General features: G+C 35.6%; 3 protein-coding genes across 4 annotated transcripts; 1 reads left to right on the forward strand and 2 right to left on the reverse strand.

Moving 5' to 3' along the window:
* Positions 1-3381: 3381 nt before the first annotated feature.
* Positions 3382-13002, forward strand: LOC128217824 (uncharacterized). Of its 2 annotated transcripts, none has more exons than XM_052925227.1 (6): positions 3382-3431; positions 4341-4416; positions 4899-5030; positions 7070-7192; positions 10820-11502; positions 12556-13002. In XM_052925227.1, exons 1-6 carry the CDS (start codon positions 3418-3420, stop codon positions 12806-12808), a joined length of 1281 nt encoding a protein of 426 aa, XP_052781187.1. In that variant the 5' UTR covers positions 3382-3417; the 3' UTR covers positions 12809-13002. The 2 variants fall into 2 exon arrangements, with proteins under 2 accessions (XP_052781187.1, XP_052781188.1); XM_052925228.1 differs by lacking the exon at positions 3382-3431 and adding an exon at positions 3441-3584.
* A 7287-nt stretch (positions 13003-20289) lies between these two features.
* Positions 20290-39324, reverse strand: LOC128216302 (dual serine/threonine and tyrosine protein kinase-like). Its single transcript, XM_052922868.1, has 12 exons — positions 39276-39324; positions 38088-38173; positions 32907-32990; positions 30669-30766; positions 28136-28344; positions 26792-26948; positions 25753-25905; positions 25139-25229; positions 23280-23358; positions 22362-22532; positions 21677-21795; positions 20290-20406 (listed from the first exon to the last, which is right to left on the reverse strand). Exons 1-12 carry the CDS (start codon positions 39322-39324, stop codon positions 20290-20292), a joined length of 1413 nt encoding a protein of 470 aa, XP_052778828.1.
* A 6480-nt stretch (positions 39325-45804) lies between these two features.
* LOC128218595 (uncharacterized) lies at positions 45805-46867 on the reverse strand. The gene has a single exon (XM_052926301.1). The coding sequence runs from the start codon at positions 46832-46834 to the stop codon at positions 46079-46081; it is 756 nt and encodes a 251-aa protein (XP_052782261.1). The 5' UTR covers positions 46835-46867; the 3' UTR covers positions 45805-46078.
* Between the last annotated feature and the right edge of the window lie 4704 nt (positions 46868-51571).

The raw sequence follows: 51571 nt of genomic DNA on the forward strand, positions 1-51571 counted from the left end.
AAAATCGCTAATATCTTTTATCTGTATATGAATCATATAACTGTGATCTACGCTTTCATTTTGCAGGAAAGTAGTGACATATCAGAGTATTACTGTGGTCTACTTTTTTATTTTTAACAGGAAAGTAGTGCCATTCCCGATAATAACTAGGGACTACTTCTTATTTTAACTTGAAAGTATTGCCATCCTGGATTATTACTGAGATCTACTTTTTTTTCCACTGGAAAATAGTGCCATCCGCGGGTATAACTGTGATCTACGCTTTCAATTCGCAGGAAAGTAGTGCCATCCGCGGGTATAACTGTAATCTACGCTTTCATTTGCAGGAAAGTAGTGCCATCCCCGAGTATTACTGTACTAGACGCAGCGATAGGACACTACCCGCAGTGGGAGGATCCGAATGCCGTCTTCGAATCATACAAGTCCTTCTTACAGTCCATCAAAAAGACTTAAATTCTCACTTCAGGTCCATCATAAACCTTGAAATCATTCCACCAGTGCATAAAACGCCTTGAAATTAATCAACCAGGCCATTTAGGATAATTGAAATCATTATATCAGTCCATCAAAACGCATTGAAATAAAATTTAATAAATCAATCAGTCCATCAAAAAGCATTGAATCATTCCCTCCAGTCCATCATACGCATTGAAATCACCTAACCAGTCCATTTAGACGCGTTAAAATCAATCCACTAGTTCTTTAAAGATGCAATTGTTCACCCAACTAAGTTTTACCACGTTTAATACAATTGTTTTAATTTACCAAAAAGGATTAATTAATGTCAAAAGAATGGTTCCTATGAAGGATTCTTTGTTTAATTTGAAAGAACGGTGCAGAAAACACGGTATTTCTACCTTATGAAACAATGCTAGATCGCAGTAAATCTTTTAGCATTCACCAATCATTTAATATTTTTGCGTTTTCAGCTTTTGAATACACGGTTTTAAACTTGTTACCTGTATTAATATTTTCATGTATGCATCATCTAGTAATAAGTTGAAGGTTTATTACTCAGAATTTATGTTTTTTATACATGTGTATGTATTGATTTTAAATGAGAGTGTCATTTTAAGAATCATTGTCCAAGAAAACGCATTGCAACAACCAACCAGTCCATTAAGAAGCATTTAATATCCCCCCACTCCATCAAAATGTCTTGAAACATTTTGGCATGCTCATTTGTAAGCCTTCTAATACTTACCTTATTCTAAAAATATAATAACGACAGGAATCATTAACATCTTGACATTATTACTTGAGTTTCCAATTACTTTTGTTTTTTTAGGTTAAATTTCTATAAATAAAGGTGATCAAATACAGTGTAAGAAGTGTTCCCAATGGTATCATAATCATTGTGTAAAAGCACCAGTGGACATATCACATGTAGACGTTGAATTCATTATATCCAAACTGTTCTATATTACACTCGCTCACTCACTCACTCACTCACTCACTCACATCACTCACTCACTCACTCACTCACTCACTCACTCACTCACTCACTCACTCACTCACTCACTCACTCACTCACTCACTCACTCACTCACTCACTCACTCACTCACTCACTCACTCACTCACTCACTCACACCCAACCACTCACCCTCACCAACCCAACCACCCACCACGCACGCCACGCACGCACGCACGCACGCACGCACGCACGCACCTACCCACCCACCCAAAAAAACCTTATAATTTCAATAATATTTTTTCCTTCTTTGTCTATATGGTCAGCAATTGGTCAGCAAATCTCCTCTTTTTCTATATCGTCAGCTAATAGGTCAGCACTTTGGCACGACCCCTCAATATCGGGTGGTGCTAATAGCTGTTACCCGGTATCCGGTATCGCCCGGTGTCCGGTACCACTTGTCGATACCGGATTGAGTGCTACCGCAATGTTATCAGATGACTAATCTCATTATGACATGACCCGCTTTTGTATTGCCTTCTGAAGGTATCATTATCGGATAATGATCTTTGATGTTGGCGGTATGCTTGATTGTTCTATTGTATCTTGATTGTATTTTTTTGAGTTATAAACAACCATTTAAAATCGTTTACTGTCATATTTTTGAATTGCAAGATAGGCAAACTAGCGACAATAACAAATAATAGCGAACTCTCACACAAAATGCATAGGTAATTGCACGGAAAAAGATGTGCACAACGCATGTTTTAATTATTGTTATAATTTAAACACGCATGATTGATATAAGTTCGTAAGCATATAATGAAAATATCAACAAACACAAAAAAACATAGGTAATTGCACAAACCATTATGTGCCAAACGCATTTTCAATCAATGTTATAATTTAAACATGCATCACGAGACCATCGGTGGACATTGGATAACGGGCCTATCGATACCGGGATTTCTGAAGATAGTATTTTATTATCCGTTACCGATTGTGACGTAAATCCCGTATGTATAATGTTTATACAAGAATTGGATATGTATTAGTCAGACAATGATATTGTCACATCTGAGAGTGTCAACTTTAAAAGGCACTGGACCAATAAACAGATACACAGGAAATTGACCCCATGCCGTGAGACAAGTGCAATAAACAAGGGGATATATCTTGCCGCTCATGCTTGAAGTTAACATATTATAAGAAATGTATAATAAAAAACATGTTTTAAAGGCTTGACAGACAACAAAATTGGAATTTTCTTTTTTACGATTTACATACATATAAGACTTAAACTTACCGAGAAAAAAACGAATAAGCACGACGGCGTTTGAAGATCAACACTGGATGTTAATTCAAAATGAATTATTTCTATTCAAATATCACAATAAAAACCAAAAGTCAATTATTATCAAATTATAATGTATTGTATTCAAGATGTACAATTTGTTAAAATTGTGAATATTAAGGGGACTGTCAACATATTAATACAGGTTAATCATACTATTCTTCGTTCAATCAAACTAACTATTCTGTTGTATTTGTGTAACATAGTCAACGATTCAAGATTCAAACATATTTATTAAGAAACGTAAACATAATGTTTCTTTTTACATGATAAGTTAAATTTAGATTATATATCATGTGACATAGTAATAATTATTTCTAATCATGATTAATTGCATATTAATTAAGCATATTTAAGTGAAAGAGAAAATTTATCAACATATGAATGCATAAATAACAATATCAAAGCCAAAGGCCATGGTTGATTGTTGGGGACATTGATACCGGGCCTATCGATACCGGAATTTCTTAAGGGAATATTATATTACCCGGTACCGTTTGTGACGAAAAACCCGGTATCAACATAATCTGGTAGATATCATAAACAGTCATACCGACTTTTCTCAATATCGATACCGGGTCTCGGCTTTTAGCACCACCCCTCAATATCATTCAATTTCGCGACTATCTATTTTCATCATCTGTCAGACTGATGCTTTTTAAGCAGTAAGTATAATCCATTGCGAGTCCGTGGTCTGGTGGTATGAAAATTGACTCTCAACCCAGGGGTCGTATGCTCGATTCGGTTTTGACCACTAAAATAATAACCATCTTCCTGTAGTGTGGTAACCACAAAAATCGTGTTATTGACGATACCATGTAAGGGAACTTTTTTAATATTTGGACATTAATTATGTTCCCTTAACGAAGAGTTGCCAAAACCAAAAATACTCTGAAGTACTGGCTTTTTTAAATGGAATAGTACTTATGGGAGAAACTCACAGGGCAGGCTGCTGCCTAGCTACACTAATGAGAGAACAGGGATACATTTGTATTACTTTGACATTTCTTTTGTTGCTCTGTAACGTCTCAAGTCTGCCATAGTGATAAAATTGTCAAAAGACTCGTTGATGGCCATTTAGGTGGACTAGGCTACAGTCATGCCACTCTACTCTAGTCATGCTTCTTCCAGTGTTGGTACTGGCAGACTTGTTGCATTCATCGCCTTTGTCATTCACTCCAGTTTTTATCGACATTCTTAAGCCTTTCAAAGTTAAAAGAGTTAAAAGTTGAATATCAGTCACTCTATTAATCCTTTTGATCGATGTTTCTACCCAAAATATCAAAAAATCAATACTTATATCAGTCATGACGTAAAAAAAGGACTGATGCTTGTCAACGTATGCCTGTTATGTGGTTATAGCTACAATAATGAGCCTTTAGGGATACTTTTTTATATATTGACATTAGATATAAATATATACATGGATGTACATTGAGATTGCACATAACTTTTTATTTAACTTGTGGTAACTCTTAATTTGTTATCATTCACCATTTCTGTGTAATGAGGTATACTTATCACTACCCAAGAGAAAGTAAGCAACGCTGACAGGATATTCTGATTTTTTTCAGACTTGAATCCAATATGTCACTACTGTCTGGAGCAAGATCTGGACCGAGTTTTCAAGTGTATAAAACATTAGTGAAGGTATTTTACTTGTTATTCCAATTAATTGAGATATATAAATGCGTAACTATATAATTGCTAATTTCTGAATGTATGACAGCTAATATCACATTGTTTTAAACTTTTAATCTTGTATTTATATACCTATAGGACCCGCACCCCCCTCCCCCAGGTCCTGGGAATAGTGGGGACTTTTGGTCCAGCCAATCCCAGGTAAACCTCGCCCAGCGTGGACAAACTGCTGGTCAAATCTCCCATTCCTTGCTATTTTTGTGCGACCCCCCCCCCCCTACCACATTCACTTGGCAATGCAGGGCCACCTGGAAGATAACAACATGGCCCATTTCCCCCTTTATCCGTGGTATACCCCGATCCTTTGTTTCCCTAATTTCAAATTTACATGATTGGTCTTTTAATACATAATTTATTCAGCTTGGCAATACAAATATCTAACATAGATAAGACGCTTGTTTGACTTTATATTTCTTTTCGTGTTTCTTCAGTTTGTTAGAAGCTGTCACAATGAGGCGTATGATCGATACCCCCTGTTGTTTCACGAACAGTTCCAAACTTCAAAGGACAGACATTTCAGCTACATGCTGCAGAAATTGCGACCCAGAAGAAGAACATCCCAGGTATATGTTCACTAGAGGGTGTGTGAAATATTATGTTAGATAATAAGTATCTTCAGTGGTCGAGAGTGTAAGATAGGTTCATCCCAACCCGAGCATAGGTTTTTTTTACAAAAAAGATGTTTACTGATTTTCCGAGAACACCCTTTTGAAAGAGTTGGTATGAACTATTTTACACAAGCGGCCATGGTAGATGTTTTTATTCCCATCTCAGTTAAACTAAATACCGTTTAGCAAAAATGTATTTTTATGCTGGAACTCTTTTTTGTGTTACAAGTGAAGAAAAGGTTGTTCCATGTGGATATTTTTTATCTTTGCCCTTGGCCAAGGTAAGGATATCCAGCAAAAACATTTGGATCTACTTATATAGAAATATATAGGGCTTACATTTTTTCAGCTCCCCTTGAAACTTTTTTCCCAATATTTATAAGCAAGTTCCATCCCTCTGAGATATTTGCAGAGTTCTGTACCTTGATCTACTGATAAAAACAGACAAGCATGGACATCCTATCTTTTGAAGTTAAGCAGTTTGATGACTATCCCCCTCTGTCATAAATTTAACATTTAAATCAATTTTTCATAAAACTTGTCAACATTTAAATGCAAAAGTTTGTTTTTCTATAAACATAAATCCCAATTGATGCAAGTTTTCATTTTTTCTTTCTTTAATTTCAACATTTTAATCCTATCTTCATGATTTTTGGTCAGAATATTTGAATCTGAGACAATATTCTACCATTATTTCTACTCCATAGACAATTAATGAAAGTAACAAGCAATTTTTAATTACTGCCCACTAACTATATAATCTTTAAAAAAAATCCATTGTCAAATAAAAAATCTATTTTACTATTATATGGTGTACCGAATTGCCTCATATCCAAAAATATTTTGAAGGCGACTATAAATTAATTTCTAGATTTTCATCCCCGCCCCCTGCTCTTTTTATTCGCCGCTTTTTAGTTTTATTGACTCAAATAAAAGATGTTGAACTCAGTCTTTTTTTGCATACCTGTCTGGTACTGTCTGGAAGTGGTGTTTATTCGTACCTACGGTTCAATTAAGGAATGAATTGCGGGGTTGATGTCATTATCGGGGTATGAACGCAATTGGGTTGGTCAATGTGTGTGTAGTCCGAAGGACTCCACGCGTACTTTGACCAACCCAATTGCGTTCATATCCCCGATCATGACATCAACCCCGCAATTCATTCCTTATATTTACACCAATAGTTCATTATTTCATTCAAGAATTGTTAAAAAACTACTTCATTTTATTTAAGAAATTCTTTCAGTAATCCGTTCTTACCCATTATGTAAATAGAACGACCCGACTATAACCGGAAACATTTTTTTCAAATGACGTCACAAAGATCAACCACTTGAAATCACTTTAAAACGTAAAAATTGAAACACTTCTGGCACCAATATATTTAAAATATAATAAACTAACACTTTCTAAAATGTTGATCTATATTTTACGGGACCTGCTGACACAATACAACTAATAACAAGATCAATAGCTTTCATGCATATTGTTATGCAATATATTACGATCCGAACATATCCGAAGATGTTGCGTTCATCGAAGGCAGTTCATTTAAGGAATGGAAGTTGAGGTGTAAATATTGTATTTAAACATTCACATTTGAAAAAGGAGAAATGTTACTATTTTGTTTGTGGCTCGTCTATAAAGTCTTGTATGCAATAAGCAAGAACATGAACATATATTCAAAGGTGAAACTGTCATCAAAAAAGAAAGAAAAAATGTCACCCCCATCCCCCATTTAAAAAAAAATGGATGAAAATCTAGCAAATACTTTTTTTTTTAATAAAACAGCATGCTCTCACTAAACTCATCATACTGTTGATGTTGCTTCCTTTCTCTGATTGTTTTTTATCCTGTCACTTGTAAACATGTATATTTTTGTCAACTTATGACGTAATGCAGAAGGGTTTAGATAATATTATGAATGTTCTAAAAAACAATGTGTGTGTGTTTTTTATACCGGTATATTATTTTTTACATATATATTATTTTAGAAGTTCAAAAAGAGCAGCGCAGATCCTAAAGTATACAGACATGATAATAGTCCAGGACAGAGAGACCCTCTTGAAGTCCTGAAAATTCAGTACGAGGTTATGAAGGCTACGGGAAATATACAGGTACATGTATACATGTTCACATCTATTTTATTTTGACTAGAATGATTTCATATATAATGGCTCCATAGGTAACTCCATAGATAATAGTTAGCAACCATATTATACTATGTATAGGACGCAGCATAAATAGGACGGGGGCAAAATTAAAATACCTGAACAATTGGGTAAAAAAACATTAATACCATAGGTAGAACTCATTGAAAAATGTCCAAATAAGCAGACACCATTTTTGTTCTTTACACAGTATAATATGCTATTATTTTTATCTTCTAAATGATTAGGTTGCAATTGGCAGGCCAAACACAGCCTGGGGCTGGCTTATCTTTTAGAAGACCAGAAAGAATTGCCTCTTTTCTTAGTGTTCATCATGAATTCCCTATCGAATGCCTCTATTCTACCCATGCGCCAGCTTCTTTGAACATTCACTTAAAATAAAACTTAGAGCCAAATAAAAAATAGGTTTGTTTCTGGTCACATGCCCAAAAAGATTTAGGTTGAAGGATTTGTTTTTTATTCTTCTAAAAAGGCATGTTTAAAGAAATACTGATTTTTTTTCTATGAAAAATAAAACACAAACAGTACTGATTAAAGTTCCAAATTTGGCATCCAATCTGTAGACTGAATATGTTTGTAAATGACAGTATCTGTATATACTAAGATTTATTTGAATCTTTAATAAAAGCAGGACTAAAATTTTAATTGGTCCTTTAAATACCAACACGGTCCTGCAATGCAAATTGTGTTGCATGACCTCAAGGCCTGCAATGTCATAAAGACTTATATTAAGACTGATATTACTTCTCCCCCATTCATGGGGAGACATATCGTTTTGGTCCTGTTCTTCATTCCATCAGTCTGTATGTCACACTTTGTTTCCCCTCTATAACGTAGTAGAATGCTTTGACCCAGGAGCTTCAAACTTGTTATGGAGGTTGGTCATGACCAGTAGATAACCCCTATTGGTTATGAGATCAGTAGGTCAATGGTTGCCGTTACCAACAGGTTAAAAAAATATTTTTTTGGTGGGGACCATAAGCTGGAAGATGGTTTTCCTTCTTTTATAAGCTAAAGAATGCTTGCTACCAGGAACTTCATACTTGGTATGCCAGCTGTTCATGACTAGTAGATGACCCTTATTGATTATGCGATCAGTAGGTCAACGTCCAAGGTTGTGATGACATAAGCTGAAAAATGTTTTCAGCTCACTCTAAAGAATGCTTGTACCAAGGAACTTCATACTTGGTATGCCAGTTGGTCATGACCAGTAGATGACCCCTATTGGTTATCAGATCAGTAGGTTGATGGTCAAGGTTGCTGTTACCTTCAGGTAAAATATGATTTTTAGGCGTTGATCATAAGCTGAATAATCAGGTTTCCGCTTTATTATATCCTGAAGAATACTTGCGCCAAGGAACTTCATACTTGGTATGCCAGTTGGTCATGACTTGTAGATGACTCTTATTGATTTTGAGATCAGTTAAACAAGATGGTACTTCTTACATCCATTAATTTTAAGCTCGACTATTCGAAGAATAAGAAAGGAGAGCTATCCTAGTCACCCGAGCGTCGGGGTCGACGTCGGCGTAACCACTTATGTTAAAGTTTTTGTAAGAGTTTTTGTACCACCTCAAATATTTTCAAAGTCCATTGAAATATGGCTTTGAAACTTTGCACACTTTTTCACCATCATGCCCCCAACTTGTACACAGGAGGAGGTAACTTTTTCATGCATTTTAACAAAATTATGCCCCTTTTTCTACTTAGAACTTACTTTAATGTTTGCGTACCACCTCAAATGTTTTCAAAGTCCATTGATATCTGGCTTTGAAACTTAGCACGCTTGTTCACCATCATGCCCCAACCTGTACACAGGAGGACATAACTCTATCAAGCATTTTGACATGATTATGCCCCTTTTTCTACTTAGAATTTATGTAAAAGTTTGCGTACAACCTCAAATATTTCCAAGTCCATTGACATCTGGCTTTGAAACTTTGCACACTTGTTTACCATCATGCCCCCAACCTGTACACAGGAGGAGGTCACTTTATCAAGTATTTTAACAAAATTATGCCCCTTTTTCGACTTAGGATTTATGTTAAAGTTTGCGTACCTCCTCAAATATTTTCAAAGTCCATTGAAATATGGCTTTGAAACTTTGTACACTTGTTCACCATCATGCCCCCAACCTGTACACAGGAGGAGGTAACTTTATCAAGCATTTTAACAAAATAATGCCCCTTTTTCTACTTAGAATTTACGTTAAAGTTTGCGTACCACCTCAAATATTTTCAAAGTCCATTGACATCTGGCTTTGAAACTTAGCACGCTTGTTAACCATCATCCCCCCAACCTGTACACAGGAGGAGGTAACTTTATCAAGCATTTTGACATAATTATGCCCCTTTTTCTACTTTGAATTTATGTTAAAGTTTTAGTACAACCTCAAATATTTTCATAGTCCATTGACATCTGGCTTTGAAACTTAGCACACTTGTTCACCATCATGCCTCCCAACCTGTACACAGGAGGAGGTAACTTTATCATGCATTTTAACAAAATTATACCCTTTTTCGACTTAGAATATATGTTAAAGTTTGCGTACCACCTAAAATATTTTCAAAGTCCATTGACATCTGGCTTTGAAACTTAGCACGCTTGTTAACCATCATCCCCCCAACCTGTACACAGGAGGAGGTAACTTTATCAAGCATTTTAACAAAAGTATGCCCCTTTTTCGACTTAGAACTTACGTTAATGTTTGCGTACCACCTCAAATATTTTCAAAGTCCATTGACATCTGGCTTTGAAACTTTGCACACTTGTTCACCATCATGCCCCCAACCTGTACACAGGAGGAGGTAACTTTATCAAGCATTTTAACAAAATTATGCCCCTTTTTCTACTTAGGATTTACTTTAAAGTTTGCGAACCACCTCAAATATTTTCAAAGTCCATTGACATCTGGCTTTGAAACTTAGCACACTTGTTCACCATCATGCCTCCCAACCTGTACACAGGACGAGGGAAACTTTATCATGCATTTTAACAAAATTATACCCTTTTTCGACTTAGAATTTATGTTAAAGTTTGCGTACCACCTAAAATATTTTCATAGTCCATTGACATCTGGCTTTGAAACTTAGCAGGTTTGTTCACCATTATGCCCCCAACCTGTACACAGGAGGAGGTAACTCTATTATGCATTTTGACAAAATTAAGCCCCTTTTACGACTTAGAATTTACATTTGCTTACCACAAATATTTTCAAATTAAATTTATGTAAATATCTCAGCACATTAGATTGAAATCTAATTTAACAGTGATCCTTGCATGTTTCGCCAAAACTTTTCAATCCATACACCAAAAAGCGGCAGAATAGTCGAGCGCGCTGTCTCTGTGACAACTCTTGTTAATATTTATAGGATCATTGATCTCATGCAGTAGATATTCACTATTGAATAGGGGTGAATAGGTCAAACAAGGTCACTATAGGTTTGTCCCAAGTTCAAAATTACCAATTTCATGTCCATCAACGATTATTTTTCAGCTACGACCACACAATGGGGGAGGCAAGCACTTTTACAATCCAACATTTTAGTTATGAATTTCATTATATATTTTTAGATGCCCAAATCTATGAGACCAGAAGATTGGTATGCGCTGAGAAACCTGGATCCAAATGCCAGCAGCTTGCTTTACAAGTCGATCAAACAAGAGGAAGAGATTCTTGAAAGAATTAAACTCGGACACATCCAAAATGACGAAGAGTTTGTAAAAGCTACCGAGAGTGAGACTTCATTACAAAATCCATTTTATCTGGATTTTGAGGATAACACTTCACGTCAACTGTCAGCGAATGTTTGGAATGACAGATTAGCGAATTGTTTTGGAAAAAATGTCGTAGTGAATTGTCAAGGGATTAACTCATTTCGTGAACATATATCAGTTAATAGCATTTGCCGAAATGCTTTTAACAACTATTCAACAAACATTTATACTGATATGAACAGAAGTCATAAATGTCCTTTGAATTTGCACTTTGTATGTCAGAAAAATATTAACATTGGACAATCGGAAAAGGACTTTCCTTCATCAAATTTTCATCATGTACATCAGGAAAGAGAAATTTTTCCACGGGAAAAGTTGGTCTTCATTTCGAACTCTTCACCCAATGTGTATGAAAATAACACGGACGATATTCCTGTGATATTCAACTTCGGTTTAGAAATTCGGCAAGATCTTGTGTTAGAATACGCCATGAGAAATAACATTAGGCATGCCACATTGCCGATATCAAAGTTTGTAATGTAAGTCACCTCTTTCATTTGATTTGATAAACATGTTTGTTTTTCTTTACTGAAAGTAGCGCCAAAATAGACCAGATTCATTTCATAGTTACAAATATATCTATTTTCATAGTTTGGTCTAAAAATCGTTATCGTAAAAATTAGAAAAAAATGACCCCCATCCTGAAATCAAAAAATGTCCCTTTTGCATAACTGAAAAACTTAATACGTAAATATATTGCCATGTACGCTTGTTATTGCAGAATATAAAAATATCTTTATTTAAAGAGGAAGGTTTAAAAATAAAAAAAATAAAAAAATACCCCTCCACAGCATTGACATTTTAGGTGGCATTTCGAAATTTTTCCATGCGGTTTCCTATCAGGGCGGCAATTGGGGGTATCAATCACATTCAGTGAAATATAGAAACAATTTTGCTGAGAAAATATCAGATCACAAGTTAAAAATCGTTTGAAAATTGGTGATTAATGGCTAAAAGCGTGACTAGCGCTTTAAGAAAAAATATTTTTTTGGCATTTTCCAACAGATCTGTTCTATTGTGAGTTATCTTAATACATGTATATGATTGAATTGAAGGCATAGATGTCAAATTGAGCTGATTCTGAGACAAAAAATACAAAAGTCAAATCGGTCGATCTGTGAGAGTGCAGCTTTTACTGTTACTATAATGTGTGCAAGACTCTAAATACCTCATGAACTCTGTGAAGTGCTATAAATATTGAACAATACTTTGTAGTTTTAACATTATATATTTTACAATGATTGTGTAGAAAGTTATGATAAGTTATGATAATTTAAACAAAGTCACTCTCGTTGGCACAATGTTGCGCGAGAGTTTGGTCTTGTGTTGTACGGAAAATTGGAGTGCCCAGAGAAAACCAATTGTCCGGCTTGGTGACCACTAACCAAACTCACATGTGCCCAGGCTGGGATTTGAACACAGGTCGCCTTGGTGAGAAGAGAGTGCGTAAACCACTACGCTAACCAGTCAACCACGTAGAAAACTTTTTGCTTTATACACATGTAATTGTATATGTGTTTATGCATTTTCAGGTTGACAAATAATCCTAACAGAGATGAGATAGTCGTAACACCAGTTCAACAGTTGGAGATTCTACGGGACGTCGAAGCTGGTATTGACTGGGAAACAGCTATTTTCAACAACTTACTGTACCCTTCACAAAGACTTGTTAGAACTTCAAAAGCGTACCAAGCCATTCGCAAAAACCGACACGCAGATTATTATTTACCGATACATGATTTGGTGATGGATACTTTATTGAAGGCGAAGAAAAAGAAATGTTAAGGAACAAATATTTACAATAAAGCATGTGTGACAATTGCAAAACACATGAGCCGATTATTTGGTTGCAGAAATACTTTTGTGTTATTATACCTATAGAACAATTTAAAAAACAAAACAATTGACTGGATTGTACATTGCATTGTCTTGAATATAGATATGCTGTTTATAATAAACAGACAAACAGTGTTGGAACGTATAAACTTCTTGTTATGACATAAATTACCTGTTATGACATTAAATCCCAGCTTCATAAAGTGATGTAGGGACTACATAGGAATTGTGTGCATGATCATGTTCGTTCGTCCGTCCATCTGTTCCTTTTTGTCCGTTCCATATCTTTCTCATTCAAGGTCAGATTTTCAATTAATTTGGCATGGTGATCACCGTAGCATGAGGATGTGTTGTGCTCAAGACCGGTGTTCCTTCTTCAAGGTCAAGGTCACAGCAATGTTCTGAACTTAGTGTGTATTACGGTCCGTCCGGTTTTCATCCACTCCATATCTTTCTAGGCTTCCAAGGTCAGGGTTTTAAATTATTTGGCAGAAGTTACCACCAAAGCATGAAGATGTGTCGCTCACTAGATTTTCCCTTCTTCAAGGTCAAGTTCACAGCAATGTTCTGAACTTAGTATGTGTCCGTCGGTCTGTTCTGTTTTCATCTACTATATGTCTTTCTTAGTCATGGTTGGATTTCCAAATATGTTGCAGAAGTAACAGTACTGCAGAAACATGAGGACAAATCATGCACAAGACTTGTTTCCGTACTTTCAAGGTCAAGGTCTCAGCAAGCTTCTGAACTTAGTATGTCTCGCTCTATAAGCCTAACTGATAATAATAGTGTCCGGTCCATATATATCTTTCTCATTCATGGTCAGATTTTAAAATTATTTGGCATTTGTGACTACAATAGGATGAAGATGGGTTGAAGACAGGATTCCCTAATTTAAGGTCAAGGTCACAGCAACCTTCTGAACTGAGTATGTTTTGCTATATAAGCCTTACTGATAATAGTTTGTGTCCCTACCATATCTTTGTCATACATCAGATTTTAAAATCATTAATCACTTTCTGTGATAGCTCTAGTTTGCTCAAAGAATATTGACCTTGGAATATGAAAGAATATTGACCTTGGAATATGGAAGAATATTGATCTTGGAATATGAAAGAATATTGACCTTGGAATATGAAAAAACTGACCTTGTATTATAAAAGAATGTTGACCTTGTATTATGAAATAATATTGACCTTGGAATATGAAAAAAAAATTGATCTTGTATTATGAAAGTATATTGACCTTGGAATATGAAAGAATATTGACCTTAGAATATGAAAGAATATTGACCTTGGAATATGAAAAAATTGACCTTGTATTATGAAAGAATATTGACCTTGGATTATGAAAAAATATTGACCTTGGATTATGAAAGAATATTGATCTTGGATTTGAACAAACGCCCATTATTTTAGTGAGTGTTCTTTATTGTAGAAAATCACCCATCTGTAACAATTTGATACATAAAACAAATAAATAGAGGGAGAATATTGGATATTCAGCTTATAATTACATAATCAAGAGAGTATAAATCATCCTGTATACACAAAGAATATAAAAACATTCAACAAATGTCTTGTTCGATATACTCTGGCGAAAAACAATGGAATCAAGTGGGTGAAATGAAAATGCATTTAAATACAATTAAAAACAGAAGTGGGCAAAAGCACACTTGTTTTTTCTATACAATTATTTATAATAATTTAATATATAATACAATTATCACTTTTAAGATATTAAAAATTAAAAACTGTTTCAGCCTTTCTGAAAGGCCAGAGACCTACATTTTGCCTGATTTGATGCGACAAAATTCTTATGGCATTTAAGTTTGTTATTTATTTTTTTTAAATATAGAACTATTGTTTCAACGGACATTTTTTCTCGATTTTTTCTTCTGAAAAAACAGGAGCAGTCCTTTAAAAATGTTTATAAACACTTAATTTTATTTTCTAAAAAAACAGGGATGGTAAAACCATTCAACAAATCATTTGGTGTGGCCTTATGAAGAAAAGAAAATATTTATCAGCATGTGGACTGTGTTAGCAATGGTATTGACTAAATCCGACCTATATATTCATATAAAAATATCATACTTTCTTGTGAGATTTGGTCTATAAATACACTAAAGCAAGTTGGATGCAACGTTTCAGTGACATTGAGTCAATTGTTCAGAACTTGGTTTAAGTTAACAACATTGTTAACATCATCGTTGTTAACTTTCAAATCGGAATTCCTCTGGAGGTCTCACTGTAGGCTTATGCAGGCCTTCCAGCAGCCACTAACAAAAAAGTAGGAAAAAAGTAGGAGATTTTCTGACAGAAAAGAAGGAAAAAGTAGAAATATTTTTTACAAAAAAAGTAGGAAAAGTAGGAATATTTTTGGTTAAATATGTAATTATTAATAGCTATAAACTTACCTAGAGGAGATGTTTTTAATGCAAAATCATACCATTCTATATGCCACATTGAATATTTTAGTGAATGATGCTTGGTCGGTTTCTGTTGCTGAACTGTGTGTGTGTGAAAAGAGGATGCACGTCAAAGTGGAACATGTTGCCACACCTTTCAACAACAGAAACCAGCCAGTTTGACATCTTTTGTTCATTTTCTGCAAATAAAACTAGCTCAAAGAACAAACTTTAATATTTTTGCAGACTTTATTTTCAAAAGAGTAGGAATAGTAGGAGTTTTTTAGAAAAAAGTAAGAAAAAGTTTGAAGCTGTTAAAAAAGTAGGAAAAAGTAGGAAAAGTAGGAAAAAGTAGGAACGCTGGAAGGCCTGCTTATGTTCCCTAGTATTCCTTATATAACAAGATTTGAGACAATTGTTTTAAATGAACTTGCCTTTTATAAAATTAGGAGCCCAACATATTATTTTTCACTTTTAAAGCTGCACTCTCACAGATATACCATTTTTACAACTTTTTTATTTTTTGTCTTGGAAAGAGCATATTTTTGCGTAAATATCTGCAAACCAATGATAAAACATTGCTGACAAAAGATCAAATCGCAGATTTTCCTATTTCTATTCAAAAATTAATGTTTTATGGCTTAAACCGTTACTAACGGCTTAAGAAATATGCATAAAACATCAATTTTTGAACTTACATATAAAAATCTGCAATCTATTTTTGTCAGCAATCTTATATAACTGGTTTCCATGGAATCTCGCAAAAATTGGCTCTTTCCAAGACAAGAAATAAATAAGTTGTCAAAATGTTCAATCTGTGAAGGTCATTCATCATGCTTTTAACTTCAACAAATTTCTGAACAAATGGCCCAATGACAGAAATAAGTGGCCTTAAAAGATTAATCCATATCTGTAACTACCTGATTATGATATGCATACAACAATACAAGTGTTTTTCTTCCCCATATCACCTGCCAAAATCACACACCTACATACAGGGCAGGGCCCGCCATATTTACTAACATTTGAGTCTGATTTTGAGACCTTAGACAGGCTCAAAAAAGCAAAATCTTTATTTTGTTGTAAACATGCTTTCATAGGTGCAAAGATGATAAAAGTGGTTGTACCTTTTACAAACAAAAATGTACAACATTCAAACAGACATCTTTTTTATAAACAATGTTATATAATAGATATTTGGAAATAATTAAGATTTCAGTTATCTGAGCCCGAGTCTCAAATTCAGGTTTACGATGTTAGTGAAGATGGAACCAGGTTTATTGTGGCAATACCCTGATTTCTTTTTGAAGAAACAAAGAGTTATATTTCATTGGGAATGGTTAACAATGATTTGTACATAACATAACAAAGATGAGACATGAAAATATTTTATGCATATCTTCACTAAATATTATTATAACATTTCTTATGAGAAAACGTCTGTGACATCATCAAATAACACATCATCAAATAACATTAATAATATATGTCATGTGTTCCCGTTCCGGATAGAAAATTCCGACCCGAGGGCACCTGCGTTGCCAGGTAACGAGGCTTGCCGAGTTACCGGCTACGCAGCGTGCCCGAGTGTCGGATTTTTCTATCCGGAACGGACACACATGATAGATATTTTTTCTAGCATACCTTTAATTACATTTTTTGTGAAGAAAATACATAAGAAAGCGCGTTTTTGTACATATCACCAAAAAGTGCGTGCGATGATGTTTACTGACATCATGACGCGCAGTAATTTGTATTACCTGCATACGTCAATATGTTCCTTCGATATCACGTCTTTTAAGGGTTATTTTGTTTTGTTTTAAGGAATATTTTTGTAAAGTTAATGTTAATGGAACTCATCAATTGAAATCTCATAACTATGGTGACATTTAGTGTTTAATAAAAGAAATTGAAAGTATTACGTCACAGCGCGTGACTCATCTGGCATGGGGGGATGCCAGATGGAGTTTTCCAGCACGGCTGAATTCACCGGAAATGCCTATCCGGTGTGCTAGAAAATATTATCCAACACAAGTTTAACATGCAGGCTTGCAAACATAGTGGTAAAATGGTAGATCCTATAAAACTAAAAAGCCTGCTGGTAAGCAAATAGAGTATTGCACAAAATCATTATCTTGCATTGTCACATGTATAGTACAAACATTACTGCATTCCAGCACATACAATGGCACTCAAGAACATATATTACCATTCAAAAACATGCATTGCCACTCAAGAACATATATTACCATTCAAGAACATAAATTACCACTCAAGAACAAACAGTACCTTTCAAGAACATACATTATCACTCAAGAACAAACATTACCATTCAAGAACATACATTACCACTCAAAACATACATTGCCACTCAAGGACATACCTTGCTACTCAAGAACATACATTACCACTCAAAAACATACATTGACACTCAAGAACATACATTACCACTCAAAAACGTACATTGCCACTCAAGAACATACATTACTACCCAAGAACATACATATGAACTCAAGAACATCATTTTATTAATAAGAACACACAATTACCACTCAAGAACATATACTACCACTCAGACTTTCATTCTCACTCTAGAACACACATATTTACTCCTCAAGTGAAGAACATACATATGACAATATTCTACAGTACCTCTTAAAAACTTCACTTCCATTCTAGATCAAACAGCTTCAATCTAGAACATGAAGTTCAATCAAGAAAAATACCTCATTACTTTAAAACAAGAACCTACATTCGATAACAATAATTACCATTAAAAACATATATATATATAATCACTCGAGATCAGTGCCACTCAAGAACTTTATTTAAACTCAAGAACACAAATCTTGATCCAAGAAGAACAAACATCAATACTCTAAAACAAGAACCTACATTATCACCCAATAACAATCTTCACTCAAGAACCAGAACATTAATCACCACTGAAAAATAAGAATCACCCAAGAACAATCTTCACTCAATAACAAGAACATTAATCACCACAGAGAAATTAGAACCTACATTATCACCCAAGAACAATCTTCACTCAAGAACAAGAACATTAATCACCACTGAAAAATAAGAACCTACATTATCACCCAAGAACAATCTTTACTCAAGAACAAGAACATAAATCACCACTGAAAAATAAGAACCTACATTATCACCCAAGAACAATCTTCACTCAAGAACAAGAACATTAATGACCACTGAAAAAAGAACCTTCCAACCCACATCATCAAGATCATTGATTTGTAACCAACCAAGAACAATTATTACCACTCAAGAACATACATTTCCCTTTATTACAGCTCAATTACATGAATGGTTAATAATGGGATAATAATTATTTAGAACAGTTGGTGCATACATGTATATGTGTTTCAAAGTCATTGTTCATGCCATTTTTGAAATGTGCAATACTGATGAACTACAAGCATATTAGAACAAACCAATACTGGGTAAATTGTTTCGAACTTTGTTAAAGTTAACAATGTTGTCAATGTTTTCATCGTCAAAATGTTACAAACTACTTCTACCGACGAACCGGCATTCATCCGAGGTTGTATTTGATGGAAAATAGCTGAGGAGTTTTGAATGCTTTGGTACCATGTGTGCCAAGTTTGATAACATATCTGGAGTCTGGTTTAATAAAGATTTTAGGCGTAAAATCGAATCCGCTTAATGTCATATTTTTATTATTCTGCAACATTTTTGTATGAAATGAATTGTATTCTGTATTAAAGATGAAAATATTGCAGAAAGAAACAAATGCTAATAAGTCAATACCATCTGTGATGATACAACAGATTTAAGATTTTCACAGCTACTACTAAAGCATTTAACAATGTTGTTAATGTTCTCGTTGTGAACTTTCAAATCGTATTCTAGACTTGTGATCTGCTGTATTTCTAACAAGATTTGAGACAACTGTTTCAGCTGTACTTGTTCATATTTTAATTTGTGAGCAATTCATCGTATAGAAAAAGTTTAAAATTTAAAACAATGTGGCAATTCTTGTTGTTAACTTTATCAAAGTTCTGAACAATCGGCCCAAAGCTCTAAACATGAATGAAATGAAGAAAAGCGCATTAATGTTAAATTCAGTGCATATTATTTAATAAAATATTGAATCTCATTATACATTATGTTATACATTGTCTATATTGCAATAATACCTTCCTTTAAAACATAACCCAATTAACAAAATTGTCACGTGTATTTAAAATTATGAGGTTATGGAGAACTAAAAATGAAAACAGGAGCACTGTAAATGGTTGCTTATGCTCGTTTCTTGTTTGTACTCATTCAAAACTCAATCGTTATTGAAGCCAAAATTACCTGGGGGCCATGGGAAGGGGCAGTGATTATGAACAGTCTCATGTCAGACTTAAGTCTCGAGACTCCTTATGGCAAAACATCATTTCATTGTGATTTTCCTTGTATCTATACATTGATGGTGAATTTTGCTGAAATATATAACGTTTTGAATGTTTTACAATTATTTACTTATTTTTTGTAAAAGAAATGTAATAAATCTGATTTTTTGTTCCTTCATAATAATGCTTTTTTAGTCTAGACTTCGACTTGAGACTGTTTGTAATCATGGTCCCTGGGTATTTGTGAATACGGGCCCAAGATGAGCCCTGAAATTGAGAGCTAGTGACTTTTTTACAGCTGATATTTGCTTGGACACTTGCATCAAAATCAGAAAAGAAATCCTACAAATTAGTATCAATTACATTGGCAACAATTTCATATATCCCCACAGGGTGAATGCAACTTTTTTTCTTAGTATAGGGGTGGGTATCTTTTTTCACTAATTTGGACCCCAAAGGAGTGGTTATATAATTCAAAAGTGCCTAAATGTTTAAATGGAAGAACCCTAAGCCCTTTACCCTGCTTTGAACATGAAACCCTTAAATTATGAGACAAGTCTGTCACAAAGTCAATGATCATGGACAAAAATGGTTCCATAAAGGCACTTGGTTTTCCCATCTGCCTTGTTACTGTTAGATAGTCACTTCTTGTCCTTCAATTTATATTTCACATTCTTTTGGGTCAACGGTTTTGGTGGGGATTCTTTCGCTGTTTTCGTTGGTCCGCCTGGTTTGTTTCGATATCTGTCGTAGATGCCCTGAAAAAAAAATGACATGCCATATACAAAAGCACACAGAGCGGATTCAAAGTTCAAGCCAGGAAAGGTTAAATTACAATGAATTTTGATGAATGACCCTTGAAACCTTGACCTTTGACCTACTGACATGGATCTTGCACATGACACACTGACTTCTTATAGTGAACATACGTGCCAACAATTAAATCAGCCAGAAAATGACCAAGCCACAGCTCCATAAAGCAAAGTACATGGATTTTCTTAGTCCCCAAATGCATTGCCATGAAACCCCCTGACAACCCCCAAACTATGGAATTTTGACCAATCATCATTAAGTGTGGCCATGACCTTCAACCCATATACTACATGGTTCACTGGACATGCTGTCTTGTTATGGTGAACATTTGGTGCAGAATTATTTTAAAATCAACTTATGCATAGTTCAGTTACAGCCCATAGGCCAAATTACGAAGAACTTTGACCAATGACCCTTTAGTGTGGCCATGACCTTCAACCTATATATTATATGGTTTACTGGACATGCAGTCTTGTCATGGTAAAAAATTGTCGCGAGTTATTTCAAAATCAACTTATACATGGTTATGTTACAGCCTCTAAGTCAAATTACAAAGAACTTTAACCATGCAATGACCATTAAAGTGACACTCTTATTCAAAACCAATACATACACATGTATAACAAATATAAATTTTTACTGATAAACCTTTAACTACTTACTAAATAATGCATTTTTGGAAAATTTTAGTCACTGATAATAAGATTGTGTATGTGTTTCTAAAAGCAGAAAGCGAAAAAGATATTAAATAATTGGTGAATGCTAAAATATTTACTGTGGTCTACTATAGTCTCATAAGGTAGAAATACTGTGTTTTATGCTCATTTCTTTCAAATGAAACTCGGGTATCCTTCATATGAACCATTGTTTTTGACATTTTTTTAACCTTTTTGGAATATTAAAACAATATAATAAAATGTGGTAAAACTTATTTGGGAGTAAGAGTGCATCTTTAAATGTGACCTTGAACTTTGACATACAGAGGCTGGTCTTGCAGCAACACATAATCTTGTCATAGTGAACATTAGTGCCAAGTTGTTTTAAAATCCCCTTATACTTGACCAAGTTACTGCCCAGAAAACGAATAGTTGAAGTCATCCCAATTGTCTGCCAGATCATAATTCTGTCCGCCCAAGGACATACCACAACCGTATAACCAAAGTTTTCAGACAACCTGGTTTATAATCAAAGGAAATTAAAATGGTATTGTGTAACCTGGAGTGTTGCATGCACTTCCCCGAGCAGCAGGCGTTTGGCTGGTTCACACTCCCAAGAATTCGACATCAGGTCCCAACATTCATCGTCGAACACGGGCAAGTGCTCTGGCCTTAAACCTGGAGAAGAAATCAATCAAATTACGGCCAACCTTAAAAAAAAAATGCTGGCCATAGAACTTTGTAGTAGAATTGGATTTCCTCTTCTATGGTTGAATGGTGTCTTAAAGAAAGTATTTTTTCCAAACTAATACACAAACATCCCAATTTTTAATAAAACATGCAATTTTCTCAATGACATAATTATTTCCACAGCAAGATTACTGGTTACCCTGGAGAAAACTGTGCAAATATTAATCAACAGCAATTGACTGTCACACTCTTAATAATATAATCCAAGTACATGAACTTTTGGTCCTTCAAGACTTGTTTTTAACATATAAATATTCTAGATATGGCGCTATGCGATGAAAAGGAGTGATGGATATGCATACAGATCGGCAAGGGTATCGCTATTTGACAATGAAGCGGCAACAATGTAAAAAAATGATGAAAGGTTGTCAAATATCTAAGGGTTTTTACGAACATGGAACTGATATTTGGGGGTGTTCCCGGAGACTCGTTAGAGCTAAATAGTTTTTAATGATAATCTTTCAAAGCTTTACATAATTCACACACATATGTACCATTTTTTACGTAATTCCAAAGCTGTTCCTTGTTGGCGCACTGTTCGAAATTCTGTGGCAGACGGACGCTTCCCGCGCAGATGTACCAAAACAGAATTCCAAATGCATAAACATCCACACTGCTGTCATATCTTCCCGAAAACAGCTCGGGTGCCATATGGATTGGAGTACCTAAATAAAGAATCTTTTTTACAGAACTGCATTTTTGTAGTTTTAGGAAAGAATGTATTTCATTTAAATAGATTTCATCATGGAAAGCATTATATCAATTATATATATCTCAAATATTGAAAGACTGCTAGTTAGATAAATATTCTAAACCCCTGCTTAAACATTAACTGTGTATATTGCTCCCACTAAAATACTCCTACTGACTGATACTCCCACTCACTAAAATACTCCCACTGAGTGATACTCCCACTAAAATACTCCCACTGAGTGATACTCCCACTAAAATACTCCCACTGAGTGATACTCCCACTGAGTAATACTCCCACTAAAATTCTCCCACTAGAGTGATACTCCCACTAAAATACTCCCACTGAGTAAAACTCCCACTCCCACTTAAATATTCCCACTGACTGATACTCTCATTAAAATACTCCCACTGAGTAATACTCTCACTCCCACTAAAATACTCCCATTGATGAATATGAATACTTCCACTCCCACTAAAATACTCTCACTGACTGATACTCCCACTTAAATACTCCCACTGACTGATACTCCCACTTAAATACTCCCACTGACTGATACTCCCACTTAAATACTCCCACTGAGTGATACTCCCACTCCCACTAAAATACTCCTGCCTAGCTTAAACCAAGATCCGCTTGTCTCCCCAGTTGTCTAAAGTCATAGGTAGGTGAAACATACCATTACTTTATTAACAAAGAACTAGATAGCAGACATACTCACCCACAATACTCCCGCTCATCATTGCCTCTGGCTTACAGAAACCAAGATCTGTGATTTTCCCACGATTGTCCTTATCCAACTGTAAAGAAATATAATTATTCCATGCTTAATTTCTAAACAATCAAACGTTAAACGTCTAACACAGTTTTTTTTAACGCATTTTCAATAACCTTAAACATTATAGACATGCCATTGATGTTTATGAATTCAGAAAAACTTTGTCATATAATTAGGCGTATACCACGGTAACTAAAACCATATAGTTGAAGAAATATTTTTGCCTAATCTTAAATAGGTACTGGTTTGAATTCTACTTAAGACCAGATTAATCTATCATCAGCCAATTGAATGAAACTTGTTAAATTCTTTGGTACGGTTAAAGTTGTCCAAAATGTTTATTGGTTGGCAAAATATTATCCAATAATTACAATTAACAAAATTATTGATATCAATTAAATGTGCAAACTGGGTAAAAGATAACAGCCAATTGTATGAAAACAGTTCATTTTTTGGTTTGGTTAAATTTAGTTAAATTGGTTATTGATTGGTCAATATTTATCCAATAATGACTGTTGACCAATTAAATTGCTTAAATGTGCAAACTTACCAAAAGATTATCTGTGGATAAGTTATCCAGTTTTATACAGTTGCCCCCTGTGGATAAGTTACAGAGGTTTTAATCAATAGGCCCTCTGTGGCAAACCTATCCACATTACATACAATTGGCCCCCTGTGAATAATTTATCCAGGTTTTTATACAATTTCCTGCAGATAAGGTATCCATGTTTTTGTACAATTTGCCACCTGTGGATAACTTAACAAAGGTTTTTGTACAATTTTCAACTATGTGGCTAACTTAACCAGGTTTTATACAATTGAGGCCCGGTGGATAAATTACCCAGGTTTTTGTACAAGTGGCTCCCCTATTGCTAAATAATCCAGCTTTTATACCATTGACCCCCTGTGGATAAGTTATCCAGGTGTTTGTACAATTGGCTCCCCTGTTGCTAATTTATCCAGGCTATATACCAATGACCCCCTGTGGATAATTATCCAGGTTTTTGTACAATTGGCTCCCTATGGATAACTTTTCCAGGTTTTATACAATTGGCCCCCTGTGGATAACTTATCCAGGTTTTTGTACAATTGGCCCCCTATGGATAACTTATCCAGGTTCTATACAATTGTCCCCCTGTGGATAACATATCCAGGTTTTATACCATTGGCCTTTTGTAGTTTACTTATCCAGTTTTTATACAATTGGCCCCCTGAGGATAACTTATCCCGGTTTTATACAATTGGCCCCCTGAGGATAACTTATCCAGGTTTTATACCATTGGCCCCCTGAGGATAACTAATCCAGGTTTTATACCATTGGCCCCCTGGGGATAACATATCCAGGTTTTATACAATTGGCCCCCTGAGGATAACTAATCCAGGTTTTATACCATTGGCCCCATGTGGCTAACTTATCCAGGTTTTATACCATTGGCCTTTTGTAGTTAACTTATGCAAGTTTTACACAATTGGCCCCCTGTGGATAACTTATCCAGGTTTTACACAATTGGGCCCTGTGGATAACATATCAAGGTTTTATACAATCGACCCCCTGTGGATAAATTATCAAGGTTTTTATGAAATTTGCTCCATATGGATAACTTATCCAGGTTTTATACATTTGGCCCCCCTGTGGATAACTTATCCAGGTTTTATACAATTCGCCCTGTGAATAACTTATCCAGGTTTTACACAATTGACCTACTGTGGATAACTTATCCTGGTTTTACACAATTGACCCACTGTGAATAATTTATCTAGTGTTTGCTGCATAATTGGTTAACAACATAAGGTTGACTTACTAGGACATTTTTCAGTTTAATATCTCTGTGAACAAGGCCCTGACCATGAAGAAACCGTATCCCCTCGACCACATCGATAGAAACCTGTAATCTGAAATATGGAAAATTGTTGATGATCATTACCTCCACTGAACTCATTTTGGCTGAATCATCACATTTAAAAACATCACCATTGTTTACAATAACTGTACGCTATTCAGATAAAACATATTATTTTTCAAGGACCAACAAATGACTTGCATCACATTTCTAGTCCCATTTTAAAGATATTTAATTATTAATATATTTCTTCTCACTCAAGCTATTTTAATCAAGAAGAACAAACCAGTCTATTCAGTCTTTGAAGCACAATCCGAGAGCAGATCTCTCTTCTGTAGACAAAAGATGATGAGAAATAATGCCGGGATACTGCTTTCCTAGGAATAATTGAATAAACCAGTCTATCCAGCCTTCCCATGAGACCCAGTCCAGAGTTGTTTTGATTGCCAAGTATAGATCTTTCTGTAGTAGATCCATGAAAGGTAAAACCGCTGGGATACCGCTTCTTTAGGAATAATTAAATAAACCAGTCTACTCAGCAAACCTTGAAATCCAGTCAGTCTATCCAGGCTTACCTTGAGACCCAGTCCAGATTTTGTTTGATTGCCGAGTACAGATCTCTCTGAAGTCGATCCATGATGAGCAGTACAGCGGGAGTACCACTTCCGTAGCTGTAGTCGATAACAGAGCCACGTAACATAACGACTCTGTCATGGTCGGGGATATTCCTGAAAATATTTCAAACCAATAAATTAATTGTCAACTTTCATCTAAAAGAAAATGAGTGAGCTAGGACGCCTCTTTACCTCTTGGGAACTTCGTCAAGCTCTGTAAATCATTGAGTCACACCGCGTTACAACTTATGTATGATTAGGGATGTTCCTAAATCTATGTCTGAAAACAATAATAATTATTATCAGCATAATTTTCATTGAATGTAAATCAGCTAGGATGCCTCATATACAGCTCGAGTACTTCTTCCGTAGCTGTTTGAGTTGAGAAGAGAGCCACATAACAATTTACACCTCTGTCATGGTCAGGATTATTCCTTAAACAAATTGGTACGATCTCTACTTTATAAATGTCACTGACAGTAAGGTCTGTTTTTCATTTGTTCATGATGAGTATACCATGCACTCTCACACTTTTAGGGATTTAAAATTATTTTGTCTATTTTTATTTCCATGTAAAAGGCATACTGTGAAATCATTTATATTGACAGGCATGAAATTTCATGGTTTTTCGAAAAAAGGACAATTTCGTGGGTACTTAATTTCGTGGATTTTCATTTTTTGAAAAAAATAAAATCTAAACTGGAATCCTGAATCTTCTGTAAATTCACCAATTTCAGAATAAAGGTCAAATTTTCGTTGGGATCTTAAATTCATGGATAAGCCAACCCACGAAATCCACGAAAATTAATGCCTCACGAATATGAATAGTTTATTTGAAAGAAAGGGAAAGGTTACTTATTTCACAAACAAATGAATGGAATACCAATGTTGTTTTTCTTAAAAGGGGTATAACTAAATTATTCTACAAAAACGGACGAGTCTATGAACGGATTGGCCAATGAGCGGACGAGCTAATAATGCATAAAGAGAAACTTCTTACTTTGTGTAGAAGAACTCAAGAGCAAGATCATTCCAGTGTTTCTCGTCCGGGGGAACAACCGACTTTATGGCACAGGGGGTGTAACTTGCCCATGAGTCACAAGAGTAGACAACTCCGTATTGACCACGGCCGATTTCTCGCCCCATCTGCGGCATACCTGAAAAGAATCATGACAGGAACAATGACAAAGTTATAGATTCGTAAATTTTGATGAACAAGAGGGCCCTGAAGGCCCTGTATGACTCACCTGTTCCAATAAAGATCATCAAGAATAACATTCTGATCAAGTTCCATGAACATATAGTCATAAATGTGGCCTCTAGAGTGTTAACATGCTTTTCCTATTATTTGGCCTGGTGACCTAGTTTTTGACCGCACATGACCCAGATTCGAACTTGGCCTAGAGCTAATCAATATAAACATTCTGACTAAGTTTCATAAACATGCAGTCATAAATGTGACCTCTAAAGTGCTAACAAGCATTTCCTTTAATTTGACCTAGTGACTTAGTTTTTAACCCCAGATGACCCAATATCGAACTAGTCCAAGATTTTATTGAGGGTAACATTCTGACCAAGTTTCATTTAGATTGTGCCCAAATTGTGACCTCTATAGTGTTAACAGTCAATTTGTTGACGGACGACGATGACGGACGACGGATACAGGGCGATCACATTAGCTCACCTTGAGCACTTCATGCTCAGGTGAGCTAAAAACTATACAATTTATAACAAAACAAAGTACAAAAAGGCAGTACTAATTTTCTTGGAAGACTAATCATTTTGAATTTAATATTCATTCTTTACTACTCTGTGTATGTCAAGAATTAGTGAAGTTAAAGTTTCTGGAAGCTAAAAAGGACACTGAACTTAAAGCAACTGGGGCCGATTTCTCGAAACTACTTAAAATTGTTTCAAGTTGTCTAATCGTAGCTCACCATTTTTGTTCTTCTAAATTTTGTGAAATGTTTGCCTCTGTAAGGGTATTTTGACTGTATATTTAAGAGATCTTTCTGATTATCACAAAAAAGTAAGTTTTAAAGTTTTATTTATCAAAATCAGAAGTACAAAATTTGCTTATCAACATAATATTATAAAGCTACTTATGTCTGTGAAATTTAAGAACTTTCGAAAAATCAGGGCCTGTGAAATAAATGGACTGAAAATAATAACTCTGCGACCACATTAATTTTAATAAATAGATTGTTAAGAACAAACACCTTGATTTCATAATGAAAAAAAATAAAAATAAATAAAAATGAGGCCTAATAAACGATTTTAAGTGGGTATTTTAGTGAGTTGGCAGGAAAACACCAAACACGCTAATAATCGATCGTAGCCTTACCATAAAGTATGACATCTTTTAGCGAGGTGCTTTCAAGCGCAACCTTGGCAACTCTCGGTGCATGCACTTTCCGTAGTTTCAACCGCTCCTCTTCGATCTTAGTAAGTCGTCCCGAGTGCTTCATTTCCAGTTGCTTGAGTGCTGTCAGAAAGGCATCGTGGGATTTGTTAAGACGATCTTTGATCTGGGATGATATGCTCTTTGCTAATCTGAAAATGTAATTTTTTTAACGGTTTAAGAAAAATGCATAAAACATCCATTTTTTAACTTAAATATTAAATCTGCGATCTAATTTTTTATCAGCAGTGTTATATAACTGGTTTCCATGGATTTACGCAAAAATTGGCTTATTAAAAGACAAAAAAAAAGTTGTCAAATTATGTTCAATCTGTGAGAGTGCAGCTTTAAATACATTTACGTACAATTTGAAGGAAGAATCTACCTAAAACATCTTTCCAAATCAAGAATCTACCAAAAGATTTCAGGAGAATTTTTTTTAAATGTTATAGTTGGACATAAAAACTTAGAATAGATCAGGAAAACAGAAAAAATAATTTCATTTTGCTATGCCTTAGGAATGACATCATCATCTCTTACAATGTAATACTTGCCTACTTACTATTTATTTCCTTTTTCAATACAAAAGAAAAGATTTTCCCATTCAATCCTCAGACTGTAAAATGCTTGGACAGAAACGCGCCTATCTGTCTGTCTCTCTGTCTGTAGGCCTCTCAGCCACAAGGTTCAGGTTAAAAGGCTACTTAGCAGAAATATTAAACTTCTTAATTTTCATGTATTCCTACATTTTCAGAACCCATGCTTTTTTCTGCTTTTACAGAATATTTCATGGGGAAAATAGGCTAGCGATCTTTGAATTTAATAACACTTTTTAGAAAAACCCGCCTATTTGTATGTGCAAGTAAAGTCACTTTGTAAATTTAGTCATGGGCTAAAATTTCAAAATAGTGAAAAATATCAAATTGATATTTTCAATGTTTGAAACAATGAAATATCAATTTTATTTCACTGATAAATCTCTAAAAATCACTGGAAAGCATAATTATAATAAAACTTTTATAATAATTGTTATCAACTTTATTATAAAAGGTCTGTGGCTTTTAACCTGGTTGAGCCAAGACCCAGGCCAACCCCTCGTTGGCAACCTTTTTCTTCCGGTCATTGTCAATCCACTCTAGCTCTACGGGATCATTATATTATAATTACTATCATGTCTCCATGTCTTCATTTAACGGTAAAGCAGTTTTGATAAGGGTGGAGTTTGTAGTTTTTTTTATTTTTTATGTAGGGTTAGGTTTTTTTTGGTGTTAGTGTTTGTGTTATATATGTGATGTTAGTAAGTTAGGCCTTTGCCTTGTGACCCTAAACAGGGTTTATTTTTGAATTTTCGACTATTAATTAGGTGAGTCCCTGTATTTTTCATTGTATTAATCAAACCTTGTTGCACTTAAACACTGGCCAACCTCTTGGTGTAAACACTAGTAGGTACAGTTTTCCTCAGATAATGACTGATCTTTGCAGATAAACATGTATCCTCCTAGCAGCAGGGAATAAGTAGATATGGCATAAATTTTAATGACAAATGAGTTTGTGACCTTGACCTTTAACTCTATGACCTCAAAATCAATAGGGGTCATCTACTGGTCGCCCCCAACCTAAATGTCAAGTTCGTAGGCCATGGGCTGAGGCAATGTCAGCTTATCACAAAGACACGCTTTTTGCTTCAAGGTCACTAAGACCTAAACCTTTGACCTGATGACTCTACTGGTAAGACCCAACCTCCATGTCATGTTTGATGAACATAGGTCTAGGCATTGTTGAGTTATCACTTGGGCAAGCTTTAAAATCCTTTTACCATTAAAGGTCTCTTTGACCTTGACCTTTGGCCGGAAGACCCCTCAAATCAATAGCGGTCATCTACTAGTCAGGCCCAACGTTCATGTCTTGATTGATGACCATAGTTCCAGGAATTGTAGAGTTTGCATCCAAGGTCACTGTAACCTTTGACCAGATGACCCCTAAAATCATTAGGAGTTATCTACTGGTCGGGCCCAACCTCCAAGTCAAGTTTGAGGGCCATGGGTGCAGGCATTGTCAAGTTATCAATCGGACAACCTTTTAGCATTCAAGGTCACCTTGACCTTGACCTTTGACCTGATGATCCCTAAAATAAGTAGAGGTCATTTCCTGGTCAGGTTCAGTCTTCATGTCAAGTTAGATGACCATAGGTCTAGGCATTGTTGAGTTATTACTTGGACAAGCTTTGATAACCTTTTACTTTCAAAGGTGACCTTTCAACCGATGAACCCTAAAATAAAAAGGGTCGCCTACTGGTCAGGCCCAACCTTCATGTCACGTTTGATGACCATACGTCCAGGAATTATCGAGTTATCACTCGGACAAGCCTTGGTCTACCGACGGACCGTCTGACTGACCGACATGTGCAAAGCAATAAACCCCCTCTTCTTCAAAGGGGGGCATAATATTTATTATAACCATAGCCTCATAGACATACCTGGTAGCACTTAGACTGGCCAACATCTCGGCAGCAACTTTTTTCTTCCAATCATCATCAATACGGGGACTCTGGCTCCACGGCATACCCTGGACAATCTGATGGAAAGTGAAAATAGTTTAGTGTTCATACATCAAACACATGAATTATACTAACACACTCAGCTAACATGTTGTTTTTTTCTTATTATACTTCAAACACATGAATTATACTTATAAACTGTTAACATGAAAATCGTTTAGTTTTAATTATATCTGAAACACACACCTTTTACAAACAATCATATGGAAATCTTTACATTTTTAATGTGCTTCAAAACACTAGATTATACTAACAAACTGTTCTCATGGAAATTTTTTAGTTTTTATCATTCCTGAAACACATGAATTAGACTAATAAACCGTTAACAACATCTTTCTTTTATATCTCAAACACATTAATTATACTAACAATCAGTTAACAACATCTCGCAACAATTAAAATCTATGATGTAAAATATAATTTTATCATTGTGTTCTCTATATTATAAGTTTAGCCATGATTCAAAAAAAATAAATTCCATATCAAATTTCTATTCCTTACAATCATGCTTCTCATATTAATATGAAAAACTACAGAAACAAGCTCAGTAGCCAATATGTTCATAATAAATATGTATCAATTGATTTAAAATTAACCTTAAAATGAATATTTTTTATTGGAACCTCGAGTGAAGAAATGATTATGTAATAGACAATTGTTAAGCAAGTTTTGAAAGTACACGTATAATATCAATTGAAAACACAGAACCTCATTATATATAAGAAACAAGAGATATATATTTAGTTACAGTATTAATTCTTATATATAAACAAATAATCTCCAAAACAAATAGCTTATGTTTTAATCTCGGGGAAACAAACGATGGACCCATTTCTGTTCAGAACTTTGTTAAAGTTGACAATAATGTTAAAGGGGGTAGACACCAGATAATACAATGAAAGAGAAAAAAAAAATTCTCAAAAACTTAAAATTGACATCGTTGTGTACAACGCATTGAATCTTACTTTCTGATGTATCACATCGCTTAAAACACAAATCTTTCGCAGTTTCTGCGCATTTTTCCAATTCGAAATTTACTATGGTTGTTGATCGCGTAAAAGTTTAAAAATAGTGTCAGTATATTAATTTGTACTCATAAACAGATATAATTTAAACTTGGAAACCGGGACACGCTTTTTAAAATGGGAAAACACAGATGAGACAGCAATTTTTAACATATGATTTTTGTTTTTTTAATTTTAATCATGTAATTTAAAAAGTGACATTTTTTTGACCTCCTACTAGCTGGCATTGACAATTCTAGGCTTGATTTGAGGAAATACGGCATTTGCCGATTTTCGGACCATCTGGTGTCTAGCCTAGTCTGGTGTCTTTAATGTCATTGTTGTTAACTTTCAAATCTGTATAAATCTGGAAAATTCACAGATATGCTTATGATCCGCAGGAAGATTAACAAGATTTGAGACAACTGTTAAACCGTATTTGTTTTAATTATATATATGAATACATCATAAAATATTTCACCTTAACAAGATAATAACAATGTTGTTTAGGCCTAAAAAAATAATTGTTTGGTTAGGGTTACATCCTTTTCAAAAATAGGTAGGGTAGGTAGGCAGGTATAAGCATTTAAGTTTTAAAACTACATATTGAAAATTTAATTACCATACAGTAATTTATTTTTAAAGGTGCACAATTTAGGTTAATTCCCAAAAATATTCTTTTTAATTTTTAAATTAATGCATTATCATGTTTAACTTCAATGATCTGACATCCAAAAAATGCATATGATTTATTACACAAGCGTATAAATTAAATGTCAACAAAATGACCGACTGATATATCATCTAACAGCCAAATGAGCTAAAACAAGGTTTTTAATCATGAAAACTTTTCTTATTATGTTGTGTGATAATACCAAAAAACAGTCCCCCTGAACATCTATTAGGGAATGTACGTCTATGTAGAAAAATACAGAATTTTATGCATTCAGTGTTAGTCTACAGCTAATGTCATATATGATTCTTGATTAAATGAAAATACATTATTTCTATAAAACTTTTATTATTGTACGTTCATTATTGCACATGCTTATTGATAAGTTAAAGCACAACAGGCATTCCCTGACTGCAAAACAACATCACCAGGCTGCCCAGTCACATGACTTGATCACATGACCAGGTCACATGGTATTACCTGCTTCATTCTTTGGAGGAGTAAATGGATGAAAGTAGAACTTGATCGGACTGTTATCTCAACTTGGTACGCAGCATTGAGTATCTGAAATTGATTACATTCATGCTCCATGCAAAGAAGGTTATGTAAAAATATAAATGATATTTACAATGTTGGATAATCATATTCAAGTGACTCGCTCATGTTTTTGGACCAATAATTAGTTTTTCCGATAATGCATCTGAAAACACTTATTTAATAATTATCTTACTCTACGGTATTGAAATTGCAGAAAAAATATTTTGGTTTTAGTGGGGTTTAAACCAACGCCAGTAAAGTCAAGAAATAATTAGAAAACAGCCTACTAGTCCACACAGCCACCAGAATTTTACAAAAGTGGTGGATATGTAAAATTGTTAAGAATACATTGATAACATCACGTGATAATGTCAATCAACCAATCACTCAACACGACAGCCGTAATTAAATTTCAATGGCGTTATATACGCTAATGAAAATTATGGTCTTCAAAGACGATATTCGAGCAAATATCAACATTTGCTGAAAGGTTCATTTTTTTGGAATTTTTGTTTTAACACTCTTTGTGATTTGCCACCCTTTATTTTGTAAAAAGAAAGAACATTTTAAAAACCATGAGCGAGTCACATTAAAGACATTAAAAGAACAGGGAGCCGTTTCACAAGTTTACTGCAATTTTTAAAAGATACATCAGGAAACACAATCTTACAGAAAAGTGCCTTAATATTAAAATCAGAAACAAGCAATTTATTTTTTGGGGCCTGAATAAAAAAAAATCCAGTAGTTCTCAAGACATGAACAGTGGTAATGATGATACAAATGTGAAAGTACTTGAACTTTAGCCAAAGAAGAATATTTAAAAAAGACAATCATAAACAATGAAAGTCCTTCTTTTAAAGCTGCACTCTCTCAGATTGATCGTTTTGACAAAACAGTCAATCTGTGAGAGCTGTGCAGCTTTAAATAGCATCTACGGCCAAGACAGTGTTTTAGATATAAGGTTCTAGTTGTAAGTTGAGATTATAATCTTAATTTCCAGGGGCGGGTTCAGGAATCAGCGTTAAAGGGGACATAACTAATAGGGGTGCAAACTTTTGACACCCATTTTAACCCTATTACCATAATTTATATGGCTTAAAATGTTTCAAGGAGGGTGGGGGGGGGGGGGGGGTAATTACTCCCCATAGAAATGTTTAACAATCCAAATGGTGCATTTTGACGGTATTTTATTACTTTTATTCTCAAATATCAACATAAAAAATAAAAAAGGGGGGGGGAGTGGGCGCAGGGTAATATTTGGCACTTTTTCAAGTGGTGGAATAATGAATGGATTACCCCATTTAACAACAAGGTCATATTGTTTTGTTTCCTTAATCATGGTTTTAACTAATTAATTACTAGCTTAAGTGTAGTACTTATAAATATTTCACAAAATAACAAAACTATGACATATTAAAGCTGCACTCTTACAGAATGAACGTTTTGCCATTTTTTTTTATTTTTTGTCTAGGAACAAGCAAATTGTAGCAAAAATTAATGGAAACTAGTTATATAAGACTGCTGAAAAAAGTAGATCACAGATTTTTATATTTTAGTTCAAAAATTGATGTTTTATGCATTTTTACTTTAATTTTCAAACGGAAATATGAAAATCTACAATCTGACTTTTTGTCAGCGATCTTATATCATTGGTTTGCAGATATTTACGCAAAAATTTGCTCTTTCCAAGACAAAAAAAGTTGTAAAATGGTATATCTGTGAGAGTGCAGCTTTAAGTTAATTTCTCTTTACCATTTAAATTTCTTTTTTTTTTGGCTCATATCAACAGGGGCTTATAAGTAAAGAGAACAATAATAGTTATTTCCTGATATTTGTTAAAGTTGCACTTTCACAGATTAAACGTTTTGACAACTGTTTTATTTTTTGTTTTCGTACGAGCCAATTCATGTGAAAGTGCAACAAGAGATGTTTGTCAAACATTATGCCCCCCCTGAGCGCCATGTTGTCAGGATTATATGGACAATTGAATGAGGTCCAAGAATTGTCGAGTTTGCTTTCAAGGTCACTGTGACCTTGACCTTTGACCCCTAAAATCAATAGGGGTCATCTACTGGTCAGGCCCAACCTCCATGTCAAGTTTGATGACCATAGGTCCAAGAATTGTCGAGTTTAATTTCAAGGTCACTGTGACCTTGACCTTTGACCCCTAAAATCAATAGAGGTCATCTACTGGTCAGGCCCAACCTCCATGTCAAGTTTGAGGGCCATGGGTGCAGGCATTGTTGAGTTATCACTTGGACAACCTTTTATCATTCAAGGTCACTGTGACCTTGACCTTTGGCCCAATGACCCCTAAAATTAATAGGGACAATCTCCTGGCCAGGCTCAACCTCCATATCAAGTTTGAGGGCCATGGGTGCAGCCATTGTCAAGTTATCACTCGGATAACCTTTTACCATTCCAGGTCACTGTGACCTTGACCTTTGGCCCAATGACCCCTTAAATCAATAGGGACCATCTCCTGGCCAGGCCCAACCTCCAAGTCAAGTTTGAGGGCCATGGGTGCAGGCATTGTCAAATTATCACTCAGACAACCTTTTATCATTCCAGGTCACTGTGACCTTGACCTTTGGCCAGATGACCCCCAAAAACCATAGGGGTCATCTCCTGGTCAGGCCAATTCTCCAAGTCAAGTTTGAGAGCCATGGGTGCAGGCATTGTTGAGTTATCAATCGGACAACCTTTTACCATTCAAGGTCACTGTGACCTTGAACTTTGGCCCAATGACCCCCAAAAACAATAGGGGTCATCTACTGGTCAGGCCCAACCTCCAAGTCAAGTTTGAGGGCCATGGGTGCAGGCATTGTTGAGTTATCACTCGAACAACCTTTTAACATTCAAGGTAACTGTGACCTTGACCTTTGACCCATTGAGCCCAAAAAACAATAGGGGTCAGCTACTGGTCAGGCCCAACCTCAAAGTCAAGTTTGAGGGCTATGGGTGCTTGCATTGTCACGTTATCACTCGGACAACCTTTTACCATTCAAGGTCACTGTGACCTTGACCTTTAGCCTGATGACCCCCAAAAACAATAGGGGTCATCTACTGGTCAGGTCCAACCTTCATGTCAAGTTTGAGGGCCATGGGTGCAGGCATTGTTGAGTTATCACTCGGACAAGCTTTAAAATTATTTTACCATTAAAGGTCACTGTGACCTTGACCTTTGACCCGATGACCCCCAAAATCAATAGGGGTCATCTACTGGTCAGGCCCAACCTTCATGTGAAGTTTAATGACCATACGTCCAGGAATTGTTCAGTTATCACTCGGACAAGCTTTGGTCTACCGACGGACCGACCGACCGACTGACCGACCGACCGACATACCGACATGCCTGTGCAAAGCAATATACCCCTCTTCTTCGAAGGGGTGCATAAAAATACTAGTGTTATAAGACTGCTGACAAAACATGGAAATTGGCTCATTCCACGCCAAAAAATAAAAAGGTTATCAAAATGGTAAATCTGTGAAAGTGCAGCTTAAAAAGAAACCTAACATGTTTTTTGAAAATAAAGAACAGATTTTGGAATGTATGTACATTGAATAGAATTGAATTGATTACAGAAAAAACAGTATGGAAGAAATAAATGCCATAATGATATTGTAGTATGAAATTAAATAATCATAAAAAACGGCGCATTGATTTTAAAATATATAACGCCTCCAACATAAATGACGCAACGCCATTGGTCCAGGATTGGTCACATGGTGACCCCATATTATTCCATATATTGGTTCACCAAATTCATATCTTACCAAAATGGCGTCATTATTTTTCCGATTCCAATGAATGAATGAAACATTTCACATGTAAACAGATTTTTCCATATTGGGTCACCAAATTTATATCGTACCAAAATGGTGTCTACTTTCTGATTCCAATAAATATTTTTATGGATATTAATGAAACATTCAAACATGTAAACAGGTTGTCGACACGATATATATGTTATGGGGCTTATTAAATAGGTGACGTGATATGGGATATTCTGGGCACAGGAAACCATATTCGGGTTCAAGCTTTGCTCTCACCCAATATGGTTTCCTTTGCCCCGTATATCCCATATTGGGTCTCTTACTAACCCCGTAACCTTAAGTACATAGACAGGTCAGGTAAAATTATAATAAAACCTCCAAGGCAATTTTAGATATATGGCTAATCACCTCTGTCATAATCATATGTATTAAGACTTTATGCATCATATCAATAATATCCAACTCTTTGATTAAAATGGTATCAAGCAATGCACGAAACTTGTCCAAATATTGGGTTAATTTGTTACTGTGGTCATCACGCCTGATGATCAGACCTTGTCCAAATGCTGGGTTATACAGCGGTCAATACAACCATGGTCAATGCTGATGGACAAAGAAAATAGTGGCTTAAAGGGACTAAATCACAGTCAGAAAAACGACAACAAAAATTATAATTCATGTGAATTGTGAAGTTCCTTAAAAGGGCATAATTGTGGTTTGAATGGTCTCCTGCTCTACTTGTGTGGGTTTTTTTTTTCAGTCAATAAAGGGGAATAATTCAAACTTTACTTAAGCCAAAGTTAAGCCCTTGCTACCCATGTGCATATTGTTTCTTGCAACGTACGGTCTAAGTTTCATGTGAATAACTTAAATGGCTTCACAATTCTTTGTGTTATTTCGAAGGTGAAGGTTTATGTATTTGCAAGCCATTACGATGACACCTTGAATGCTATCACCAAAAACTCGACTGTTTTCTTCGGAATACCAACAAGCTAAGAATGTTTAAACAAATTACATAAACTTTAGTTGCACTAATCGTTTTAGAGGGGTCTCTTTGTTTTTGGTTAACACATTAACTTCCCATATCAGAGTGATAGCAATATTAGAATGGGCCGATCAACCATTCAATAACTACTGTGCCAATATGTTACAATGCTATTAAATTTAACCCACACTTTTTATTGAACTTTGTCATTTAAAACACAGCATAAAACAGTTACATGACATTCACAGACCACGTGAAAGAAATAATACACTTGCACTAAAGTGCTTGTGAATAGTCTTATTATCGCAGGCTTTGGGTGCCTCAACTATTACGAGTAAAATATGTCGCATGCGATAACATACCTGTTTGAGTGCCTCTGTGGTGGAGTTGCTATCCGGGTGTTCCTGTTCAACTCTTTCGAGGCTTTCAAGGCATCGGGTCAAAGTACCTGGAAAAAACAAAGATGTAACGATTTCATTTATATTTTCAATGAACATTTTCAGCATGCGTTTGATTAGTATATTTGTTTTTCTTTTAAATGTTGTTAACATATCGATTCACTTTTAAGTAAATTTTAGGGTTTTAGGTACATCAATTGATCTGTTATAGATGTGCTACTTTAACCAATTTCCCGATATTGCACAATTTTCCCTGACTTAGGGGTTTTGGACAAATTTCTGACCGATTTTTAACCATTTTCTATTACTGGTCAAAACCGGTCAAGACAGCAAATTGTTGGTTTTTTGGAGGCCTGATTATAATACTTATAGCTGAAGGTGTTGGCATGTGAGAACATTGATGTTCAATAAGGCTGTTGCTTTTACAAATCTATTACCAAATAGTTTGAGCTAATCTCATTATTTTTGGTTTTCAGTAAATTGAATAATATTAACTTCTTTAAGAGTTTTTATACTTTAGATAGAAATTATCTTTATGATAATTACATACACCATTTTTCATCTATCAAAATTCTATTTAAGTATGTATTTTGGCTAATTGAAATAAGCTACTTAAGCCTGTCAAGCTTAAGAAGTTTCAAGAAATTCGGGCCTCATGTTTATAGTTAGCAACTTCTGTTATTTAACTTGTAATTTTAAGTTCCTCCACCAACAAGCGTGCAGTATATTTTTATTAATAGCTCTGTAATTTATCATGCTAGTTATTGAATTCTTTAGCTCCACCTCTGCATGCTAGTTACTGAATGCTTTAGCTCCGCCTACATTTCCATTCCCATATTGGTGTTGTAATAATGTAAAGATTGTACAACAAAGTTAACCTATTACCAAGGTCGTGAAGTGCATTGTTAAGTGTATACTAGTTTAGGCCGATAATCCATGGGCACACTTTCCATGTCTACTGTCTGCATCCATTGGCTGCTGTCGACATTTTAAAATGGACACCATTTGCCGTTTCATCGAGTGATTTTAGCAGACACAGATCAGACACTGGTCAGAATTGGGCATGTAAAAGCAGGTACAATGAACAGACCCAACAGTATTAATCTGGTTTGATATTATTCTATGCAGACAGTTGACACGAATAGCGAGTACTTGGAATATCAGCATTAGTCATCAACTTCTGGTTATTTAACTTGGACATGTTATAGCTATGACATGTGATGTCTCACGGGTTTTTTTAGCAAAAAATGGAAAAAGTCTTTAAAAAAAGGGCTTTCATTTCTGAAAATTTAGACGCGTAAATAATTCAAACAATACAAAACAAACACAATTATAGCATCAGCACAAACATTCATATTCCATAAGATTCATTTATATTTATTTCTTTTTCTTTTTGGGAAAAAAATGTCTCAAAACAGAGCAAAAATATACTTTTTTTTAAATAAGGTGGAGCTGAATTCTAGCCACTGCTAACAAAGGTGAAAATTTAAGCCCTGGGTCAACATGTGCACCAAGTTTCATATTGATATCTTATTGTCATTTCAACATGTGTGCCAAGTTTCATATTGATATATTATTATCATTGTCAACATGTGTGCCAAGTTCATATTGATATCTTATTGTCATTATTAACATGTGCGCCAAGTTTCATATTGATATCCTATTGTCAAAGTCAACATGTACACCAAGTTTCATATTGATATCTTATTATCATTGTCAACATGTGCGCCAAGTTTCATATTGATATCCTATTGTCATTATTAACATGTGCGCCAAGTTTCATATTGATATCCTATTGTCAAAGTCAACATGTACACCAAGTTTCATATTGATATCTTATTATCATTGTCAACATGTGCGCCAAGTTTCATATTGATATCCAATTGTCAAAGTCAATATGTGCACCAAGTTTCATATTGATATCCAATTGTCAAAGTCAATATGTGCACCAAGTTTCATATTGATATCAAATTGTCAAAGTCAATATGTGCACCAAGTTTCATATTGATATCCAATTGTCAAGGTCAATATGTGCACCAAGTTTCATATTGATATCCAATTGTCAAAGTCAATATGTGCACCAAGTTTCATATTGATATCCTATTGTCATTGTCAACATGTGTGCCAAGTTTCATATTGATATCTTATTGTCATTGTCAACATGTTTACAAAGTTTCATACTGATATCTTATTGTCATTGTCAACATGTGTGCCAAGTTTCATAATGATATCTTATTGTCATTGTCAACATGTGCGCCAAGTTTCATATTGATATCTTATTGTCATTATCAACATGTGTGCCAAGTTTCATATTGATATCCTATTGTCATTGTCAACATGTGTGCCAAGTTTCATATTGATATCTTATTGTCATTGTCAACATGTTTACAAAGTTTCATACTGATATCTTATTGTCATTGTCAACATGTGTGCCAAGTTTCATAATGATATCTTATTGTCATTGTCAACATGTGCGCCAAGTTTCATATTGATATCTCATTGTCATTGTCAACATGTGCGCCAAGTTTCATATTGATATCTTATTGTCATTATCAACATGTGTGCCAAGTTTCATATTGATATCCTATTGTCATTGTCAACATGTGTGCCAAGTTTCATATTGATATCTTATTGTCATTGTCAACATGTGCACCAAGTTTCATATTGATATCTCATTGTCATTTGTCAACATGGGTACTAAGTTTTATATTGATATCCTAATATTTTTACATTTTCATCATTGTTATTATAATCAATATAAAACAATTTTCACAATAATGATTAAGACACAATAACCAGTGACTGCAGGCTACGAAAACACTTATTTAACATTTTTTGTCACAACATCTTAAAATAATTTTATCTGCCAGTACTTTATATCATGCTTTACCAAGGCAAAATACAAAGGGCTTTTTGCAATTTAAAATCTAATCATAAATCTAAGAGTCTGTAGGTTTGATCCCCACCAGGAGATCAAGCTTTCTCCCACCTCAGATAAGTAGATCCAAAAATTTTATCATGCTAGGAATTCTTATCTTGCCCACGAACTCCTTTTTAATGGTCACCACTTTGTAATTACCTCCCTTGTTCAAGACTGTAGTATCATAGAAACCTTGTCTTGTGGCAATATTTACAATGCTTATTAATTATATCTTGCTTCAAAAGACACGCACCTTTCAAGAAATAATGCTTCACTCCTCAAAACTATTTAAAGACGATTTGACTATTTACATAATCTGAATCACTGCGCACATAACCATGACAACCACGAATTATCACATATCCATACGCATTTATTTTCACAACGCAGAGTTCCAGCAAAAATACATTTTTACCTAATTTTGTTTAACTGAGGTGGGAGAAACCTCGTTTCCGCAAATCACCCTACACTCGGGTTGCCTGGAATGAACCTATCTTATACTAACGGCCATGGAAGATACTTATATTCTCATGGCTTCATGAAATGTACACCAATAGTATGTTTTAACCAAGGAAAGGGTCCATGGAGTAATTCTATAAGCGAAACAATTTCATCGAAATCGACCATAAAATAAATTAGTATAAACTAAACTAATTGAACAGTTACTGAAGCTTTTCAGCAAATGCAACAAGTTACCAATCATTGGGTCCTCATTTGGAGATGGCAGTCCTGGTGGTAAAATTGAAAAAAAAAAATTAAATAAGGTTAATGGGACGATGTGGCGAAGATGTTCACAACATGAGAGCAAGCACAGTCACCATGGAACAACTAATTGATTAATTATTGTGTTTTAAATGTTGCACTCTGGGAACTACTATACAAAACTGTTCTTAATAATGCAAAAGATAATGTAGAATATTGACATGGGGATGGGGGGGGGTATATTTTTTTCATCCCACTGGATATGTTCTTGCTTGTTGCACCTTTCAAAATATAAACTTGACAATTTAAGGCTTCTTTAGAGGAAATACTGTATTTGCCGATTTGAGACCATCTGGTGTCTATTCCCTTTAAAGGTCTTAGTAAGTATTTACTAAAATAGATTAAAGTTTAATGCTACGCAGAACCAAACTAATTTTGGTAAATGCATACTAAAAAATCCAATAATGAGCAATGCATCTGAAATTATATACTTTTACCGGCCCAGCCTCTTTTTAAATCTACAGATTCACCTGATTAAAATTGACTATTGAATACTAAATAACTTTACAGTAGATTTGAAAATAACTGCCATCCCATTAGACAAAATATAATTTCGGACACTAATTAGTGCCGAGACTGTATTTTAAAGTGACACTCAAGATGTCAAGATTTCCTTCCCACACACACAAGTAGTATGTCATGACTTTTTTTAGATCATCTTAATATCATGATTTAATGTATATATCATTGTATTTACAAGTGGCAAACACTGCAATTTGATATCATGCACACTCATGGCATAAGTTTGACGTTTATTACTATCATAAACATAATGTTCAAATAAAAATAAAGCTTTGATCAGTCAAAATTGACAAAGGGTAAAACACTAAAAAATTCTTTTATATTTAATTAAGCTATCATCCTCAAAAGCCTTTGCAATTTTTCAAAAACGACAAAGTTGTTTAAATTTTATACATAAACTTCCGTAAATTTCAACCAATTAAGGTGCATAGAACATTTGCTAATTACAATTGGAAGGACGACTTCTGAATTGTATGTTATATTTTAGTGTTTACATCCTCAAAACAGGTGCTTTCATAAGATAAGTGGGGATAAATTGAAGATGTAGATGATATTGAACTTTTAACCTATGAACGAGGAAAAGCAATAAATTGTGTGGTTGTGTGTTAAACAAGACTATTTACCGCCTTTAAATATTGGTTAAAGCTGCACTCTCACAGATTGAACGTTTTGACAACTTTTTTTTAATTTTTGTCATGGAACGAGCCAATTTTTGCGAAAAGTTATGGAAACCAGTTATATAAGACTGTTCACGCAAGTTTATTCCTTATAACACTGCTTAAACAGCAATGTGGACAGTATCTGCAGCCCCCGCTTACCCCAACCCCATTTTAATTCCTGATTACACTGCTTTAACAGCAATGTGGACAGTATCTGCAGCCCCCGCTTACCCCAACCCCATTTTAATTCCTGATTACACTGTTTAAACAGCAATGCGGACAGTACCTGCAGCCCGCGCTTACCCCAACCCCATTTTTATTCCTGATTACATTGTTTAAACAGCAATGCGGACAGTACCTGCAGCCCCCGCTTACCCCAACCCCATTTTTATTCCTGATTACACTGCTTTAACAGCAATGCGGACAGTACCAGCAGCCCGCGCTTACCCCAACACAATTTTTATTCCTTATAACACTGCTTTAACAGTAAAGCGGACAGTACGTGCAGCCCCGCTTACCCCAACCCCATTTTTAATCCTCATTACACTGCTTTAACAGCAATGCGGACAGTACCTGCAGCCCGCGCTTACCCCAACCCCATTTTTAATCCTGATCAGACTGCTTTAACAGCAATGCGGACAGTACCTGCAGCCCCGCTTACCCCAACCCCATTTTTAATCCTGATTACACTGCTTTAACAGCAATGCGGACAGTACCTGCAGCCCCCGCTTACCCCAACCCCATTTTTAATCCTGATCAGACTGCTTTAACAGCAATGCGGACAGTACGTGCAGCCCGCGCCTACCCCAACCCCATTTTTATTCCTTATAACACTGCTTTAACAGTAAAGCGGACAGTACGTGCAGCCCGCGCTTACCCCAACCCCATTTTTAATCCTCATTACACTGCTTTAACAGCAATGCGGACAGTACCTGCAGCCCGCGCTTACCCCAACCCCATTTTTAATCCTGATCAGACTGCTTTAACAGCAATGCGGACAGTACGTGCAGCCCGCGCCTACCCCAACCCCATTTTTATTCCTTATAACACTGCTTTAACAGCAATGCGGACAGTACGTGCAGACCCCGCTTACCCCAACCCCATTTTCATTCCTGATTACACTGCTTTAACAGCAATGCGGACAGTACCTGCAGCCCGCGCTTACCCCAACCCCATTTTTGTTCCTGATAACACTGCTTTAACAGCAATGCGGACAGTACGTGCAGCCCCCGCTTACCCCAACCCCATTTTTAATCCTCATTACACTGCTTTAACAGCAATGCGGACAGTACGTGCAGTCCCCGCTTACCCCAACCCCATTTTTATTACTGATTACACTGCTTTAACAGCAATGCGGACAGTACTTGCAGCCCCCGCTTACCCCAACCCCATTTTTATTCCTGATTACACTGCTTTAACAGCAATGCGGACAGTACCTGCAGCCCCCGCTTACCCCATCCCCATTTATATTCCTGATTACACTGCTTTAACAGCAATGCGGACAGTACCTGCAACATTAAACGCACATTATTGTCTCCGACGGTACTGATTTATGACCCAGACACGCTTTATGGATGTGACCCAATTCACAAGTGCTTTTTTCCGGACAACATTGCTTATGAAGCAAGAGTGGCATTTTAGAACAATGCCCACAATACCCGCTCTATTTGCACACACCATTGTTCCTTGGGGGGAAACCCCTAAACCCCCAACCCCCACCATGCCAACACTTCAAACCAAATAAACGTCTCTTCTGAAGGAGGGGCGCAATTTAAAAGATTGCGAACCTAAGTTACGCAACCTAACGTCAAATCGTGGATTCGCTCCTTAATGATGCCTTCTCAAGACATGTGGACAATCCTTGCAGCATTTTACGCCCCCCCCCCCCCCCCTCTCGTCCCATCGACTCGAATAATGAATTCCGACCCGGGCGGATACGCTGTGCGGCTGGTGACAAACCCCCATTATTTTTCTTTCGGATCACTTTGCTAATGCAGCCAGAGTTGCCTTCTTGCGTGTTTTGTTGATCGACCTTTATATACTAGTACCTTTATTTCAATTACACATGCTTATTATGTGTATGCATCCGCACAAAATGTGGGAGTCCCTTAAGGATTTCGTTTAGATCAGCAGACTTGTTTTGGCGACATAACTGTAGGTGTATGGCCTTTAAAATGTCTTTGTAAAGGGATCAAAGTTCCCAAACTTTCTTTTGAATCATAATAATCGTTTTATATAATAAATCCTTGGTTCAATATCATTGTTATATTTATGCATAATTATGTTTAATTAATTATTGCCTTAATTGATTAAAACTAAGAGTACACATTTGATTCGTGTACAGATCATAAACGACATTTTGGCGCTTTTTAATGGCCACGTAGCTATTAATTAAAAATATATTATGTGTTTAAGAAATATATTTGTTTTAAGTGGACACGTATCGCATGCTGTTTGTTTATGTGTTGATCATCAAGACTTATGAATTCAAAACAATTCAGCATTTGATAATAAAAAAATATTTTTGCATCAACCTTTATTGTGCGCCTTTAACTGAAAAAACACACGAAAAACTACATGTATTATCAAGGTAACTGCTGTTTATCTCTGCTTGATTCTTCCACATATGAAGAAGACCCTTGCTTACAGGGTTTATCTAGGTGTCCAGTGAATGTAGTAATCATATAACTGACTCTTTTGAAGTTGTAGTAAAACTATTGAAGCTTCTTAAAGGCACATGGATAAAACGGCCCGTATACTTTTTATTTATTTCCACATTAAAGAGAGAATAATTCATACATATACATACGCACTCATACTAGATATATAACATATGTGAATAACATTTTGAAATCAAGATTGATATAGTTGAATAAAATGCGCACGATCAACATTATAACGTTGTAGCAAAAAGCAAGCGTAATACGTAACATATAAATGTATATGTATGTTAAAGCAAATATGACTCGTGTGTTAAAGTGAACAATCTTTATCCGTGTTAACTAATACTAACACAAAATGTTTAAGTTAAAAAAAAAACAGTTATAATAATGATCTCTTTCGTTACTTGTAAGTGAATCTATTGTTATTGTTTATCGTACGTTGATAACGAGAAGCGTGTCTTTGTATCCGCCGACAACCAGGGAGGAAGTACGACTGCTGGAGTACACAGCTCGAGGGTAGTGCACTCCGTCTTGTTTCCTTGCCAGTGTGGCCAACTTCGTCTTCCCGTCCTTGTCAACCTGCAGCACTGTGTCGGAATTATAGCAGCAGACGAACACGTGTCCAGCAGTTGTCACGTGTACTCCCCAAGGTCCCCTCAAGTCAGGATCAGTGAATGTGGCCAGCTTGTTGCCGAGGTTGTCCAGGGTGATAAGTTGATCGTTTGAGAAGTTTGTGATGTAGATAGTCTTCCCGTCGTTACTGATGGCAATTCTCACCACCGTGTCATCAACGGTCTTATCCTCGTACAGCTTCTTCACCTGCTTCCCCGTCATCGTATAGACGTACAGCGCGGTGAGTGATGAAATGTAAAGGTTGTTCCCGTGATGAGCTGCGCCGTAACATTCATGTGAGAAACTTAACTTTCTCGTAGTCACAAGTTTCCCTTTTGTAATGTTAATGAAATGAAGTTCATGTCTATCATCATTGTTAACACAAAGCGCAACCTCATTCCCGCCAATGTGGCACACGTCAAATGGATACTTAGGAACATCACAGTGGTCGACAACCCTGTACTCCTGGTCCAGGAGTTTCACTTTACTGTTTTTTGGGTCTGTAATAACAATCTCTCCACCAGACAGTCCACATATCCCTTCAATATCACAGTTATATTTGTCTGAACTCATCTTCACGTTGTACTCCTTGTAACCTTCTGTAGCAAATACATGATCTCGCGGTTTTTCATGAAGACGCTTGTTTATAACATTTTTCTGAAATCACTTCAATTTAAATACTTACATTTCGTCGTCGTTTTCGTCGTCTTGCAAACAGACAGACAGAAAGACAGACAGACAGACAGACAGGCACAAACACAGACAGACAAACAGGCAGACCTACATAAACACATATATAAACACAGAAAAATAGACATACAGACAGACACGCAATCACATAGACAGACAGAAACACAGACAAACGGACACATATACAGACATACGCACAGGCAGACAGACAGACAGACAGACAGACAGAATAAACCACAGGAGGCAAGCATGTTAAAAAAAATCGTGTTTTGCCAAACATGAGTTATGTACACTATACAAATATGTTCACTAATGTCCTACGATGATTTTGGAATGTACGCTGGATACACTTTTTTATAAAATCTATGTCCGTAACCCTAGCCTAACCCTAGGTGTATTTTGCTTTTAAAATAAATTGCCTGCCAACTGTTAGCTGGCTGTCGATTGCCAGCTGGCTGCCAACTAATAGCTGTTAACAGGCTGCCAGCTGGCTGCCAACTGTTAGCTGGCTGTCAATTGCCAGCTGGCAGCCGTACACAAGGCGGCTGCCAAAGGGCGAGCTAGGCTCTTCATGGCTAAGTTTAAAGTGGCTGCCAACTGTTAGCTGGCTGTCGATTGCCAGCTGGCTGCCAACTGTTAGCTGTTTACAGGCTGTCAGCTGGCTGTCAACTGTTAGCTGGCTGTCAATTGCCAGCTGGCAGCCGTACACAAGACGGCTGCCAAAGGGCGAGCTAGGCTCTTCATGGCTATGTTTAAAGTGGCTGCCAACTGTTAGCTGGCTGTCGATTGCCAGCTGGTTGCCAACTGTTAGCTGTTAACAGGCTGCCAGCTGGCTGTCAACTGTTAGCTGGCTGTCAATTGTCAGCTGGCAGCCGTACACAAGGCGGCTGCCAAAGGGCGAGCTAGGCTCTTCATGGCTAAGTTTAAAGTGGCTGCTAACTGTTAGCTGGCTGTCGATTGCCAGCTGGTTGCCCACTGTTAGCTGTTAACAGGCTGCCAGCTGGCTGTCAACTGTTAGCTGGCTGTCAATTGCCAGCTGGCAGCCGTACACAAGGCGGCTGCCAAAGGGCGAGCTAGGCTCTTCATGTCTAAGTTTAAAGTGTCTGCCAACTGTTAGCTGGCTGTCGATTGCCAGCTGACTGCCAACTGTTAGCTGTTAACAGGCTGCCAGCTGGCTGCCAACTGTTAGCTGTTAACAGGCTGCCAGCTGGCTGCCAACTGTTAGCTGGCTGTCAATTGTCAGCCGTACATAAGGTCTAACCACAGCCCTAATGGGCGGTGACGCAGATATCTCAACTTTTGAATATTTTTATATTATTTTTTGATTTCTGACATGCATGATCACTCCTGTGATCGCTATACTTGTCTCAGGAGATAACACTCCAGGGCTTCCATTAAAGTGACACGTTTGTTCATAATCGATATGTATAACAAACATAAATTTTTACTAATAAACCTTTTACAACTTACTAAAAAATGCATTTATTGACACATTTATTACTGATTATAGTGATAACTTCAAATCAAATCAAATCAAATCAATGCTAAAAGATAATCACATGTACTGTGGTCTGCTATAGTCGCGTAAGGTAGAAATACTTTTATGCACAAAATTTCAAATTAAACTCATTATCCTTCATAATAAAGATTGTTACAAAAAATTAGGTCGCAGAGTTTTATATTTAAGTTCAAAAATCGATGTTTTATGCATTTTATCTTAGACCATTGTTTAAGCCATAAAAAATTAATTTCGAACAGAAACATAAAATTCTATGATCTGAGTTTTTATATCATTGGTTCGCAGATAATTAAGCAAAAAAATGCCATTTCTAAGACAAAAAGTAAAAAGTTGTAAAAATGGTGAATCTGTGAGAGTGCAGCTTTAACTTTAGGTTTAAGACATCTCCAATAATATTTGTTTTAGGATTTAATTATTTTGTTTTAAAATGTATTACAGGCTAAGCTACAGTTGCGGCAAATTGAAATGGAAATTATGAGTAACTGTTTTGAGCACAATGTTAAAAGACTGAGCATGCTCAAGTTAAACTTTATTTATTCTACAATAATTTTGAAGGAAGTTTTATTAACTTGTACAAATTCGCTCTCTTGGAATAATGTTGTGAGAGAGTCTGTAGATGAGGGAAAACTGGTCAACATGTAGAAGCTTGATGACAACCAACCAAGCTCAAAAGTGCCCAATGATTAAAAACCCAACCATGCAAATCATTGAATAGTTAGTTAGTGCTTGGTTAAAGCTCTGCTTATTTTGTAGCAAATATGCCTATATAGTTATAGTATAAGACCAGACAACTTTAATTTGTTAGAAATATTTTAAATTTTATCCATTGAAGTTTAAAATTTCAATTTGATTTCTTTTTCTTAGATTTTTTTTTCATTTTTTTTTATAATACGATATTTATGTAGTACTTAAAGGGACACACTTATGTTTTTGGATTTATTTAAATGCACCTAAAGACTTATTTTATAATTATTTGATTCTTTGATACCAAAGCAGAAAAAACAAAAACAATCAAAGTATTAAAAATATACTGGCTGTAGTGGGGTGCAAACCCACTCCAGAACCGTTAAGAAAAAAACAGAAAACTGACGCCTTCACCACTCAGCCCAAAGTACTCCTATAACAGCTGATGTATATTTTAACTTTTGTAAAATTGGGCACATCAGTGATAAAATCTATCAACCAATCACGCTATTATAATTTGCTGAATTGTTTTGCTAACTATCTATACGGTTCAAAGACAATATTTAAGCGATATCATTATTTGTTAGAGGGTTCTACCCTTCATTTAAATTGACGCTCAAAATGATTTGTCAATCTTAATCTCTCTTAATTTAATTTATGGGGACAGATTGTTTTTTGCCCTGTCCATCAGTCAGTCAGTCAGTCACTACGTCACACTTCGTTTCGGCTAAATAACTATAGATCACTTAGACCTAGGACCTTCATACTCGGTATGCTAGTTGGTCATAAATAGAAGATGATCTCTATCGATTTTGAGATCACTATGTCTAAGGTCAATGTCGCCGTCACCTGGAGGTGAAGAAATGGTTTCCGCTAAATAACTAAAGAAGCTTTGGGTCCAGGAACTTCATACTTGGTATGTGTGTTGTTAGAAGATGACCCCTATTGATTTTGAGATCAAAAGGTCAAAGCTCAAGGTTACCTTCAGGTAAAAATCAATATGTTGGCGGTGACTTTAAGCTTAAAAATTGTTTCTGTTAAATAACTAAAGAACACTTGTACCCAGGAAATAAATACTTGGTATGCCAGTTTGTCATGACTAGTAGATAACTCCTATTGATTTTGAGATCAGTAGGTCAAAGTCACCCTGACCTTGAGGTGAAGAAACAGTTTCCGCTCAATAACTAAAGAATGATTGCACCCAGGAACTAAATGATTTGTATGCTATAGTTGGTCATGACTCGAAGATGAACCCTAGTGATTTTGAGATCACTAGGTCAAAGGTCAAGGTTACCTTCAGGTAAAAATCAATATGTTGGCGGTGACTTTAAGCTTAAAAATTGTTTCTGTTAAATAACTAAAGAACACTTGTACCCAGGAAATAAATACTTGGTATGCCAGTTTGTCATGACTAGTAGATAACTCCTATTGATTTTGAGATCAGTAGGTCAAAGTCACCCTGACCTTGAGGTGAAGAAACAGTTTCCGCTCAATAACTAAAGAATGATTGCACCCAGGAACTAAATGATTTGTATGCTATAGTTGGTCATGACTCGAAGATGAACCCTAGTGATTTTGAGATCACTAGGTCAAAGGTCAAGGTTGCCGTGACTTTTAGGTGAAGAAACTGTTCCCCCTCAGTAACCTAAGAACGCTTGCACCCAGGGACTTCATACTTGGTATGCTAGTCGGTCATGACTGGTAGTTGACCCCTATTGATTTTTAGCTCGATTATTCGAAGAATATGGAGAGCTATACTACTCACCCAAGCGTCGGCGTTGGTGTCACACCTTGGTTGAGGTTTTGCATGCAAGCACACATAGGTTAATACCTCAGCAGCTACTTGAGGTAATGCATTGAGACTTAATACAATGGTACTCAACCATATAACTTACTTAATTAACCAAGTAAGATAACTCTAGTTTGCATTATATTCAAATAATGGCCTCTGTTTTATTCGACATAGAAATTCTGGTTAAACTTTTGCATGTAACCACTATTAAGTCAATACCTCAGCGCATACATCATGTATGGCATTGAAACTTTACACACAGGCTCCCAACCATTTAACCTACTTCTTTAATCAAATAAGATAACTCTATCTTTCATGTTATTTAATGTTTGCCCCTTTATTATGAGACTTAGACATTCTGGTTAAGGTATTGCATGTTAGCACACATAGGATAATATCTCAGCAACTACTTGATGTATTACATTGAGACTTTATACAATGGGATTCAACCACCCAACCTAAATGAATAATCAAGTTAAATAACTGTGTTTTGCAAATAATGGTCCTTTATTATTAGACTTAAAAATCTGGTTAAAATTTGTCCATGTTACCACATTTATGTTAATATCTCAGCACATCATGTATTGCATTGAAATCTAATCTAACAGTGATCCATGCATGTTTC

Source organism: Mya arenaria, chromosome 14, assembly GCF_026914265.1.
Source record: "Mya arenaria isolate MELC-2E11 chromosome 14, ASM2691426v1".
In the NCBI taxonomy this organism is placed as follows: Eukaryota; Metazoa; Mollusca; class Bivalvia; order Myida; family Myidae; genus Mya; species Mya arenaria.

Coding starts and splice junctions, on each gene's coding strand:
- LOC128217824 (XM_052925227.1), top strand. Junction 4,417..4,898: donor TGTATAAAACATTAGTGAAG/GTATTTTACTTG, acceptor GTGTTTCTTCAG/TTTGTTAGAAGCTGTCACAA. Junction 5,031..7,069: donor CCAGAAGAAGAACATCCCAG/GTATATGTTCAC, acceptor ATATTATTTTAG/AAGTTCAAAAAGAGCAGCGC.
- LOC128216302 (XM_052922868.1), bottom strand. CDS start 39,324: ATGTCCAAGTTAAATAACCAGAAGTTGATGACTAATGCTGATATTCCA. Junction 26,949..28,135: donor AAAAGATGTCATACTTTATG/GTAAGGCTACGA, acceptor GATTCTTTTCAG/GTATGCCGCAGATGGGGCGA. Junction 22,533..23,279: donor GATGAGCGGGAGTATTGTGG/GTGAGTATGTCT, acceptor TTCTTTATTTAG/GTACTCCAATCCATATGGCA.
- LOC128218595 (XM_052926301.1), bottom strand. CDS start 46,834: ATGAGTTCAGACAAATATAACTGTGATATTGAAGGGATATGTGGACTG.